The 72,089-nt window shown below is 46.1% G+C and overlaps 1 protein-coding gene across 2 annotated transcripts; it reads right to left on the reverse strand.

Moving 5' to 3' along the window:
• Positions 1 to 29,082: 29,082 nt before the first annotated feature.
• Positions 29,083 to 57,004, reverse strand: C1H10orf143 (chromosome 1 C10orf143 homolog). 2 transcript variants are annotated; one of them, XM_038315798.1, is made up of 3 exons: positions 56,701 to 57,004; positions 29,330 to 29,491; positions 29,083 to 29,221 (listed from the first exon to the last, which is right to left on the reverse strand). In XM_038315798.1, exons 1-3 carry the CDS (start codon positions 56,767 to 56,769, stop codon positions 29,129 to 29,131), a joined length of 324 nt encoding a protein of 107 aa, XP_038171726.1. In that variant the 5' UTR covers positions 56,770 to 57,004; the 3' UTR covers positions 29,083 to 29,128. The 2 variants fall into 2 exon arrangements, with proteins under 2 accessions (XP_038171726.1, XP_038171721.1); XM_038315793.1 differs by lacking the exon at positions 56,701 to 57,004 and adding an exon at positions 30,130 to 30,296.
• Between the last annotated feature and the right edge of the window lie 15,085 nt (positions 57,005 to 72,089).

Consider the following 72,089-nt stretch of genomic DNA (forward strand, 5'->3'; position numbering starts at 1 on the left):
AAGGACGTAGTCCCACTGCCTTGTGGCTTCCACAGTTTTGGCGAGAAGTCTGTAGTCAGCGCTGTTTTTAGCTCTGTGGAATGTGTCTGTTTTCCCTGGGTGCTTTAAAGACTTCCCACGCTTCTATACGATACCTCAAGCACCTGCCTGCATCACAGTTCAGCTAGCTTTTTCTTGACTGAAGTGCAGTATGTGTCGCTGAAGGTCAGTTGGAGCTGCGGTAGAGTTTGGTCTTGGTCCAGGGTTTGTAGCTCTCATTTGCAGCAGGAACTGACCTGGCTGTATCTACGTGCTTGATTCTGCTGCCCAGATGTCTTTTGCCCTGTCACAGCTGGGAGTACTTTGACCAGGAATATGGACTATGAGAGAAGAAAGACTTTGAAAGAGGTTGAAGAATGCAGGGCCAACTCTACGTGGACAGTAGACAGCTGTGGGCAGACTTCCCTGTGAGGCTGCCAGGGAAGCTGTAGTAACACACACTCATCTAGGCGGTGAGCCACCTGAGCTAACCACGGTGCTCAGAAGCTGGGACATCCTTCAAGGTCCATGTCGAGGTTTCGTATTTGGTTTGCAGATGGCCATTTTCCTGCTGTGTCCTCAGAACATCATCCCTGGGTTTTATTCTCTGTTGTAACACCTTAATGTTGTAAAGCATTATTGTAAAAATAATGCTTTTATTCATACTGAATTGGGGCTCCCTCTGCTAATTTCATTTAACCTTTATGGCCTGCAGAGGCCTCATCTCAAAATGGTCACCATCTGATTATTACGGGACTTTCACAGGAAATCTAGGGGAACACAGTTCCAGCCCACAATTCTGTCACAGACTCTGGACAGAAGAAGCTGCCACATGATTTGTGTTACGGAAGTCAAGTGGCGGCTCCTCAGGTTTGGCCACTGGCTATCTATCACGGTATCCTCCCTACAACCCATGTTGTGGCGTCTCTTTTGCATATAGGGAATTCATCTCAAATTACTCAGTTAGTGAATGACTGGACCTCTCCCATGCTGAGTGTTTCCTCCGCAGTGTCTAACATTTGGTAGCTCAGGGTTAACATTTTTAGATTTTTTTTTAAAAAAATTACATTTGTTATTTATTGTTATGTGTGTGAACATATGTGTTGATGGAGCGGCGGGGCTGTGTCCCGCCACCTGGCTAGCTTTACCCAAAATAATTACATGGAAACTGTATTCATTTAAACACTGTTTGGCCCATGAGTTTCAGCCTCTTACTGGTTGATTCTCACATCTTGCTTTAACCCATAATTAGTAATCTGTGTAGCACCATGAAGTGGTCGCTTACCAGGAGAGATCTTAACCTGCGTCTATCTTGGAGAGAAGCATGGTGACTGCCTATGGCGGCTGCCTGAAGTGTCTGCCTTCTCTCTCCCAGAATTCTGTTCTGTCTACTCCGCCTACCTAATTTTCTGTCCTATTAAAGGGCCAAGGCAGTTTCTTTATTAACCAATGAAAGTAACCTCCTCCATCACGTATGTACGCATCCATGCTAAGGTGTGCACTGGGGAGGGCAGAGGACAACTTGTAGGAACTGATTCTTTCCATCCGCCGTGTGGGTTCCAAGTATAGAACTCAGGTCCTCAGTCTTGGTGACAAGAAACTTTACATACTGAGCCATCTGGCTGGCACTAGGATCAACTTTGCTTCTTCTCCAGGTTGATTCTGCAGACAGGCCCAACTTCTCATGGTGTAGCCTAGGTTGCTATAAATGATGCTTTTAACATGGAGGTTGGAGAGAGAGCTCAGAGGATAAGAGCACTGGCTGTTCTTCCGGAAGTTCTGAGTTCAATTCTCAGTACCCACATGGTGGCTCACAACCATCTATAATGAGATCCGGTGCCCTCTTCCAGCATGCACACATACATGTAGGCAAAAACAGTGTATATATAATAAATAAGTCTTAAAAATAAACAACAGAAACACATTTCCCCCCAGTTCCAGAGACTGAGAATGTACAACTGCTTCATATGCAGGTTCTGGGGAAGAAACTTCTGCTTCTGGCCTGCAGTTGTTGCTTTCTTGATGCTGGATGGTGGAGAGGCAGCGAGTGAGCTTCCAATGATACATCTTCTAATGACAGATCTCCTCACCTTGTCAAGGCCAACCCTAGTAGTCAACTGACCTTAATTACCTCCAGCTAGGCCCCGCCTCCAAGCACAGTTCTTCTGGGCACTAAGGCTCTAATATGTGAACCTGGGTGATGAAGTTTAATTCATTATAGGCTCTTTGTTTCTCCCTGTGTCAAGGAAACTGAGGCTCTGGAAGATGCAGGCACTGAGTTAGAGAACAGACTGGCTACTTGCCTCTCTTATGCAAAGGCTGCTGCCAGAAGACTGGTCTGGGGTATTGAGCCCTGGTCTTCTAAGCTGCTCACACGCTCAGTGCCTCCCACCTCAAGACACTGATACACCCATGTCAGGACAGCAGCTGTAGTGACTGGAGTGCCCAGGGGTTCTGTGGTACACCAGAGGCTTAGTGTTCCTGCCGCTCTCAACAGCCTGACTCAAAAGCAGCTCCTTTTGAGGTCTCCCAGGCACCCAGGGCCTGACCATTTGCAGGCATTGTGAGACAATCCCTTCTCATGGGCTGCTGAAGAACTGCATGGCTTCTGAGTGTCCTGAGATTGAGGGAGAAGCCTGGTGGCTCTGTGGCAGTCTCCTGTACAGTGTCCCCACTGCGATGCATGAGCAAGACAAGCAGCAGCCCACTGAAGAGCCCATGGCCTGGGCTGCTTTCTCTTTAGCAGGTTCTGTAGACTGTAGCATGGCCTGCCCTGGGTCTTCAGTGTCTCCTACTTGTGTCTCCTCCCTCTGAGCTGAAATAAAATCCTCTATAGCTCTGTGAAGTAGGACTGGATCTTTTGAAGTGCGGACACAGGGATGAGGTGATGCCTGCAAGAGGCCAAACTGGAACATTCTAGAAAGCTAGGATTCCAAGTTAGGGTACAGATGGTATCAAAGAGAGTCCCTGTCATCGCCAGACCCAGAGATGGAGCCATGAGGCCAAAGCGATGACCTCAGCACAGGGGCAGGTGAGTGAGCAGAGAGGAATCATGACACTCAAATTCTCCAGTGTGAGAGGTGATTTGGTGGCAGCTCCATGCTAAGGGACATTTGAGCTGAGCACCACTTCCTCCCCCAACTGCGTAAGCCATGGCTCGCCTCATCACTCAGCATCTTACTGCACCCCCATGCTGTGAGGGGATTGGGCTTCAGCTCCTGGGAGAAATGGCTGAGACAGAGGTGCCTTTTGTAAGGTGTGCTCCCTTCTGGAAGAATAGAGGGACACATGAGCGCCTTGGCATCAGGTAACTGTAGCTTGGCCTGTAGCAAAGGGTATAGTCACAATAGGAAGATGTGCAATTACAGGGACAAAAATACCCCAAGGAAATCAACACGGGACTTATTAATATAGGACCCATAGGTGACAACTGTCAGACAATCGGTCAACAAGGGGCCTCGTGTCTGCATGATCCCAGCTAACCCGTCATGATCTTTATGAAGTGTCCTTCTGGGGGGTCCGGATCTTCAAATACGAGGGGAGACCCTTCCCTTTTATTAGCAGCTAAGCTCTTTATATACTTTTACTATATTGAGGCAGGTTAGAAGTCTAAGCTTTATTGTCTTATGTTATTGGAAATCCAGATTCCGGCAGGCTTCTCCCTCAGGTCAAGCTTTGTCTGCGAATATATTCTCATTTTTTCCATGTACAGAGACCGTCTGGAGAGGGGCAGGAAAGATTATGACTGTAATATACTTAAATCCAATTTATTTGCCTGACCAGAAACTTCCACCCTCCACAATTGCTTCCTACCCAAGATGCTATCTTTGATTCTTTCACGATAGGGAGAAATGTGTGTGGATGGCTTCCAGCAGGTTCAGGTGCCCATCGCACTGTGCCCACTGTGGCTGGGCCAGAGGGTGTCAGGCGGGTTTGACAGTTTCCATTTAGACTTTTCCATTTGCTCCTGATGCCACAATTGTCTCCTGGAAGAGAAATAGGGTAACTGAGGCTCAGCTCTTGTCTCTAGAAAGTTCTTTGCCTGCCTGGTCCCTGCTGTGGCCACTTACCTGCCTCGTTTGATTCAGGCATATCTTTATCAATGGTCATCCTGCCCCTGTGTGGTGTTGGCCTGGGCCAGAGTGGCTCTGGCCTCACATTATGGGCTTTACAAGATTGTGCTGACATCGACTTCAGGCCTTGCCTCTGGATGCAGGCTCACTGCCCTGCTTTGGGAGGAATGATTTTGGAGATTATTTTCTGAGTTGGTGTTTGTTCATTTTAAATGATGGACTGCAAAGGCACCAGCTGGACAGATGGAGAGGTGTGGGCAGGGCTGCCTAAAGAGTGCCCAGCTGTGCCCAGATCCTTCTGGCCTGCATCCTGGCCAAAGGATGTCTGGTATCAGCCATGGCCCTGGACTGTGCAGCTTAATCCAGACCTTGGACTGAATTGAGGATGATAACAGACAGCCTTCCTGATTGTTATCTATGGGCCACTTCAGTGTAATAGGATGCAAACATTAAGTACTGACTGTGTACACCCTTCCTTGCTTTTCTAGAAGGGGATGAAACAGAAAAAGCAACTAGCCATATATAAAGAAGCGGTGGGCTCTGAACCTGGAGCAGGGTCCTGGTTGCAGGGTCACAGAGATGCTGTGTAATATGACCAACTCAACCTCCTACATCACAAGAAACCCTCAACTTCAGACAAAATGGGACAACAGCCAGATATTGGCATGGACCTGGCATTCATGATGCTCTGGGTACCTGAGCCCAAGGAAACTGAGCCAAGAGGCTATGTACAGACCCCAAGCTAGAGTCACATCACAAGGAATTTTGATCTGAGATTATAAAGGCTGAGAAGCCCCCCAGGTCTCTGAGCGAGAGGTCCTAGCACAAGCATAGGGTCAGTCCTTGCTCACACTGTAAGGCCTGACACTCAGGTTTCAGTCTGAATCAAAAGGTAGAAGGGCAGGAGCATCAGTGAGGGAGGTTAGAGAGATGGACATCCCAGTTTAGGAAGAGAGTAAAGGTTCCCTTCCTCCGCCATTCTGTACTACTCAGGGCCTTAGTAAACTGGATGATACCTGTCTTCATTGGAAGGTGGAAGTGTTTAGACTACTGATTCAAATATCTCTTCAAGGAACATTTATCCTCCCCCCCCACACACACACACACAAATAACATTTTCCAAGCTACCTGGACAGCCCAATCTAGTTGACAGAAAGTTCACCATCATGAGTCATCTCGGTCCCTGGCTCTGTCCCCTCCTCTGTATGCCACAGATAATAGAGATGGATCCCTACTCCTAGAAACCTTTGCCCTCCCCATGGGACTTGGAGACCTCTAAAGAAAGCATGATGGGCAATCAGTGATGTCCTATTGTCTGGGAGTCTAGAGAGCTACACTTGTAAATGTGGTGAACTGCACAGCGTAGCACAAGGCTGGGAATGAGAAACTGGTCTGCCTGGGAAGCTCCAATTGCTTACATTTTAGTCTGTGAGGACCCAGGACAGGGTCCTTGTCCCCTGACATGCTCCCTCTCTTGGGGGAAGCACAAGGGGGAAACCGGGAGTTGAATCAGGCAAGTTGGACTTAGTGCTATTTCCTCCTCAAGGGAGCATGTAATCACAAAGCTTGAGACCTGTGGTTGCCATCCTCAGTCCTGTTGGGCCGAAATACTCTGTCCTAGGAGCCTGTAACTAAACAGTTCAGAAAGGGCCCTGGAATTGTGCTATAATACCTGGTAATCTCTGTGCAAAGAGAGAACAGCTCCATTTCCCAGCCTGGCATGGAAGGCTGGGGAAAGGGGTTGTGCTATTTAGATCTTTCTAAGGGAAAGGCCACAGCAAGGCTCCTCTTACAAAAAAGTCTAGGAAAACCCTGATGGTGGTGGCACATGCCTTTAATCCCAGCACTTGGGAGGCAGAGGCAGATGGATCTCTGTGAGTTGAAGACCAGCCTGGTCTACAAGAGCCTGTCCAGGCTCCAAAGCTGCAAGAGAAACCCTGTCTCAAAAAAAAAAGCCTAGGAAGTGGGTCATTTGGGTTTCGGCATTCCTTCCTCCCTTCAGGTTGAGTAAGCATCCAGTGGCTGTCCTCCATTCCACCGCATTCCGTGTGATGGCTTGAACAAGAAATGCCTCCATAGGTTTGTATACTTGAATACTTGGTCTCCAGTTGGTAGAACTGTTTGGGAAGGATTAGTATGTGTGGCCTTGTTGAAGGTGTGTCACCGGGGAGAGGCTTTGAGCTATCAAAAGACTCTAGAGATTTTGATTTAGCTCTCTCTGCCTCCTGTTCATGGATTGGGACATGAGTCCCCATGTGCTGCTCCAACTGCCTGGCATCATGGCCTCACTCTGCCATCATGGGCTCTAACCCTCTGGAACTGTAAGCCCAACTCTTTCTTTTATAAGTTACTTTGGTCAAAGTGTTTCTGCACAGCAATAGAAATGTAACTATGACACCTGCCTATCACTGGATGACCAAGCACTTTGCTTAGCAGACTAGAATGAAATAAGCAGGGGGGTGGTCCACAGGCCCAACTGAGAGGGGCAGCAATGGCCATGGATGGGTATGGGTAATTGTGTTGGCCTCCTTAGCAGCCCTGAACATGAGCTAGCCTGCAAAGGGGAGATTTAGTCTTGCTGAGGCCCTCACTGCTGTTCTGTACCCCTGAAAACCTTGATGCATGGAACCATTGTCCTTCCACCCAAGACTCCGTGTGATTAACTTTGCTTTTATAGAGGCCAGACTGACTTCATGCCAAAGATGAACTGCAAATTGGCAAGCACCTCGCTTCCGACACTGTGGGTCTGAATCAGGCACCCCCTGCAAACATTATAGTTACCACCGATGTGCCCCCAAAAGAGAAGCCAGTGGTCCCTTGGGTAGGTCTGGGGAATAGAGCAGAAGGTAGCTCTGAGCTTAAGCCTGAGCTCAGAATCAACACTTAGTAGGGCAGCAGATGGAGCAGACACCAGGACTTTTCAAGGGCAGGGATTTCACCAGGCATGGTAGCAGACACCTTGTCTTCCAGCTCTTAGAGGGTAGAGTGCCGTGAGTTTGAGGCCAGACTGGTCTATATAACAGCTCGTAGGCCAGCCAGGGCTATACAGAAAGACTTTGTCTCAAAAACAAAAAGGAAAAAATAATGGGGATTTTTGCCATTCTGTCTGTTTCGTGTTGATCAACAGCAGCAGAGAATCTGCTAACATCTTCTTCTCTAGTATCTATGCTTTCCAAAAATTTTCCACCTTAACAGTAAGCTGTTCAAATCCTGTTGATTTTATTTGAATTTTAGCCTAAGAGGTTTAACAACTTCTGATTTAACAACAACAACAACAACAACAAATCCAAAAAACTAAGAGCTACACAGGTATCTCTCAATAGGATTCCAGTCACATGGACTACAATGTATCTGTTTAATGTAATAATACATGGTTCACAATAACTAACTACTTCTAAGGCAGAAATGGAAAAACTGCAGGATGTTGTTTGTAATTTTAACAGGTAGTGTGCATACACATGCACAAACATCCATGCACTCACGTCTACATCCAAAAATGTATATACATGTATGTGCACAATCACAGACATATAACACATGAAACTATATACTCACACTCATAAATGGACACAAATACAAATAATGTCTATAAATGCAGACATATGCATATATATGTGAGTGTACATACACATGCACGTACGCAGGTATACACCCATGCATACATCTGTAGGCTGAGTGCCACAGGCATACAATGGGGAGATATGAGCTGTGTCTATCTGGGTGGGGGTGGCTAGAGCCTTTTTGCTTCCAGGGCTGGATCATAGTCTGTACTAAGGACAACCAGCTTGTAGATGGAAAGATAATTTTGAAAATGTTAAGTGCTTTGGCACAATACAGACATCATTAAATCACCCAGTTAAGAAAATGTGTTAGACAACAAAAACCCTGCTAATTTATTACATTCATGTTCCCAGAAGAGTTCATGGGCAGATCTATGCAGGTGAATTCCTTCAGCCTTCTTTTCTGGAAGAAACCACGCTCTAAATGTAGGGAAGCTTTCTAAAATTCTCTTTGCCCTTGATAGCCAGGTGACATTTGAACCCTGGAAACAGTAGAAATCTCACCCTTGAAGCTCTGTCTATCCATCCCTTTTTCTGAGACTAGAGCTACTCAGAGTCACCTGCTGTCTTCATCATGCCCCCGATACTTCTGAAAACCTACTTGATGCCAACAAGAGCAAAGAACAGCTCCTGGAGGGAAGGATGGCATGGCTTATGAGTAAAAACAAACTGGTTACAGGCTTATGCTAAGGAGCCATTGATTTTTGTTGTTGTTACATGTGATAACTACGTCAAACATCCTTATCTGTTGAAGATGCATACTGAAGTGTAACGACTCTTTGCAGTGAGCACTTACAAATTTTTTCCCTTTCTTTATTTTTTTTCTTAAATTTTGTTTTACTTCTGGGAGGTGAAGTACAGGGGCTGAGAGCAGATGTAAAGGGACTGGGAAATGAACGGGATCAACATACTGATGTAAAAGACACATAGAATAAATAAAAAGAAAGTTAAAAAGAGTGGATCAGAACAATAGTGTGGACTTGCCTTTACACAATCCAGGGGAAAATCTAGGAAGGAGAGGGAACAGGCCAGCCGAAGGCTCACAAGAAGCTGCACAAGGTGGTCCCAGCTCACTTTCCTAGTTGCTCAACATATATTTTTATTTTTGTTTGTTTGTTTATGCGGGGATGGAGGGTGGTGGGAGTGGGTGCACGCACGCGACAGTGTGCACGTGGAAGTCAGAAGACAGCTTGCAGGAGCTGGTTCTCTTCTTCTACCGTGTGGGTCCTGAGAATAAGACCCAGGTCCCAGCCTTGCTGGCAAGAGCCTTTACGTGCTGAGCCATCTTGCTGGCCCCTAGTTTTAAGTGTGTTTGGATTTTCAAAGCATCTACTGACTGTGAGGTTTTTTTTTTTTTTTTCAAAATAGTGATGTTAGGAGTTGAAATTTTTAAAATAGATTATCAACATTTAGAATATACAGTTTTAGAAACTCGTAAGAAAATTGTTAAAATCTTAAAGCTAATTTAAATAGGAGGGATTATCTGACACAAAGCATAGCAACTCCAAAGCTCCTCCCCAAGGCCATCCACAAACAACCAAAACAGAGAACCTTCTAAAACCCCCCACTACTAAGACCGGCACGCCTTCTGTGTGGCAGTGGGCACCCTGCCACCTGTATCGCTTTGCTCCGAGGCACCTCGGTGAATGTTACACTACGATGGGAATCAGAAAGTCTCTCCACACAGTCCTGTTGACTTAGGTACCTCTTCTTTCACCACAAATCCAGAACATGCCTAGAGCAAGAAAAGAATGTAATATACCCCCAGGGGCTGGAGAGATGGCTCAGCAGTTAAAAGCACTGGCTGCTCTTCCAAAGGACCCAGGTTCAATTCCCAGCACCCACATGGCAGCTTATAACTGTCTGTAATTCCCATTCCAGGGGAATCCAATATCCTCATACAGAGTATATATAGGCAAAACACAAGTGCACATTAAATAAATAAATATTTTTTTAAAAAAAAGAAGAAGAAGAAAAAAGAAATGTACCCACAATCACATTCCCACACACCCACGCCATGACCTGAGTCCGGCAGCCCACTGCAACCCCAAACCCAAACTTAATTCTAACATGACTTGGTCTTTTAGAAGTTTCCATGTGTCCACACATACGTCCTTGAGAGGTTCATAACTCTTCTTTGAAGAACAAGAGTGTCTATTCAACCTAGGGTAGAGCTGGGTGGCTTTATAATTTCTATGAGACCTTGACAGAATCCACACGTCTTGCTAATCTGTGGCACTGAGAGAGGCAGGGAAAAGGAAAAGCGAAAGGGAGCAATGGGTAGACAGGAGAGATGGGGCTGCTGGGGCCAGCGGGAGAACAAGACACAGAGGGAGAACTCCAGCTTGGGACAGAGGTGACATCTGGCCTATGTGGCACCTTGAAGGAGGACATGACTGAGAAGTCACCACAGGGTCTACAGCAGAGGGAGGTAGAGAGGAGGCTGAGAGAGCGGGTGGGCTGTTCCAAATGGAATGACTGAGCTATCATGCGCTCAGAACCAGACAACCCACGACGGGAGGGCGACAAGACCGCACAGAGGCTGGAGAAAGGATGAGGTGCTTCCCAGGGTTGGAAAGAATGCTAAAGCCCACAGTGACACCTCCATCTCTGATGCTGAGTGATCTCCACCATGTCCCCCCTCCTCTTTCCTCCCTTTCACTTCTCCCTGCCAGGTACATGGGCCAGGTCCTGAAGATGGAGCTCTGCCTAGGGAAAGGGAGGGACTTCTCTGGGCTCAGCTGCGTGCTCGGCTCCTGCTAAGTCTGGGCAAGGCCTTGCTCAGGGCTGCAAATTGTACCCAGCTGCAGAGTCACAAATGCAGGGAAGTGAATTCTTTGGCTCCTAAAATCCAACTTGGCTGTGAATGGAAGGCCACATCCTTGCTGCCAGACAGAACACAGGGTCCTAAAGCAGAGGGCCCGGTCAGATCCAGCCCTCCCTCCAACCCTGGCTGCCTCAAAAAAATAACCCGTGCTTCTGGAGGTGTGTCTTGGCTTCCAGGAAGGGATTCTCCATGCAAAGGTCGAGGCCAATGCTGCCAACAGAAATGCCTTAGCAGATGCTAGGAAGAGGGGTTCAGTGGGGAAAGAGCTGACTGCGGAATCCACATGACCCAAGTTCAATCCCCGGGTCCCTTGTGTGTGGAAGGAGAGAACCAACTCACAAAGCTGACTTCTGACCTCAGCACGCTTGCTGTGCTACACACACATCCACACACAGACATATCACACACACACACACACACACACACACACACACACACACACACACACACATACAATTCTTAAAAGAAAGAAAGAAATGCCTTAATGCTATGTACCAGCACAGAGTAAGGTGTTCTGTGTCCCAGAAGTGTTTGCTTCTCCAGCAGCTCATTCAAAGCAGATTTCAAAACACAAATGCAGCCAAGAGGGCGTCAGGTGGCCACAGCATAACCAGTCACACAACAGGATATGTGGCTCAGAAACCACATCTAGGCCTAGTCCTCTAGGCACGAATCCAGTGCAAATGCTGTACCGGGGTGGAGTTGCACCCAACCCCAATCCTATCACTTTCCCCATACTGAGGCAGCCAAAAGTGTTTAGACACAGACAGCCACAGACTGGATTCTGATAGCGCATTTCCTAGCTTCTGACCACACTCTCTCTGTGGCAGAACCGGTCACAAGGGAAGGTCCTGGGGTGTGCTGAAGACGTCCCTTCTTCTCTCAGGCCTGGCACCCTTGGATTTCTGGCCACTACCGCAAAGCTCACCTCGGAGGCTACGTCCCTGGGGACCTGCTTGGGAAGCACCAGCCTCGTCACACAGAAGGCAGTCATCGGTGGATCTCATTGCAATTCATTTTAATTACGTGTGACATAAAAAGACCACCTACAGACGAGACGATGCCGCCGTAAGAGTCCCAAGGTTGCTGTGGGGAGTACTTCATAACTGAAGTGTGTTCTCCCCAAGGAGTTGAACCACCATTTGATTTAATTTTTAATTTTTACATTTTAATCAAAAATAGATCAAATGGTGGTGGTCTCTCCAGGGAAGTATACTTCAGATAAGAAACCGGCCACGCTCCTCTTAAATATGTAAAGCTGCCATCTCCCCGCGAGTCACAAGGGTGGTGACGCCTCCCCCAGCCAGCCCCCATTGCAACTGGGCTTCCAGTTTCTGAGGAGGGACACACGTACACCCTGGGCTGCACCTGCTGCAGCCCCTCCCCTGTCACACAGACCAATGCAGCTCTTCAGGGCAGCATACCTGGGAAATGGCTGCTATGTGACCCAAGCGGGATGCCATCCCCTACCAGCCGGGGGGAGGGGGGGGGATGTCTGAATCTCCCTCTCAGGTGTGTGTGTGGGGAGGGTGCCTGCAGACAGGCACTTTGTGACATTGTATGTTGTAATAACCATCACAAGGAAAGGCATGCATGTTTTATCCAGGCTTCTGCACAGAACTGATGTCTTCAGTCCACCATGTCACCTGGCTGTCACACCACGGCTCTGAGGTTTACCTAATCTCCTTCTAATGCTCATATGGATCCTAGGAGCTGCCACCCATACTACACATGTGCTCTTAGAAGGCAAAGCGTGCATCCTGCAGCTTCTTGGGGCTTCCTGCTATCACTGTGAAGTGGGACTAGCGGAGCCCCCATGGCATGCGGTGAGGAGGAAGATAGTCCATGGAGGGAAGACCATGCAAGCACTGGCTTCAGGTGACAAGTGTTAGCATGTGCCCTTTAGTTCATGTTGCCGCTAAGAATGAGGTGGTGGCACATGCCTTTAATTCCAGCACTTGGGAGGCAAAGGCAGGTAGGTCTCTGTGAGTTTGAGGCCAGCCTGGTCTACAGAGTGAGTTCCAGGACAGCCAGGGCTACACATAGATATCCTGTCTCAAAAAAAAAGAAAAAGAAAAAGGAAGAAAGAAAGAAAAAAGGAAGAAAGAAAGAAAGAAAGAAAGAAAGAGGGAAAGAAAGAAAGAGGGAAAGAAAGAAAGAGGGAAAGGGAAGGAAAGGAAAAAGAAAAGTGGTCCATGCCCCCACTCTCTCTTGGCATTGAGTGGGGCACTGGAGGGTTTATGGGGAAGGCTGAGTGCTTGATGGGAAGGCACTGGACCCTGGCATGGGGCTGAGGAAGGTAAGTTCTGCCCAGCCCTGAGACAGGCTTTCTTACACTTTCTGTTATCATGCTCAAGCCACGGATGATGTATCCCCCCCACCTGCAGTCAGCACCCCATCTCAGTCCCGGGAAAAGCACATGGCACTTTGCAGAGAACCGGTGTGCTTCCTTTCTGCAGGCCAGAGCCATCAGAGTGGCTCTGTCAAAGCTGCCCAAAGACAAATGGAGTACTCAGTCTGTCTGTCTGTTAGGCTCTTGTTCTAGCTGTCTCCCTCTTCAGCTTGTCTCGGCGTCTCCTGACTCCCCCTACTGGCAGGGTAGGTAAATGGCATGGAAGCAGGTGCTGCTTCCCCCCAGATCCAGCATCCTTGGGCACTTGCCTGGACACCTACCCTCTTCCCAGGTGTGTGAGGCAGCAATTTGTTACCCAGAGGTACGAGGCTCTACACCAAAACGTTAGAACTTCCTCACCTTTCATAATGGGAGCTATACACCTACACCACCCCACGGCCTGCCCTAGCCCTTGGCAGCTGTCATTCTACACCCTGGCTCTCCGCTCAATCCTTTTAGATTCTACATATGCCCAAGAGCATTCAACATTCGCCTGTGAGTGGCTTCCTTTGCTTAGCATAATGTTACACAGGTTCCCCCACATTGTTGAAATGGCGAACTTCAACACAAAAGACAAATTATATATATCTTAAAGGCATTTTGACTTCAGAATTTGGGTCTAAGCCAGGCGATGGTGGTGCACGCCTTTAATCCCAGCACTCGGGAGGCAGAGGCAGGCTGATCTCTGTGAGTTCGAGACCAGCCTGGTCTACAGAGCTAGTTCCAGGACAGGCTCCAAAGCCACAGAGAAACCCTGTCTCGAAAAACAAACAAACAAAAAAAAAAGAATTTGGGTCTAAGAATTTGTTGCTTTGAAAAAGAGGTTCTTCTTTGTTTCCACAGAAGATGAGAACCTGTGGATTTCTTCCAGACTAATGTGGTTTGATGGACCAAGAGCCCTTGAAAGGTAGCTCTAAATTTACTTTAAACACCCCTAAAATTACTTTGCCCAACAAAAAGCATGAAGCAGTTTGGAGAGAACTAAGTCCAAATTCCCTAAATATTGTTTATATATGTTTCTTTACATTTAAAGAGGGATTATGCTATAGAGATTTGCATTGGTATGGAACTTGGTTTATTGATACAAATGTAAGATCAATTTTGTTATTTGTATATTTCTGCTCTTGATTAAGGTACTAGGTTTGTGCAGCTCATTGAACAATGCAATGTATAATTAAAAAATACAGGTTAATAGATAATCATCTATAATAGTCAAACTTCTAGTCATGTTAGTTAGGTCTTCTAGATATATAGAGATACATTTCAGTTAGATAGGTATTCCTCAAATCTTTCAGAGACCTTCAGAGGATGGCATTTAAAATGTTTTAATAACATAGGACTTTTCATGACAATGAGACACATCTGCTCCTGGCTGCACCAATCTACTTCAAGAGGAAGATGGGCACTGAAGAGGCTCCTCATGGAGTTTGTTAGCCATTTGGGCAAGAAACTGCTCTTGCCTGAACTGTTTGACTGAACTTGCAGGACCCACAGAAAGATGACTGTTGAAGCTGCCTAAAGAAGGTGAGACAGTCCTTTGGGGTTCATGCTTCATGAAAGAGTCTGCCAGACATTCTGCAGGACACAGAAAAAGGTGACTGACAAACTGCCAATATAGGTGGAACTGTCTTTGAAATTTCTTGCTTCATGGAAAAGTCTGCCAGATACTATGGGCCAGCAAGCTGAATATGGGTACCTGCATTACCAAAGAACTTTGAGTGACTGTCCAGGCAGCGATATGTCTCTGTCAATTCTAGAGTTTAGAAAGTTGCTTACAATGCACTTCCTATGCCATGCCATGTATGCACACATGAGCAAGCATGCATGCATATGTACATACACACAGATTAAAAGAATTATATTATATCCTTCTGGGGTCTTTGATGAAGTTGAAGAATAGATAGTTATAATTAGAGTTTTCCTTAGTTACGATAAAAGATAAAGTAGATATAAATATTGTACCTGTAATTCTTGCTTGATACCTGTTTTGTTGTATGTAATTTTACTATGTTAAAGTTAAAACCTTTCTTTTTATTTAAACAGAAAAGGGGAAATGGTGTTGGAAGCCCTTCTGTATATGTGTTGTTTTTATTGGTTAATGAATAAAGAAGCTGTTTTCAGTTGATGGCTTAGCAGAAAATAGCCAGGCTGGAAGAGATATATCTAGAGAGAGTAGGCGGAGTCAAGGAGATGCCATGGAGCCACCAGAGGAGACAGACACAAGCTGCCAGCCAGAACCTTGCTGGTAGACCATGAGCCTCATGGTAAAATATAAAATAATTGAAATGGGTCAATTTAAGAGATAAAAATGAGGTAGAAATATGTATAAGCCATTGGCCAAACAATATTACAAATAATATAGTTTCTGTGTGGTTATTTTGGAAGTATGGGCAGCTGGGAATGAACAAACAGGCCTCCTACTACATAGAGTTCACTTTTGACCTCCACACACATGCCATGCCTTATATGCACATGTGAGCAAGCATGCACACATATGTACATACACACAAATTAAAATAATCAAATAGCTATTTCCCCAGATTTCTTTAGATGCCATGGGCCATCAGTGGTCATCATTAATTTGGGGGGGATTGGAAATGACATTGCTAATCCTTAGATTAAGTTCTTTCTGCTAATTCAAATTACTTATGAAAGGATTTGCCAAGAATATTGGGAAATTCAAGAAATTCGCAACATCATCAACTCGAGTTTTTGAAAATGATCATGCTAGAACTTGGGGGATGGCTCAGTATTCCCATCTCCAGCCTCCATGTAAAAGCTGGAAATGGCAGCACATGTCTGTAATCTAAGTGTGTGGGGAGTAAAGATCCCGGGGATCTTGGGCCAGGCAGTCTAGCTAATACATCAAGCTCCAGCTTCCTGAGGAATGGTACCTGAGCTTGACCCCCCCAAGTCACCACACGCAAGCAGGCACACATGCATACACACATGCAAGCAGGCACACATGCATACACACATGTAAGCAGGCACACACGCATACACATAAAGGACGTGGAAACAACAGTGTTTTAGAAGGTGAAGCAGCTTGACCAGTGTTAACATGCCCCTCTCTGCTAAGGATTTAACATGCTTGAACTTTCCGGTGTGAGTGGCTTTGAAATGGTTGGTTTAGACATTGCCATCAATTTACTTTAAGATGTTTAAAGATTTGTGTACTTTGATATTTTTATCCTAATGCAAAACCTAATAGTAACAGATTAAAGGGACAAAAAAAAAAAAGAACTTATCTAATTGACACACACATAAAAGCCCAGTGTTTCCTTGGGTGGAAGGAAACGCCTTTTTCCTCTTCTTGACAGGGAAACAATGAGGAAGCACTGGGAAGAGATAATCCCATTTCACGCTCTTCCTGGGGTGCCTGGAAACCCAGCTCAGTGCAATCTGTGTAGGTTCTGCCTGTGGGCTAATGGGTTGTGCTTAGTACCTGCAGTGCTGACAGGTGGTCTGGCGGGGAAAGCAAGCTGTGGGTGAGGACAGCTGACCTGGCCACCCCCAGGAGGCTGCACGGCTCACCTCCAGGGACATCCAGGGCTGAAGAAGGATCTGCACACCTCTCTGACGGCCCCACACATGTCCATAGGCAGCAGGACACTCCCGAGGCTGCCTAGGACAGGGCTGGTCAAGGGAGGCCTGCTGTAAATGGAATTTTCTGCTGACTTTTAAGATGACATTGGCCTCTTTTGCCTCGGACGATAGCTTGTAGCTGACATTCAGTGGTATGTGCTCCAGTGTCTTTAGTGTCCCCAGCTGAGCTTGCCATGAGTTGCTAAGGTTCCCTAAGCTCTTCTGTGCTGCTTTTTGGCCACACAAGCCACAGTCATAACCTGCCATCATGACGAAACTCACACGGGCTAGTTAAAAAGAAAAAAAAATCGAGGTAACTCCAAAAACATAGCTCCTCCCCCAGAGGAGATGATAGCTCCTCCCCAGAGGAGATGATAGCTCCTCCCCCAGAGGAGATGATAGCTCCTCCCCAGAGGAGATGATGGAGATGACAGCAGTGGAGAAGAGGCTGTCATCCCTCAGAAGAAAAGGCAGGAAGGCTGCCACAGCTCCAACAAAGCTAGTAGTTTCACAAACAAAAAGGGTTAGATAAGCCGGGCAGTGGTGGCGCACGCCTTTAATCCCAGCACTCGGGAGGCAGAGGCAGGCGGATCTCTGTGAGTTCGAGACCAGCCTGGTCTACAAGAGCTAGGTCCAGGACAGGCTCTAGAAACTACAGGGAAACCCTGTCTCGAAAAATCAAAAAAAAAAAAAAAAAAAAAAAAAAAAAAAAAAGGGTTAAGAGGTGAAACTGATAGAAACAAAGTTACCTTGCAGTGGGCCAAGCCTACCGGTTTAAAGGGTGGCTTTAGTGGGGAGAAAAGGGGCAGATTTGGTGGCAGAGGTCAGGGAGGCTTCGGAGGTAGAGGCGGCTTCTGAGTTGCCAGAGGAGGACAAGCCACAAGCACAGAGAACAAAGTTTGAAATATTTCTTCGATTCCCACCTTTCCCTCTTCATTTGAAAGATTTCCTGAGGACATTTCAAGACAATAAGTACAAGTACACAGACAGCCATGTCATCTAACTTGGAATCTATGTCGATAACGTCTCAAGAGAGACACCCTGCTGATTTTGACTGGATATTCATATAAACTTGTTTTTACGGTTTTTGAGACAGGGTTTTTCTGTGTAGCCCAGGCTGTCCTAGGTGTCTTACTTGTTCTATATACAGACCAGGCTGGCCTCAAACTAAGAGATTCACCATCCTCTGCCATCCAAGTGCTGGAATTAAAGGCATGCACCACCACCACATGGCTGAGTCACTTAACTTTTTAAAGAAGAGAGATAGAGGGCTGGAGAGATGGCTTAAAGGTTAAGACCACTGACTGCTCTTCCAGAGGTCCTGAGTTCAATTCCCAGCAACCACATAGTGGCTCACAACCATCTATAACGATATCTGGTGTCCTCTTCTGGCATGCAAGCATACATGGAAGGAATGTTGTATACATAATAAATAAATAAATCTTAAAAAAGTGCAGCCTTAGTATAAGAAGTAATTGTTAAAAAAAGGAGGATAGAGCTAACCACTATACATTTTGAATGTATAGTTTTGTCCCATGTATAAAATTATCTTCTTCCTATACACACACACAATCTGATAATATGAAGAACACTTAAGTAGCATTTTGTTAAAATCAAAAAGAGCTGCTTCAGACCACTGATAGCAATCGCCCATGGGTGGGCTTGCTATCCCATTCTTCTACGATGAACAAGTATTGTTTTTATAGCCATACAAAGACCATTTAAAACAAGATGTTACCCAAATGCTCCCTGTCCCTACACCTTCACAGCTCTGTGGTGTACAGGGGAGAAGTTGGGTCCAAGAATCAGCAGTCATAGTCCTGAAGAAGGGAGGACTATAGAGCTGAGCAAGGGGGCTCAAGGTGGGAGGGAACTCATCTGTAAGTGGCAGGGTTAGCTGGAAGATGCATAGCCATGTTACACTACTCTCCCGAGGACAGCACAGTCACGGGCAGATTCCTCCTGGAACAAGAAGCTGTCGATGGGGGAAGTGTCAAGACAGACTTCAGAGCCCCACGTGCTTAAAGGCAAGATGCCAAGAAAGCACGCGTGCCACCCAGTTCCATCGCCATGGTGTTGGTGCTCTGAACAGTCTGAGAATTCCAGACAGCTGAGATGAAACCATTGGTTCCACAAACTGGCCAGCCTCACCTCACCCCCAGCTCTCTTCCCTTTGTAAGCTTCTCTGGTCTTGGCTTTCTCAGCAGAAAAGGCCTGCTCTGGACGTGGACCGGCTGTGCGGCAGGGGCAAGGGTGTCACAGGAGACAGGCCCTCTCAATGCGTTCTCTTCAATGCTGATGGAAAATCCCGTGTGCCACCACCATCCAACACAGATGAGGAAAAAAGAGGCTCAAAGAATTTTGTAAGCTGAAAAGATGGCTCTGTGGGGAAAGGTGCTTGCTGCCAAGCCTGACCTGAGTTTGATCTCCAGGTCCCACACGAGAGGAGAAAACTGGCTCCTGCACTGACTTCCACATATACTCCAGACACACATGACACACACACACATACCACACACCACCACACATACACACACCACATACATCACACCCTACACCACCACATACACCACACATAACACATACCACCACACATATACCACCACACACATCACACCATATACCACACACACTTACACACCAATACATACCACACCACATCACACCATACTACATACCACACACAAATGCACATACCGCACATACCACACACGTGTATCACATACCACCACACATACACACACGACACACATCACACCATACACCACAATACACACATACCACACACATACACACTGCACCACATCATACCACATATACTACACACACCACCACACTACACACCACACACACATACATATACCACACAAACACACACACCACATACCACCACACATACACATCACACACCACACATACACATGCATACACCACACACATACACCACACTACACACACATCACACACTACACACACCACACATACACACCACACACCACTACACATACATACACACACCATACACACATACATACCATATACCTCCACACATACACATGTATATACATATGCACACTACACACCACACACACATCACACACCACCACACACACCACATACATACACACCACACACCATCACACATACATACACACCACACACACATCACACACCACCACACACACCACACACATACACACCACATACCACACACCATCACACATACATACACACCACACACACATACACACATACCAGATACACTAAATGTAATTTTAAAAAATTTAAGGTGGTTCTTTAAGGTCACTCATGACATTTTCAGTAGGCAAAAGACAGAATCAGAGTCCTCTGGACTCTAACATGGAGTAGGGATGTTTCTCACGAGGTGGAAGATAGTCAGAGGGACTGCTGGGTTCACGGAAATGCTTGGGGAAACTGTATGCTTCTCGAGCACCAGAACGCCTGGCACAAAGACACGGACATCCCTTTCCGTGAATCAGTGACAGAGTCCACAGGTGCAAGGAAAGTGGGAACTTAGGAGTTTTGCATTTGTTCATAAAATTAATGTCGTTTTTTGAGAAAACTAAAGTTCTTCAAAACAAGACAAACTACAAACAAAACCCGACATGTTAAGGCCACACACCACAACCTGTTCTCTCACAGTCTTGGCTGTCATCTCCAAGCCCATCTATGAGCAGTCTGGCGTCTCCCCAGGGCTAAAGGCCGTTCCTGCCATGTCGGAGCATCTCCCACACAAACAGCGCCATACTAGTTCCAGGAGCTTGGCTTCCCCTGTTCTCGTTCTGCAGTGCGGGCCTCACATGACCACACTCCAGGGTTAGCATGGACTGGGCTTCTTCCATGTGTTCTGGCAGGGAGCACACAAGCCCTGTAAAGAACATAACGAATACATGGCAGAAGGGCTGGGCGCCTCCAGCTTCCAGTTAAAGAAGGTGAAATCGGCTCTCTACCCCAGTCAGTCATTTCTTTAGGACCCAGCGAACAGGACGGCTCACGAAGCATCCTGATCCAGGGAAAACAAGGCTAGTGCCCAGAGTTACAAAACACACTGAAACCCAACAGCTGTCCACAGTTCCATTTTAATATCAACGGGCTTCTGTCCCTCATAACTAAAGTTGGAGAATTACATGGCTTGATAGGATATTAACAATTAGCAAAATTCACTTCAAGATTATAGAGCATTTTAAATATAAAAATAAGTTTTTTAATTAAAAAGAGTATGTGAACAGCCCCGGTTATGTCCAGAACAGCCCCAAAGTCCAAAGGCAGGGAGATCTCCAGCTGTGCCTTATGATTACACGAGTTACAAGGCTCCAAAACCCCTGGGCATCTTGATATGGAATTGATTGACTTCTAGATGATTTCCTCTTCAGCAGAACACATTAGAAAAGAGCCACCACCCTTTGGATGTTCCTGGCCTTCTGCAGAGGGAGTGGGATTGCCTGAGAGGCAAACAACCCCTGTAGGAAGCCCTGGCTGTCATCTGAACAGGCGGGCACCCAGGTCAGCTGGAAGGGATCTGCACTGGCTGTCGCATGGGGGTTCAAACCCAACTGGAATCTTCCTTCTTCCCGTTGCATCTTCTAATGATTCGCGGGTATGGTTAAAAATTGGCCCTGCAATGGCGAGAGAAGATACTGTGAGTATCGATTCAACCTGTACTCATTAACAGGCTTCAAGCTACGTAGTCACCACTACACAGAGGACACCATTTATAATAACTGGGCTAAGACGGGTGAAACGGCACACGCCTGCCAGCACATGTAAAGCTATGACAGGCACACTGCCAGCGTAGGCCACATAATAAGTCCCAGGCCAGTCTGGGTTTCAGAGTGAGATCCTGTCTCAAAAATAAGTTAATAATAATTGCTATATCATAGGAAAGGGGGGAGAGGGGAAGAGGGGGACGAGAAGAGACACATACACACTAGGCTAGCTCTTGTGTGCTACCTCTCAAGCACTGGGAACTGCAGGGTGGGACACCGGCTCCTGGCTTGTACTTGTCATGACTTCTAAGGCACAACTTACAGGTGTATTAACATGTACTGCACTGTAATTAAGGTAAAATATTTCTAAAGCTGCCTGGTCATATAGAATATTCTTAACAAATGTTACATTCTTTATTACTTGGAGAAAAAGGATGAAATATCATTCAGTTACCCATAAAATAAAATTTTAAAATGCACTGTCAAAATACTGAATCGGGATTCAAAGCCACAGCAGTGTGGCTTGATCCTCATGTGGACATCTGGAAGTAGCCCAGGATCACAATGGTCCCTAGCAGGGCCCCTCACACACCCTCCTGGAGCAGGCCTCTTTCCATATCCCCACAAAAGTAGATGAGGGAATGAGATGGTTGAGGATTACAGTGGGCATGTGCCATACTGCTGTGCAGCAAGAGGTCCCCTCAACATCCAAGAGTCTCTGTCACACTTGGCTATGGGCACTGACACACAGCAATGTGCTTTCTGGCCACAGGCTAAGGAGGGGTGGGCATCCCTGCCTATAAGGTTCACACCAAGACACTAATGGGTTCCCCAAGAGGCTGAGGTCCCAGAATGTTGGGTGGTCAGGAAATGAGGGGATGACAATCCAGTCAAGGCTTTTCTCCATCCTCCAGAAAGCAAGTGCTGCCAACGGGAAAGACTCAGACATTGCTTGGAGAAGACTGGGAGGTGGCCATGGGCCCATTTTATACCAATGGCTCATGGCTCACCTGGGCCATGAGAACAAAATGCTATGAAAGTCAGGACAGCACATGTGTCCACCTTAGGACGCAGAGGGCATCCCAGGCAGTGAGAACAAGGTTGAGGTCAGAATGTTCTAGAACCAGAAACAGGGGCCTGGTGTGCATGTGGCACACAGGCAAGACTGGATGATCTGTCTAGAAGGTCAAGCTCATTGAGATCATGAGGACACTATAAATCATGATGGGGAAAGGTAGAGAGTTCACTCAAGAACATGTGAAAGCATGTGTGAAGACATATGAAAACATATGAGAACGTGACATAAAGAATATATACAAACATATAACATGCAAATTTTAGAAGATCATATAAAAAAGACAAAAAACAAGGTCATTGAAGAATATAAGAACATACATCATCATAGAAGATAATCATAAACACAAACAATAACATTCAATATCATAGAAAAACATCTAAAGAACATCATAGAATATACAGGATCATAAAAAACAAACAATAACAGCACAGAATATATAAGATCATAGAAAACATCATATATGACCATAAAAGAAACATATAAGAACACACACAGAGAGCATCATATAAGCACATACAAGATCATAGATGAATATATAAAAACATACACAAACATGAAATCATATAACACCAAAAGAATGTCATATAAAAAACATATAAGATCATAGGAGAACATCTAAGATTATACAAACACATACAAGACCATAAAAGAATATCCTATAAGAACATCCAGGGTCATAGAAGATCATATGAAAATAAACAAGATTATAGAACATACAGGCCATGTTCCCACAGTCCTGTGCACACTGAAGACAGGCTGAAGGCAGAATGCACAGACTCAGGGACCAAGACAGGTCATCAATGTGGGCACAGTGACCTGCAGTCTTCAGAACTGTCCATTCAGACTTCCCTCACGCCATCCCTAATCTCCACTTACGAACTCCTGATTTCTTTTTCCCTCTTTTAAATATTGTTGTTTATTGAAACAGGGTTTCATATAAATTATTCTGGCCTCCAGCCCCACATGTAGCCAAGGCTGTCCTTGGCCCTTCTGCCTCCATACTCCAAGTGCTACAGTTACGGGTAGGTGTCACCATGTGCAGTTTTGCCTCCTGAGTTTCCACATTGGTCCCAGTTTGTCAGTGTCTTTCAGGTCACATGGCCTGATCTGCACAGGGACAGTCCAGGGTAGGGAAGGGCTGAAGCCCTGAGATTCTGGGACTCATGGATAGCATACACCCAACACCAGAGGTATGTCTGACAGGGGATGCTCTGCTTCCCTGGGCCTAAGCTTTGGTGAAGTCAAGGGCTTTAAGCAGGGTTTGCTGTGTCTTGGCAGTGCGTGTTACCACAAAGAACCAGGAAGCCTGCTGCTATGGACTATCACTTTAACTACGTAAGGATGCGTTCTATTTGTTTATGCTGCTTTTTGTCAAACGAGGGTAAAGATGTGTTTGCTTTAGGCCTGCCTAAGGCCAGCGACTGGGCTAATGAAAACCTGAACGGCCAATCAATAGGCAGTAGAGAGAAAGGCAGGGGTGGCAGGCAAAAAGAGTAAGTAGGAGGAGGAATCTAGGTTCAAGAGAGGAGAGGGAGAGAACGTGGGAGAAGGAGGAGATGTCTAGGGTCAGTCGGTCACCCGCAAGCCAGACATGGGGGAAGCAGTGAAAGTGGGACACACGGACTGAGAGAAAGGTAAAAAGCCCAGAGGCAAAACGTAGATGAAGAGAAACAGGTTAGATTAAGTTATAAGAGCTAGCGGGACAAGCACAAGCTAAGGATGAGCATTCATAACTAATATTCAGTTGTCATGTCATGATTTGGGAGTTGGCTGGTGGCCCAAAAGAAACCCTGCTACAGCCTATTTCTGTGGAAAGACTTACATAGAGAATCTAAAGCAACAGTGAAAAATAAGCCAAAATTCCAGTCTTTTCTCACTAAGCAAGCAAGCAAGATAGTTTTGAAGGATGATATTTATTTTGTAAGTATGTATGTGCACATATGTGCAAGCCATGATGTATATGTGGAAGCCTGAGGACAGCTCTGGGGAGCTGGTTCTCTCCACACATTTATGTGGGTCTTGAGATGAACTCAGGTCAGCAGAACTGACAGCTAGCTCCTTTACCTGCTGAACCATCTCAAGGGCCTAATGTTCTTATTTGCTTTCTAGTATTGGGATAGAAATGGACTCATGCCCAGTGGTTTCCAGCTGTACTCACTGCCGGACACCTTCCTAGTGCTTCCTCAGGGACAGAATCTGTCCATCAGGAATTCTAGTTCCAACCAAACAACTTTCGAAACTGACTTAGAAATTAAGACATTCTTAGACAAGCAAACATTGAAAATCCCCTGCTGGATGCCTATTGAAATACTGGCGTCCACAAAGGACAATGACAGTAACCACCTGCACAATTAAGAACATGGATGGGGCTTCTTTTTCTAAATTACTGTTAGTGAATATGACTCTATGGTTTTGCATATTTGTCCACTCCGTCATCTTGCTTAGTAGTTTATCTGCAGGCTTTCTTGGATATTTTATGTAGACGGATTATGTATATAATCGGAAAACAATAACAATGCAAATGTTTCTGCTTTTCCTTCCCAATTCTTCTACTCATTGTTTCTTTGTTTTTGTCTTACTATACCGGCTGGAAACTCTAGTACACAGAGCAGACCCAGCCACAGCAAGAGTCCTTGTCTTCCTCTTCAACAATGGAAACAATTCCATGAAGTATAGTGTTCAGCTTCTAGCAAAATAAACTCTGATCGTGGTTTGCTAAATAAGTTATCGTTTGGTTCTGGTTATTTGATGTGTGTGTGTGTGTGTGTGTGTGTGTGTGTGTGTGTGTGTGTGTGCTTAAGCCAGAGTCTTGCTGTATTGTTCTGGCTTGCCTGGAACTTCTATGTAACCATTATCTCCAATTCACCACAATCCTCCAGGCTTAGTCTACCTAGCACTAAGGAGTAAAGGCATGAGCTACTGCATACAGCTCTGAAATTACCATAAACGAGACCTGGATCTAATAGGGGATGCAATGAGCCACTTTCTTTCATTTTTCGAATGATAAATCATCCAAATGTCCTTTCACACCAGGCATCGTGAACCAAAGGCACAACAACAAAACTTCCTGGAATGGTAGCTTTTTGATAACTTTCTTGGTTTTTTGCCACTGTTCTAGTCTGTGTGTGTTCCCTTCCAGAATCAACGCTGGTGACCAAGTATCAGCAGCCACTTGCTCAGAAGCTGCAGGCTCCTGAACTCAGCAAAGTCATCACTATAGGGGAGCAGTGTTCAGGCTCTAAATATCTGGGCTAGGACATTTTCTGCACACACTATCAGCATCCACACATGGACCAAATGAGAAGGTTTTGCCATCTTTCCTCTGAGTCTCACTCCCAGGGAGAAGACTTTACCATTTTCTCTATGGGTCTAAGGCTCTAGGATCCTTGACATTCCTGTGCCCATGTCAATAACACATTCACTCAGGGCTCCCTTAGAACTCTGAGGGCTGGTGAGAGGGCTTCCTCTGCTCCCCACATTTCATGGACCTTGCTTATAATCTCCCACCCTTCCTGGACCTGCCTTATAACCCACATCCTTCATGATCTACATTATAATCCCCAACCCCTCACAGCTCCTCTTCTCTTTATTCTGGAGCTCCTGCCGCCTCATTATGGCGCACATTAATTGGTCTCAATCGACAAAGAGCATTCCCATGGACAAGCTGACTACAGAGGAGTCAGCTGTTCAACGACAGGCCAGCATGAGGTCATTTGTGGAACGAAAGGGAATCTGCTGCTAACAGTCCTCAACCATTCTGTCTGGGTGTGCAAGACAGGGCAGTGCAGAGCAGGGAAGGCAGGAGCCTGACAACTGTGGGACAGGCACCTGTGCACCACAGAAGCACACTATTCCCACACTCACTCCAGTCCCTGAGAGCAGCCGCTAAGAGGCTGAGAGAGGACGGTCTGGAGCAATGATAAATACATATATATGACACAAGGTGAACTGTGACGATTATAATAGGGAAATTGTCAGCAATTGTTCAGGTCTATAATCCTAGCACTCAGAGGCTGAGGTCAGTCCAGGCTACCAGATAAGGTCAAGGCCAGCTCATGCTATATAATAAGACTATGGCAAGCAGACAAAAGAGAAAACCCCTGCCAGCACCAGCACTACTGAGCTGGAAACCACTGTAAGAATGAACTAGAAATGGACCAGATGGAAGGACGGAGGGAGACTGAGGACATCCTGAGAAAAGGTCCACGCATTCGTGAGAAACAGCTCAGGGACTAAAACATGACAGAAGACCGGGAGGCGGCTTGACAGATAAAGCACTGGCATGTATGCGTGAGGGCTTCAGTTCCAGTCCCCAGAGTCCATGGAAAAGACGAGCAGTCATGGTAGCCCACTGGTTATCCTTGTACTTGGGAGGCAGAGATAGGGGATCCCTGGGGCAAGATGGATAGCTAGACTAGACAGAATTGGTGAGCTCCAGTTTCAGGGGGAGACCTTGCCTCACTAAATAAGTGGAAAATTATCAAGGAAAACACTCAGTGTCAAGTTTGGGCTTACTACACACACACACACACACACACACACACACACACACACGTGCCATACTCATGCAAGTACACAACACATATGTATAAATACATACACATGCAAATAAACAAAAGCCAGTTAAAGAGCAAGGAACTCATGCTCCACAGAGACAGCTCTGCCTAGGATTCAGAGCAGGAAGCATGAGTTGGATCAGCAGACTACAGACAGAAATATACAAGAGGCTCAGTTCAGACAGCAACTGTGGGGAAAAGCCACCAGGCAAGCTGAGAGGCACACATGGATGGGGCTGCTGTTAGGGATTCCACATGAACCACACTGACATAGACTCTGCAGCCCTCAGAGGCAGGGGAGTCATCGGAGTCAGGCTGGGAGTGTGAGCTGACAGGAAAGCCCTCCTGTGCATGTGGGCAAGCAGCTATGAAGAAGCCAGAGTGTAATAAAGTCCTCTGAAGTTTGCAGTCGCTGCCCGCCAGTGATTTGCTGCTAAGTAGTGCTCCCTGGGATCCTGCATCTCTAAAAATACTATTTGCTTTTTATTTAACACTGAACCTTTTGATGTTTTAGAATATAAAAATAGTAAGTGTCTTATTATTTTAAAAGCTTAGGAGAAAAACTAGCCGTATTATTAGGAAAAGAAGATATACGCAGCATAGTCTGTTCAAATATCAAGAGGTGTGACTTTTCAAATTCACATTTCAATCTTTATTTACATAAGACTTTTAGAAATAGTGGGTGTAAATATTAAACCGCCCAAGCCTGGGTAAAATTTTATTGAGAATAACTACAAATAAAGGGAAACTGATTTTTTAAAGTCAGTTTCTGAAATTTAGATGAAAAGAATATTGAGCATTAACCAAAAAAATGATATTTACATATCAATGTAGGTTTTCTGCTCATAGATTCATTTCCTATGAAACTAAAGGAGGCAAGCTTGGGGAATTACAAAGGAAGGGAAAACCTTAAGCAAACAGGTACTGTTGTTCAAACAGAATATTAGCCAAAATGATCCAATCAGGCGCTTGAGCTAATTCTTTTTTTTTTCTCCCTTTAAGCCATTCATGCCAGAACACAACCTCTCAAAGTGTAAAGAATTCACGCTACTTCAAAGTGTGCCTCCAATAGACAGAAGGAGTTGAACTCTATATCCCAAGGATATGGGGTTGGGGCACGAAAGAACCAGTCAGTCACAACCAGAGAGGTTATTTAACTACAATGGGGCCACAATTCTCAAAAAGTATGACTTAGCTGCATTCTCGGGTATATCTGTAAGTCATGGGAATCAACCTAAATACACTGAACTCAGATGACTGCATCCTGAATTTGAGCACGGTTGAGAAACACAGCACACATCCAACAGTAATGCTTTGCAGACCCAGAACAGAAAGTAGCAAAGCTCACTCTCCTGGAGGAGGCACGACACCGAAGTTGGCTTTTGCATTGGTCTGATGACTTCAGCTACTCAGGTTGGTGTGGATGGCAGCTGCCAGAGCATCAGGTCTGTCTAAGACAGTCAGTGCCTGCCACTGCAGAACCCAGCAGCCAGTCCTGTGTCAGCTGAAGATGTGTGTAAGTTACGGACTCAATCTTTTGCTCATCAGGAACAGCAATTCACTTCTCTGAAGATCTTTGGGGGGCAATCTCCGACACTCAGACTCAGGCACACACTCATCCGCCTGGTTTCTATGTGGAATTTAAATACAGGTCTATTTTATTACAATATTGAGAGTTCAAATTTAAAATAAAAAACCCAAGAATTATAGAGGTTATCAAAAACATATTAACTTGTTCTTAGAGTAAGTTCAAAATTAATAACAAAGGCATTATTATGCTAATATATGCTTTATGATATTCCGCCCTACAGCGGAGGCTGAAAATTGGCTGGCGGTCTTTGGCCTCCCTTTATTTCAAACTGATGGTGTGAGCACTATGTTTCCTTTAGAAATCTACAATTTATGTAAAGTTTATGGAAACACACTAGAAAAGTTTAAACACGTGAGGAAAACCCAATGCTGACTCCTGTTGAGATAATTTAAATAAGGCCATGCTTCTTCCCTAAGACGACCTTCAAGGTCTGTCCTTTAGACAAGGAAAGGGTCAGCTTCTTTTTCTCGAGGCCACATCTAGTCATAGCACCTTCACACATGCGCGCGCGCACACACAAATCCTGCTTCTTAGTGGGGGTTTTACATTTCTTTGTGATTTCTAGTTCTAAATTTGAAGCTGGAACATTTTTTTTTACTTCAACAGAATGCTAAAAAAAAAGTTCAAATCAGCCTTCAGTTTTATTCACGTATCTCATTCCTTATATATGTGATTGCAGATTTTATTAACGGTTCTACAGATCTGATGTTGAAGAACTCTATCATTTCCGTCTCTGTGAGATCACACTTACAGACTCCCCCGCAATACATCTCAGGCAAGGCTGGGCTGAGCTCCTTCCGCCGTTCTGCAGACTCTATTAAATGAACCACAGACATACGTGCATCAGCACAGGGAAACCATGGTTTTATTAAACAAATTCTATGGGCTCGCAGTGGGTTTGGTGACAAGAGGAAGCACATACCACGGAGCTGGGCCTCTCCTGGCCACACTCTGGTCGCGGTGCAGGCGGGCCTCGTGACCGTGGCTCCTGGTCCTCTGTGCTCCAGGACAGCAGGGCACAGGTGCTTACCATGTGGCTGCTGTACTCATGGCCACCAGCTTCTGACCTCCTGCATGCCCGTTTCTGAAACACAAAATTTCACTTCAGATAACCTCAGATAACATACAACACTCTGCCTGAATTTATTTTCAGAAAACTTCGGCTCCCAACATAGACCCTGTGGGCCGGGAAAGTCTTACAGAATGCGTGGGGATGACTTTCAGGACTAACAGCCATCACTTACCTTAACCTTGTTAGTTCAAGTGCTGCCTGTAGTTACCCGGCTTGATAGATTTAAAATAGTCATTTTAAACAATTTTGGCTGAAATTCCTGTAATAAACTATTGTGGCTGGTTTATTGAAAATGTACCAAACCTATAAATTCTGTTCAAGGAACTACTTATATGCTTCAACACATCTTCCTTAGCATCGAGTTGCATTCTTTCTTAACACAGTATGCATGGCTCACTTGTGAATAATTCTCTTACTGGCATGGAAGAACAAATTACTTTTATTGATCTCAGAGTCTGCACACACAGCCCGTAACCAGGTAATGGGGAAAAGTTAACATTTGGCTTCTACATCCACATGAACTAAAGAAGGTTAATTACAAAGATAGTCCTTCAATATTTCCGAAGAAAGTAATGTCCTAATGCCCCAAGGTACATTCCTAAACCATCCTGTCCTGGACAAGAGTCAGGAGGAATTCTGTAAACACTCACCAATCTAACCTCAGCCCAGGTCCAGCATGTCCCTCTGGTGGCCACCCAGATGGGCCTGCTTCTGGACACCTGCCAAGCCAGGAAACATTTGCTGCATGGCTCCAGCTGCATGGCTCTAACTGCATGGCTCCAGCTGCATGGCTTCTAACTGCATGGCTCCAGCTGCATGGCTTCTAACTGCATGGCTTCAGCTGCATGGCTCCAACTGCATGGCTCCAGCTGCATGGCTCTAACTGCATGGCTCTAGCCACATGGCTCTAATTGCATGGCTCCAACAGCATCTACACTCAGTTGTAAATCACCGTCCTTGCCAAGTCAGAGTTTCCCCACCTGTGTTTGCTATCTAGGTGTCATTTATTTAATAATTCCTAATTGGCTCTTAAAATTTATTTATTCATTGAAAGTGTCAAATATATAGTGTGTTTTAATCATCACCATCTGTATCAATTATTTTTCTATTTCTGTGATAAAGCACCACGGACCAAGGCAACTCACAGAAGACTTTATTTGGGGCCCGGCAGTGGTGGCACACGCCTTTAATCCCAGCACTTGGGAGGCAGAGGCAAGTGGATCACTGTGACTTCAAGGTCAGCCTGGTCTACAAGAGCTAGTTCCATGACAGGATCCAAAGCTACAGAGAAACCCTGTCTCAAAAAACAAAAAAAAAAAAACAAAAAAACAAAAAAAAAAAACAAAAAAAAAACCAAAAAAACAACAGAAGACTTTATTTGGGATTACAATTCCAGGGGGTGAGAGGCCAAAGGATGGTGGTGAGAGCCAGAAGCTTAGAGTGCGTGGGGTTTTTTTTTTCAAGACAGGGTGGGGTCTAATGTCAAACTCACAGAGATGCACCTGCTTCTGCCTCCTAAGTGCTAGAATTAAAGACATGCACCATCATACCCAGATTCCACATTGTTTACCACAAGCATAAACCTTAAAATGATGTGTCTTTAAATTCTCAAGCCTGTCCCCAGGGACACACCTCCTACAAGGCCATTCTTTCCAACCCTTCCCAAGGAGTTCTACCAGCTGAGGACCAGGTATGCAAACTTAGGAGCCTCCAGGGAGCACTTCTCATCCGAACTATCACATCCCTCTTCTTGGCCCCCATCAGCCTGTGGTCATATTATAATGAAAAACGCATTTAGTGCAACTTCAAAAGTCCCCATAGGCTTTCAGTCCCAACCCTATTTAAAAGTCCAATGTCTCTTCTGAGACTAAAGACAAGCTCCTAACTGTAACCCCCTGAAAAATTAAAAAGCAAATGAGATACTTCCAGCATACAGGGGCACAGAATAGACATTACCATTCCCAAAGCGGGGAATATGGACCTAGTCAAAAGCAAGATAGAAACCCAGCAAGGCAATCTCCAAACGCTCTGGTTACATGCCTGGTGTTAAAGGGCTTTGATAGCGCGACCCCTCCCAGCTTTGCTGTCTGGGGCACCAGCTCTCATCCTCCCACCACTTCCACCAAAACCCTTCTTCTCTCCATGAAGTCTCCCTCCACTTTTCAGTCTTTGAGGGTGTATGTGTGCACATTTTCATTTGATTTAGTTAGGGTTGTTTGCATGTGCATGGGTAGGAAGTTATTTACTGCTGCATAGACTACTTGTCAGTGGGTACACCACTGACAAAAACGACACCTTGCCCCCAACTCCTGCAGCCACCATTAACTGCCAATAGTCCCATCAGAGAGTCGGGTTTGTTGAAACATAATGGGTTTATTCAATGAGGAGACATTTCTCCATGGGCATTTACCACAGGCATTTCCAGAAACTAACCTAATCAAATTGACAATCAACACTAACCATAAAATACCAAGGCAAAAGTCAAAACAGGAAGAGACGTGGCCTCTCCCATCATATTAAGGAAATCACACTATGGCCAGGACAATATCTGCAGAAAAGAAAGACAGGCTTGACACCAGGAAATCCATGAGCATATTCGTGTTCGTTTTCATGAGGAAACAGTAACGTGATTATCTCCAGAAAGACTCAAACTAGTTTGAAATGTAAACATCATTCAGGACAAATTAAAAACAAAGAACACTAAACTAAAATAGGAAGCAAATGCGTTGGGTTTTCCTTTTTGTGTTAATCGACATTTTATTGATGTGCCTATATGAGTTCTACTATACTGCATGCTTGCAACTGCCCAGAGACCCCTGACGATGGCAGCACAGGCAGCCGGGAGCTGCTGAGAGGAAGATTAGAGGCACGCACCACCACACCTGCTGGCTCAGAGAACTTAACGTGCTTTTTTGCAGTGGGAGAAGGATGTCTGTTTGTTTGTTTTTTAAATAAAGTCTTGCTTGGCTAGCCCTGAACTTGCTATGTAGCCAAGGATGACTTTGAACTGATCTTCCTGCCTTTGCCCCAGCAGTGCTGAGGATACAGATAAGTGCCCCGTGCCAGCTCAGAACACTCTTCAGGGCACAAACTACAGAAGAACTAATTTTAAAGGTCTCCTATTCTTAGATAAGATGATTTGAGACTACAAAGACGAGAGTTCTCCCTCAGTTAATTTGAAAATTCTACTTAATCTCAGCAAAAATACTAACAAGCTATTAATATTTCATGAGTAACATGAATAGCTACTAAAGAGCACACGGGAAAAAAAAGTCAGAAGCACACTGGGGAAGGAAAACACTTTGGACACTAAGACACACCATGACTGTATAATGATATTGGGTGGGGACTTGTGCAAAAATTGGCAAGTAAACAATGACAGCCTTGGTAAGAAATTACCAACAGTGCAAGAGGGGCACTACTGTGTCAAGGGTAACCAACAGCTGTTTAATTAGACTATGGCCCACTAAGTAGGAGAGGATTCATTTTTGCTACTGTAAACCTAGCCAGCTACTTGGCTAAAGAGGTTATTTAAAAGTATTTTAAATGGCCTACCATAACCTCTGGTCATGTTTCTGGATTTGAAATGTCCCAAATTATGAAAATGTTTTACAAGTAAACATAATTTTCTCAATATAAAAACTCTTCTTAAATCACACAGTTGCACACACTGCACAAGAAACAAATGTAGGCTGCCTTATTACGTGAATCTGTTTCCAGTCTGTGTCCCGAGTGGACCCTCAACCTAGACGTGCTGGCCTTTCTAAACTTATCCCCTAAAGGACAGCTGTGTGATCCCCACAATTTCATTAAACTGATTAGCAATGGCCCAGAGTTGTCTTTCAACCATGAGTCCACACTGACCTGTCCAGCAGGACACAGTAGACCCACTGTGATGTACGTGGTCCCGCTCCACGGCTCTCCAGCCCTTCTACTTCTAGCATGCAACCTCTTGGCAACACACTGAGAAAGCACACTAATTCTCGTTTTCTGCAAACTTGGAGAACAAAGCAATGTTTTTCTCTCCTTAGATTCTAGTCTATGTACCAGAAAGTCTTATGTCCTTTCAGTTGTTCTCAAACGTTTTCCCTCGGGGGAAAATTCTCTTTATCTGCCTCTGCTTTCACTGATGCCCCAAAAAGGAACACACAAATCCAGCAACTATACGTGCATTTAAAAAAAAAAAAAAAAAAAGGCAAATAGACCAATTCCACAGAGTTCAAAGTCCAGAAAACTCTCCAAATTATATGGAAAGTTGTCACCCAAATCACTGGGTTATAAATGGGCTCTTCAAAAATTCATTTATTTTATGCATATGAGTGTTTTTTTTCTGCATGTATGTGCACCATTTGTGTCCCTAGTGCCTGGAGAGTTCAAAGAGGGCTTCAAATCCCCTGAAACTAGAGTTAAGGCGGGTGACAGGAACTGAATCTGGGTCCTCTGCAAGAACAAGGGCCTTAACCACTGAGCCAGCTGCCAAGCCACTGCCTTCATCTTAAAGACAAGATTTTGCTATACATCCTCTGCCGGCCTAAACTCAGAGCAATCCTTCTGCTATAGATAAATGCCAGCACACCTGATTACAATGTAAGTTATCTGGATAACTGGGTAGCCAATTGGAAAAAGAAAAAAAAACTAACAAAGCCTTTATCTCCTTCTTCTTCTTCTCTCTCTCTTTTGGTTTTGGTTTTTTTTAAGATAGGGTCTCACTATGTACATCTTGCTGTCCTGGAACTCACCATATAGATCAGACTGGCCTCCAGCTCACTTAGACCCAGCAGCCTCTGCCTCCCAAGCGATGGGATTAAAAGGTGTAACTACTACACCTGGCTTTGATAACATATTTAAAAATAAACTAATCGGGCCAGAAAAATTATTGGCTAAGAGCACTGGCTGCTCTTCCAGAGGAGCCAAGTTCAATCAATTCCTAGCACCCACAAGGCAGTTCACAACCATGTACAACTCCAGGGGATCTTACACCCTCTTCTGACCTCTGTATCAGACAGCACGGGGTGTACATACATACATACAGGCTAGGAAAACAGTGAACATAAAAAACAGGCACCGAGTGGGGGCTGGAGAGATGGCTCAGTGGTTAAGAGCATTGCCTGCTCTTCCAAGGTACACTGAGTTCAATTCAATTCCCGGCAACCACATGGTGGCTCACAGCCATCTGCTAACGAGAGGTCTGGTGCCCTCTTCTGGCCTGCAGACATACACACAGACAGACTATTGTATTACATAATAAAATTAAATAAAAGAAACAGCACCGAGTGACTAGCTCCACACCACAGGAAAGGGAAAGATTTTCTAACTGAAACTCACACAAGAAGGCAAAAGCAGCAACACTGGCATCTGACCTACATATAAACAAGAAGATCTTTAGAACAAAGCAAACAAAGCCTACAGTTAGGGCCAAAGCCCTGTCAGCCCAGCAGTAGGAGGTTGAGGCAGGAGGATCAACTGGAGTTCATCTCAGAGTACAGCCTGTGCTACAGAGTAAGACCCTGTCTCAAAAACTTAAAACAAGGGATGGGGAGATGGCTCAGCAGTTTAGACCACTGTCTGCTCTTCCAGAGGACCTGGGCTTGCTTCTGTAACTTCAGTTCCAGTGGATCCAACGCTCTCTTCTGACCTCTACAGGTACCACAGAGACAAGTAGGCAAACCACCCATACACAAAATAAAAACTAAGAGCTCTGAAGAAAAAAAAGACTAAAGAAAGTCTTTAACTTCCAAGAAGTTAAAGATACCTGAAAAAAGAAGGAGGAGGAGGAGGAGGAGGAGGAGGAGGAGGAGGAGGAGGAGGAGGAGGAAGAAGAAGAAGAAGAAGAAGAAGAAGAAGAAGAAGAAGAAGAAGAAGAAGATGATGATGATGATATCTGGAGCATGTGCTACGAAGACTCATGACCCTCATATGTGAAACTCGTAAAAGCTGAGGAACAAGCTGCGCATGCATAGTGGTGTATACTTGCAATCCCAGCTGCTGGGAGGTAGAGGCAGGAGGGTCAGGAGTCAAGGCCACCTTAGCCTGCTTTAGAGGAGGCATATTGTAAAAATCCAAAAGCCAAGAAAAAAGCAAAAATTAGTGGCACCACCTCCATGAACAAAAGACAGATGCTGTAGAGAAGCCATCACACAGCAGTTGTGACAGAGTGTTCAGTTAAATACACCCATTTCAGCGACTTCTTTGTCAAGCTTATTAGAGGACAAAATGCTGGGGCATTAGTGGGCGTGTCTTTGGGGGTATCTGTGGTATTCCCAGAGAGGATTAGCTGTGGGGGTGGGACCATTCTAAGAGCTGGGGTCCTGGACTGAAGAAAAAGGAAAAAGTGGGCTGAGCACCAGGATTCAGCCCTGCTTCCTGTGAAGACAGCAATAAGAATAGTTACTAATACATTCATATTTAGAAAAATGCAAATGAAGCTGATGTCAAGAAATCATCTGTCATTCATCAGCCTGGCACAGCTTTTCAAAGGTGACATGGCCCTATAGACAACAAGCATTCCCTATGATGCTGTAAGGAAGCGGTGAGAAAATATGGTGAAGCCATGGGGACGCAGAAATTCTACCTCTACCCTCACCCCCACCCCCACCCCCGCCAGCTACCCAAAGACACATCTCTGGCGCTGGAACAACTGCTGCCCACTCTTAGCTTCTCATGGGTTCTGATGTGGAGAGGTACCAAGACATAAAAATGAGTGTGCATGCATGTCTACGGTATGACAGGCGAGGCAAGGAGACACACAGATGAGTGTATGCATGGATGCACCCAGATGGTTTACAGCATCCAAGAGCAAGGAGCTTAATACTCACCGTGTGCAACACTACCATTTTGGTTTTTAAATGCCATTCATTGAGGATGGAGCAGAGAAAACACAAGAGACGCTCTAAATGTTGTTTTTATAAAAGTGTTATTTACACTTATTTACATTTATTTTTCTATTCTGGGGGAGTGCAAATGCCAGGGCACACATTGGGAAGTCAGGGTGCAACTCGCAGGAGCAGCCTTCTTTGGAGGGCTCCTACAGTGATATTTTATCTGTGTTTTAATAAAGCTTGCCTGGAGATCAGAGAGAGCAGAGCTAAACCACAAGAGCAGGGAGTAGTGGCACACACCTTTAATCCCAGGACTCAAGGCCACGCTGGGCTACCAGAGATGGAACTCTGTCTCTAAAAAGGAGAAACAGAACTCACACAAAGGTGTTTTCCCCAGCACTCAGGAGTCAAGACCGTTCATCCCCAGCACTAGGGCGGTGGAGACAGGAGTGATAAGGCCGGTGGTGAGAGCGGCAAATGAGGCAGGAGGAGACAGGAGCTCATTGCAGGCTGGGGTTTGGTGGAAAGCGCTGCAGTCTGCAGTCATGCTGAGGATAGGCTCGCCCCTTTGTTTGACCCCTTGATAGAGGTTACGAACTTTCTAGTGGCTTGGCTGCTTTGCTTTTCTGATCTTCGGTCTAAAAACCAAAATCTGTCTCTGAGTTCGTTTTATTAATCATGCTACAGGTTCCAGGAATCAGCTTTCATGGCAAGAGCCTCCACCCACTGAGCTATCACATCAGCCTGAGCCTAACATTTTTTGAACCAAATACTTAGGAAATCCTTAGCAAAGGAGATGTGCGGCACGTCAACAGGGCACAGGTGCCAACCTGAAGAACTCTTAATGGCTGGAAGCAATTAAAACTGTAAGCAACTGACATTACTGGGTCATGATTCAGAGAGATGTGAAACACCATTCACCTGACCATTCTGAAAATAACCCAACAGTGCATTGCGAGGAGGGATTGGGGGCGCCCTTTAGTGACAATTCTAAACAGTGAGTGTCAAAGGTCTATGACAGAAACCAAATTAGCATAAGTAAATACCATGGAGACAACTACACAAGCTTCATCAAAAGATGCTAGAACCTGTGTGGGGGGGGAGGGTCAATGAGTAGTACAATTAGGCTGGCTCAAATAATGACCCTCCCATCTCAGTCTCCTAGAATACTGGGAGTGCATGTGTGTGCCACCAGACCCAGCTGCAAAAGGGTTTTCTAGTGAAAACCATCCCGGGAGCACATTGCCAGTGGCATTACATCCATAAGTCTAGAAACACTGACTTAACCCAAATTGTCTTCTCATAATTGCAAGCCATCAAATCTAAATTTTCCTTTCTGACCAACCTGAAATGGACACAGCCCCCCCCTGTTGGTCATCACCATCCTCTCAGTGTTCAAGGTTATCCTCGGGTACTTCCAAGCAAGCATCTCTGCACTCTGTTGCTCTGTTTCGAGACTATTCCTTGGCAACTTTCCACTCTGGATCGCTTTCTAAATGATCTGTGTTCCATTTAAAACAGCCCCCACAAAATACTTTTACTACCATACAACCACGGAAGGAGAAGGAGCAGAGCCCATGCGCTTGTGATTTGGGCAGTGTTTTCTACGAGACACCTGGTCCGTGACTACATCACCTAGCAGGTCCAAGCCAGGTGTGCCTTCTCCACGTTTCCACACGAAACAACTCCTGCTGCTGGTTCTTATTAAGTCTTCACCATCATTATCTTCCTTTTCCAGTTTAAACTATAGGCTTTCTAACACATACTCATTAAATTCGATTTCCATTTTGTCTTCTACTTTTATTTATTTTTGTGTATATGCACCTGAGGGTATCCATAAAGACATCTGCACATGTCTGCAGAGGGCAGAGGCCACTCTGGGGTACTATTTCTATTCGGGTACCAGGAATACTCTGCACTTTATTTTTTTGAGATAGGCTCTCTCAATGGCTTGGAGCTTATCCATTTGCCTAGCTTGAGGAAGCTCTGGGACGTCTCTGCATTCCCAACAGTAGGACTGCAAGCACATGCCACCACCCCCAGATGTTTTATGCGAGTTCTGGGAACTGAGCTCAGGTCCTCACGTTTGCAAGCAAGTGCTTTGCCATCTCCCATCTCCATGTCATAGTCGATCCAAACAAACTATGTTCAGCTCTACCCTGCCATGGATTACAATCGCCATGTCTATTTCCTCGAGGATTTTACAAGGCCTTCTGCATTAAGTCAGACAAAAGCTTTAAGAGGACAAGATCAAGTCCCGAATCTCTGGTTGGTTGGGGGATCTGCTCAATTTTTTTGATGGAGAAAGAAAGATACCACAGTGTGTGATGGCTAGAACGAGAAATGTCCCCAGAGGTTTCCGATATCTGAGTACTTGGTCCCCCGTTGGTGGTGCTGTCTGAAAGACAGGAAGCCTGGCCTTGCTGGAGGAGGATATCACTGGGGACGGCTTTGAAAGTTTAAAGACGAATCACTTCCTGTTCACCCTCTGCTATATGCCTGCCATTCAAGATACAAGCTCTTTGCTTCCTGCTCCTGCCACTTGCTGCCATGCCTCTCCACCATGATGGACCCTTATTCCTCTGGAACTGTAAGCTAAAAAAGAAAAAAAAAAAAAACCCTTCTTTTCCTTAAGTTTCTTTGGCCATGGTATGTAATCACAGCAACAGAAAATTAACTAATACACTGTGTCTTTAAGATCGGGTTGCTGTCAACTCTCAATACTCTGGGCTAGTGTGGGACCATTACTATTCCTCATGCTATCTGCATACATGTTTTCATTTCTATGTTAGTAACATAGTCAGCAGCAACAGCATCTCCCTTGCTCTTCTTTCAGTAACTGGACTTACTAGAAATGTGAACTAGAACTTATATTTCACCAGCAAAAGTCAGGGTACAACAGCTTGTGTGCAGCAAAGCTTCAGCTACAGAAAGGCAGCAGCCTTGTGAACCCCCACAGTGATGAGCCAACATTCTTTAGGTGGCTCGGGTGGTGGTCCAGGTCCTTGATTCCTGGTGCAGGAGAAAAGGAAAAACCTACTCTGATACCACGGTGGGCGGGTATCCTCTGGGGCATTGGGGCCATGATGTATGTGGTGACCCTCAGCCATCAGACTGGATTAAATGACTCTCTATTGTTTATGAACAACTCATCACAAGTGACACTGGTCCACAGGCTCGTGTGGCCAACAGTCCAGTTGCCAAGAAGGCCTGCATTGAGCCTTAGGACACCGGCTGCCGCTGGAGCACTGATGCTGGCCCTGCTAGAGCTGAGCGCTTCATTCTCTCTGCTCCCTTCCGGAGAGATCTGTCAGCTTTCGTGAAGGCAGATGAAGATTTACCACCAAACTAAAAAGACACTTCACTATATAAACAAAATTAAAATCCCAAGTAGACACGAAGACCCCATTACTTAACAGTAATTGAAGCAGATCAAGTGAACAGCGGCCTCGTCTGAGCACGGCTGAATCCGGGGCTGAGCTGAGCAGACACCTCTTCAGACAAGGCATGAATTAAAATAAAAGTCATGATCCTGCTGCTTCAATGATGGGACAAAGTTGGGACAGGCCCCAGAATGTCCAGCTGCCCTCCCTGAGGAGGAAGGGTCACTTCTTTGTTGATGTGGATACTTCCTTTATTGGAAGTGATGGCCCAAATAACCTTAATGAATGAAGAGTCCAGGGGGAGGAGGGGTTAAGACGTAGCAATTTGCCAGAAATGAGATTCAAAAGCATAGCTTCTGTGCTGACAAGATGAGCCCTTTCAGAAACCAGATGGGACATGACCCTGGTACTCCTGCAAAGGCAACAGGAACTGAGGATCCAGAAGCCCACACAGCAGCTCCTTTGTGGATATGGCTCTGGATAATGGAGCACTTTCCAAAGTCCGCCTTCCTACTCTAAACACTAGAAGAGTGGACTGAATGCAAAACGAGAGCTGCCTTTTGAACTCTCCAACAGGAGGGCAGCGCATGGCCTCTGTTGTCTGCAGAAGCGATGGCAAACTCTTGACCAGCAAAGCCCGAGGTGCAGCACTTACACAGCACGTGTTAGTGTGACTCAGCGAGAGTGACATATGCATAGTATAAACCAGAAAACCAAGCGAGGCTTGGCAGTGCGTGTCTTCGATCCTGGCACCTCAGAGGCAGAGGCAGAGGCAGGTAGTCTCCTGTGAGTTCAAGGCTGGCTTGGTCTACACAGTAAGGTGCTGTCTCAAAAAGAATTGATTAAAATTAAAATTAAAAAATTAGAAAACCAGGAAGAGTCATTAGCGATCAGTAATGCACTGATGCTAAGTCCACATGGAAACATATTTTATATAAAAACGAACACGAAAGAAATAACTGAATCTTCCAGGCATGGGGTGTACACATGTATCCCAGTACTAGGGATGGAAGGCAGGAAGATCCCAAGTCGAGACCAGCCTGGGCTACACAGTGGCATATCATCAAAATAATAACGATAATAATACAGAGTAGCAATAATGATCTGACCCTCCACTTTGAAGGTATTTTAAGAAGTTTTATTATCAGCCTTATCCTGGAGCCAATAAGCCCTTTGCATGCACACACTGGTCATGTCCTGCTACAGGAAGCATAGAAGCATAGCAGATAGTTTCCGGAGCTTCGCTCCACTCTGTCTGCCACAATAAAGAAGTTTCCTTGTGCCGCAGTTGGATGGCCATCAGTCTGCCCAAGGAGCGGGACCTCCAGGAATCGAGATTAATAAGGCTCCTCAGACTGCCATTTAGAGTGAAAGCATGGTTTCTATCAGGCAAAGACTCCTTCCTGATGACATTTTCATTTGGAAAATGACCTTGAACTCTTGAGAGATTTGTTTCCTACAGCACAACAAACTCTGGCTGAATGTCAAGCAGAAAGGGGCCGGAAGTTAGGACTCTGACTCTCGCTCTTGGTCTGAATCATCCAAGGACATAAGCGGCTCTCACCAGAAGACCCTGACATCCTGACGCTGCAGCCCCATTCGGCCATGAGTATTATTCAACAGACGCTCAACTGAGTCAGCAAGATCTTCCAGTACTGCCTAGCCAAGTCCACTTGGCAAAGAGATGGTGAGTTTCATCAGTAAGCCAAGGGCAAAGTAACAGCCGAACCGATGCTAGGATAGATGGTCACCTGGAGGAAGCAACAAGAGTGCGAGGAAATCCATTCTGCCACTGCTAATAAAGGTGCAGGAGGGGCCTGGAGAGGTGACTCAGCAGTTTAGAGCACTTGCTGCTCTGCAGAGGACCTTTCAGCACTCACAGCTGCAGCCTCAAGGGATCCAAAGCCTCTGGCCTCTGCAGGCACCTGCGCATACCCACATGTAGACACACACACCTACACATAATTAAAAATAATAAGCGTAAATCTTTTTTTTTTTTTCTCAAAAACGGGGTAGGGGCCGGGCAGTGGTGGCGCACGCCTTTAATCCCAGCACCCGGGAGGCAGAGGCAGGCGGATCTCTGAGTTCGAGGCCAGCCTGGTCTACAAGAGCTAGTTCCAGGACAGGCTCTAGAAACTACAGGGAAACCCTGTCTCGAAAAACAAAAAAACAAAACAAAAAAACAACAAAAAACAACAAAAAAAAAAAGAAAACGGGGTAGGTAGATAAAGGAGGATCACCACAAGTTTGAGGCCAGCCTGGGCTACACAGGAAGACACTGACTCAAAATACCAAAAACAGAAAAGAAGGACAACAGGCTTTCCCCTCAGCTGCCAAGATTCGCTCCGTCTCCTTGCAGGGGTCTGAGATTATACTGTGGGATGGCCCCCCTCCTTTTATGCAGTTGACTACCCCCACCCCCCATGCCTGGCAGCCCATATCACAAACCACACCGGGTCTCAAGCTTGCCCTGAAACTTAGTCTGTCAGTATTCGCATGGATAGATGGGTGACCACTCCCCAACGACACACACCATCATGTCCTCATTTAAAAAGCGCTGTTAGAAACTTGGCCTAATGGGGCCTGGCCTGATTGGCAAAGACCAGGGCCACTGTGGCCACTGAGAGCTTGGCCTGCAGGTCAGGGCCTAGTGCCTGGCCCATCAGCTGTGCGGCACTGGAGGGACATCCCTGCAGTCTTGTCACTGCTGCCCAGCTGAAAGGAGGCCAGAAACGAATGAAGCGTTTGAGGGGTCAGGTGCAGCTCAGACCTCTCCTGCCGCACATTCAATGAAAAGCTGGACTTTGGGGTAGCAGTAGGGAGAACAAATGTACTCAGTGGACTTGCCGATGATTAGATTTAGGCTTTTGTGAGTTTACCCAGGACACAAGAAGCCCTAAGCCCACATTTGGATTATGACATTAAAGATAAATTTCCCACAGTGTTAGAGATAGAACTCTATCACTGAACCCTGTCTCTAGCCCAACTCTAAAGATCTTAAAGACAGCGAGTATGCACATCTACTGACAGCGAGCAGAACCCAATAACCACCCCCTGGACGTGCACAAAATGACATTTCACCTTTTCCCCACATCACAGAGGAAGGTAAGGAGTTCACTTGAGTCTTGGAATGAGAAACAAGAAGCACAAAGGCCTTGGCTGATTTGCCTGATGCCTGTGATTGACAGACGAGGCTTTCACTGTGCTTTCCAACTAGCTGGAGACGGAACTAAAGAATTCAACCGATGGAACTCAAAAACGAAACAATGTGTAGAAGAGATAGCAAAGCCTAATAGAACCTTAGCATACAATTATCCCTGTCAAGAGAATATACTATTAGTAGGAGGATAAAACATGCAGATGGATGGAAGGATAGTAAAGACTGAGAAATAAGCCATCCCTGTCTATTCAAACCATTACAGTCAAGTACGGTTTGACAACGATGTCCTGCAGGAGACCCACCCCCACAACAGCAATGGCTTCCTCCAGACCCTGGATTAGTTACAAAACCACACCCAAACACCTGTTTCCCCAGAGAGATCCTTCCTTAAGTGGGAAGAAAAAGTTAAAGTGGCTGCTTCCTGACTCGGGCAGAAGACCAGCAGCAAATAACTTTGCAGCTGTAATTTTTAAAGAGGAGAAGAAGGGGACGTCTGTGTTAGAATGTTAGAGGTGGTGGCAGAGGAGATTGAGGACCAGGGAGTAGGAGAAAGGGACAAGGGAAAGGAGGCAGGGGTATTTGTCCTGGAGGGACAAAGGACAGTCCCTAGACAGAGAGGAGACAGACATGGCCCACAGGCAACAGGGGGCTTATAAAGGTAAATAGAAAACCCTGGGTTAGAATGAGGTCTTTAATTTTTATTAGGCATATTAATTAGGTGAGCCAAAGGGGTCTTGTGATTGCTGGACTTTAATACTTTGATAGCTAGACCTTGGTGGTCAGCCTCAGGGAAAGAAAGAGGTGAAATAAGGGGACAGACCTTGGTGGTTGGCTAGCTTTAGAAATGTAATCTAACAGCTTTCAGCAAGGCAGAGGGAATGTGGGAGAAGGGCAAGGCCTGCCAGGGCCACAGGCTCTAATGAGCTAGCATCCCTTCCCTGTGGAGGGAGACAGAGTCTTTAGGAGAAAAGAGTGCTAAAGCGGATTCCCTTTCAAAAGTAAAAGAGAGACTGAGGACCTGTTACTTGACATGTACGAAAACAAACCCAATACAGATCAGATAAGAATGAACAGTAAAGCCAGGTCCACAGCAGGAACTGGTAATCCTAGCAACTAAAAGGCTGAAGCAGGAAGACCTTGAGTTCAGTGCCAGCCTGGGACAACTCAAAAGACTTTACATCAATCAATCAATCAATCAAACAAACAAACAAACAAACAAGCAAACAAACAAACTGGGACTTAAAAGATGGCTCAGAGGTAAAGAGCACTTGCGGCTCTAATAGAGTACTGGGGTATGGTGTCTTAAATAAGAATGGTCCCTGTCGGCTCATCTATTTGAAGACCTGAGTCATCAGGAGTAGCACTATTAGAAGGTGTGTGTCCTTGTTGGGGTAGCTGTGGCTTACTAGAGGAAGTGCCCACTGGGGGTGAGTTTTGAGGGTTTCGAGGCCCTAAACCTGGACCCAAGGAAAGCTCTCTCTCTCCCTGCTGCCTGATGATCAGGATACAGACTGCTCAGCTTCTTCTCCAGCATCATGCCTGCCTCCATGCTACCGGTAGTGCTTCTCACCATGCTGATAACTGACTTAACATCTGAAACTGTAAGCCAGCCCCAATTAAATGTTTTGTTTTGTTTTCATAAGAGTTGTTGTGATCACGGTGTCTCTTCACAGCAACATAACATGGGCACCAGGTGTGTGATTCCCAGCAACCCACACGGAGGCCCACAATCGAAGGGACCAGGGCCAATTGTTTCTGTCCAGGAGCCAGTTTGCTAAGACCATTGCCCCACATACCCCCACCATCCCAAGTTGACTCATCGGGCTTCAACCCGACCCTCGGAAGTACATCCAGTCTGGTAGCCCATCAGGGTCCCACTGGCCACAAGCAGGAACTGTTCTTGCTACTTCCAGTCAAACAGACCCCTGACCACAACAGACACCCTAGCACAAGAGACAGACACCTGACACCACAAACCACATTTGCCGACCAGATGTCATGAGCCAACCATAAAATGATTCCTGTACCAGTAAGAATCTATACCCAATCACTTCAAAGTACACTTAAGCACAGCTGCAATTCCCTTAAGCAGGCTTAAAAGGGATCGCCTTACTCTCCCCTGTGTTGGACACCATCTTGGGTGGACCCCAAAACGCTGGTTTTTCTGTCATTAGAAGAAAAGCTGCTCTCTGCAATTGCTTATCGGGTGCCTTGTGGTCATTTGGAGTGACCTAAGGACCCTATAGCCACTATCTGTAACTCCAGTTCTGGGGATACAATGTCCTCTTCTGTCTTCCGACCTCAGCAGATACCAGGCATGTTCAGGGTACACAGACATACATGCGAAAAGGCTGGGGGAAGGCATGGGCAGCAGAGCAGAGCCCCGACTGAGCCCAGCCCTTAGTTTCACTTCAATAGACTGGGACAGAGCTGAGCAAGCAGGTCGCATGAAAGTCACAGCCTATGGGTGACCATCAGCAAGCACCCCCACAAGCCCTTCTGCTACCTCAGCAGATGCCCCCCAGACTTCTGCAAGCTAAAGACAGCTTTTTCTACCTTGCTGCTGGAAAGTCTCTAACCACCAGGACCTTCTACCAATCAGCCCCCATACTAATCTTTCCTCTACCAATCAACCCCAGATTAACCCCTCCTCTCTGAAATTCCCCTAACTCTGCTTAAAAGGGGCTTGTGACCTTCTTTGGGGGGGGTCACTCTTTTGCCACCCCAACGCTGGAATCAATAAAACACTCTTGTTATTGCATATGTGGTTATTGGTCTTCTTTGGGGTCTTTTCTCAGATCCTAACACATGCAGGCAAAACACTCCTAAATAGGGAATAAAAATAAATCCTTTTTTAAAGTTAACTTAATAATATGTAAATTAAGCTTTTTCTTTAATGAGCAAAAGACTTAAATAGGCTGTTTCCAAAAAAAAAAAAAAAAAGTGGATCTGAGGACACAATATCAAATCTCTCTAAATTCTCATTCTTACACTCCTAGATCAGCGCAGCTCTCAGATCTCAGCAGAGAAATGTCTGCGCAGTGGATGCCACAGATGGGGCAGGCCTGCCCACCAAGGCTAAATTTAGGGTCACTGTGGGAAAAGGGCAGAAAGATTATCAGAGCCAAGGGTCCAGGAAGAGGAGAGTGAGACAGAGCCTTCTGGACACGACAGGGCCACTGTACTCATGAGCTCACAGCGGCTGTTGGTGCCCGCACCCCAGCCAGCCAGTCAACACTTTAGCATGGCACAAGAAGGGGTTCATGAATCCCTAGCCCTACCCGAGGACACTTGATGGCTTCTGGGAGTGTAAGAGTCAGGTTATCAGGGGCTGCACACTGAACGAAAACTGACACCACATTCATCCGACAACATGGTCTCGAGCACTCTAAGAGAACTCAGAAGAAGCAAGGTGCAGTCCCGATAAGGAAACAGATCACACAGCTATGACAGCTATCTGTTTGGGTTTGGTTTCCCTGAGACATAGTATTACTCTGCAGCTCAGGCTAGCCTTGAACTCATAGTGATCCTTCTGTCTCAGCCTCCCAACTGCTGGAATCACGGGTTGCTTTTTCTCTTTTTTTATTGGAGTGCATGAATTGTACAAAATACTGCATTTTGTTATGACACACCTGAATTGTAGTTTTTCCTAAATAAATGATGGTTTCGAAACATCAGCAATCTGACATTTTTCTAGGCCTCCTTCATTTCTTCACAGTTAAACACGTGTGCTCTCCAAGTCAGACAGACCAGGTGGTGTTTCCAGAACGCCTACTGTGTACCTCTTCAACCCACAGTCTTTCCAGGGTGGGGGCTGAGTACGACAGTCGTGCAGGAAGTCCCCAGCCGGGCAAAACGTCTTCCTGCGGACCCTCCTCTCCCCTCCCACTTTTCTGTGCAACTACAATAAAAAAAAAATCCGACCCCAGCTGGAAAGGACTGATGCTCTGTGTAGCTGTAGGCGAGCACTTAGGTCAGGGTCGCAACCAAAGGCGAACTGCTGGCCGGTTCCTTTCACCAAGGAGGAGCAGGGCCAAACATAACTAAACCGAGTCAGGCATTGCACTCAGCTCAGCAGATTCTAAGAGGAAAAAAGAAGAAGTGGGGGCGATGGCTCGGGAGCTTGTTTCTTGAGGAGTGGGCTAGAATGACTGAGGAAGAAAATCTTAATAACCACCAAAGGGCAAAGCGAAGGGTTTTGTTGGAGGGCCCTGCCTCATCAACGGGCGCTCATTAGGGTTCCACTGGGGACCGCACTCAGCAGACGAGCTATCAAATCTGCATCCAACGGAGTGAAACGGGCAGATTCAGCTCTCCATCTTCGTACTTTTAAGTTAGACCCCTTAGGGTTTCTGGGATGGTGTTAAAGCCATCAATACGTTTAAGTGGTTTTGCTGACAAGGACTACTGGCTTTATTGGATAATTTCCCAAGTGTTAGCAAAGGTAGGTCTTGAAGTTACCCACCGATAGAACAGAGGGATAAAAAACCAGTTCCACCCTCTTACCCACCCACCTACCCACCCACCCACCCTCTCCAGTTTTTTAAACCAGTTCATAACAGTAAGAATTGATAATTGTGGCAGACTGACACTTTCTGGTTCATTCACATCAAAGCCTGTGAACCTGCAGCAAAAATATTCCAGGATGGAACTCGAAATTACCTGTCCTCTCAGCATCCTTGAGTCTGTTATCGCTGGACCAAGAGACTGGCCTGCCTGAGGGTGTCCACGAAAGCAATGGCTGGTCTACCAGGACAGGATACACCACACTGCTGCCTTAGCCCACAGAATTCACAGAGGGGAGACCACAGCAAGGGTACAGGGTCACTAAGGCTGACTTAGCCAGACTAGGGAGCCAAGTCAGGCCTCTGGGGCTTTGGGTTGGCTGTGAAGTAGCTGCTGCTGAACTTCTTTTTTTTTTCTAAGATAATCTTTAAAATATTCTCAGTCAAAACAAGGTAGAAAACACTTAAGATTGGATAGTCTTAACTCTGTGCTTTTAGCAGAAGAGGGGACTTTTTCCGAGCTACATTACATTTGCGCACCCCTGACAACAGAGCCAGTAAGAATGCTACGGACTCAGGGCTGGAGTGGTTCAGGTAAGAAACAAGGCAGATGTCTCAATGGGAGTCTTGGTGATCAGATGGTGACAAAGTTCCAGGTGTGCAGTTGCCAGGAGCATGCAGCCCAACAACTCACAACAGGGTCCCCGGCCCCAGCATCCATTATATCTGTTCCTTCAGCCTCCACGGGTGCACACAGCCTCCACGGGTGCACACAGACCACGGGTGCACACAGCCTCCACAGGTGCACACAGACCACGGGTGCACACAGCCTCCACGGGTGCACACAGCCTCCACGGGTGCACACAGACGGGTGCACACAGCCTCCACGGGTTCCACGGGTGCACACAGACCACGGGTGCACACAGCCTCCACGGGTGCACACAGACCACGGGTGCACACAGCCTCCACGGGTGCACACAGCCGGGTGCACACAGCCTCCACGGGTGTACACAGCCGGGTGCACACAGCCTCCACGGGTGCACACAGACGGGTGCACACAGCCTCCACGGGTGCACACAGCCGGGTGCACACAGCCGGGTGCACCTATGCTTTATCTTTCATCTTTGCACTTCAGTCTCCATATTGGCTTCTTCATCCACCTAGACCCCATGGCTCAAGGGTTCTCAAGAAGTAAGCTCTGCGGCTGAAAGCTCTTAATGTTTTAAAATTTATTTATTTATGTTTTTTCGTGTGTGTGTGTTTGTGTGTGTGTGTGTGTGTTTTGTACCACTTGCTTGCCTGGTGGTCACTGGGGCCAGCAGAGGGCATCACAGACTAAGGAACTGGAGGTACAGGCAGTTATGAGCTGACATGTGGATGCTGGGAATCTTCTGGAACAACAGACAATGCTCTTAACCACTGCACCATCTCTCGCCAGCCCAGCTCAAACTTTTAAAGAGTCCTTCAACTTCACTGGGCATCTCTGTGTTGTGTAGTCATTTCACATGAATCGAAGCATATCCTCCTGGATGGAAGCTCATTTTAGAAAGCTAAGAAAATAGGAAGCTCGATTTTGTAGTACTTGGTAAGCTCAGAAAGTTACAAGATGCACGAGGTCCCTCCCCGAGTTTACACAAGCAGCAAACAATTGCTAGGGACATGGGACTCTGTGGACTGCCTGCTTGCCTTTCAGGGAGCTCCGGGGACGCAGCTCTCACAAGTCACCGTCATGCTGGGCTGAGCTTTTCTGAGGCAGATGTCACCATGCTTCTTGTCCCTATCACTGTTATGTTGCTGTGAAGAGACACCATGACCATGGCCACACTTAGAAAGTATTTAATTTGGGGCTTGCTTACAGTTTCAGAGCTTTAGTCCAGTTGCTAAGAGCTGCATAGTGATTCACAGGCAGAGAGAGAGAGAGAGAGAGAGAGAGAGAGAGAGAGAGAGAGAGAGAGAGAGATTGGGCTTGGCATGGGCTTTTGAAACCTCAAAGCCCATCGAGACACACTTCCTCCAATGAGGGCACACCTCCTAATCCTTCTAATCCATTCAAATAGTGCCACTCCCTGGTAACTAAGCATTTGGATATATGAGCCCATGGGGGCCATTATTATTCAAACCACCACACCTCTAATTGACAATATATGACTAATAAAAAATTACTAGGTATAATGGTTTGTATACTAAGTGTCCCCCAGAGTCTCATGAACTGAAGGCTTGATCCCAGTGCAGCAGTGTTCTAAGGTGGGGTCTCAGAAGTGACGGGTGTTTACCACTTTGGCGGCAGTGGGACCTGGGAGAATGGAGCCCATAAATGAGGGGAACTAAAGTCTCATACAGTCGGCAACTTTCCTCGGAGTATCAGACAACGACAACGTATACTCTGAAGGCTAAGAAGAGTCACGTGAGTAACGCCATGTGAGTTCAAGCTGTATAAAACCACAAGGAAAAGCCACATGTGGCAAAAGCGTATTTCTCCATAGAGGCACGTAAAGGATAACAGCAGCAAGCAATAACGCGTCGTCTGAAGGAAACACATCCCCACCCGCTACGCCTGGGAGGAGAAGGAAGACACACGCCAAGAACAATTACATGTTTTGAAGAAACTGAAGTTATGGGCTTCAGAGAAGGCTCAGGATTAAGAGCACTGACTGGCTGCTCTTCTAGAAGCACTGGGTTCAATTCCCAGCACCCAGATGTCAGGCAGCTCACAACAGTCTGTAAGTCCTGTTCCAGGGGATCCAATACCTTCACACAGACATATTCAGACAAAACACCAGTGTACATAACATACAAATAAACAAATCTGTAAAAAGTCACAAGTCTCTTGTCTTCTCATGAACACTCAGAATTCTCTTCATGTGACTCTGTTCTTGGATCGTGTGCTGATAGATGGGCAGTGAGGGTGTTAACCTCACTAATGGAGCCGTAGCTTCATTGGCTAATAAGAGGCATGGCGCACCTTTTAAAGCATATACCTCGTCCTTAACCCCTTCCTCCCTGTCCATTCACCTTTCTTCTCTCTCTGCCCACGGTGCTGTGGGGTGAGAAGCCTCACTCCCCAACATGATATTCTGCTCGTCCATAGGCTCACAGTACTGGGCCAAAACAAACTCTTCTAGTTTGAAAATGAAGAATTAGAAGAGAACACTCCAAGAGTTCCTATAACTGCACATGCTCAAACTGTCAGACATGGGATAAATGCGTGTACAGGCTCCAAATTAAAGGTTACAATTCCTGCCATGAAAACCGCTCTAGATACAATTAGTAGCAAATTAGACACTTTCAAAGAAAAGGTTGTTCAACTTAAAAACAACCAGAGAAGTTATCAGAAACTGAACACAAAAGGTATCTTTCACTGGGTCTAGAATTCTAAATAAATAGAATTCTGTCTATCATTGATAAAATGCTCCTGTTCCGGCAGGCCCATTTCCAGTGTGAAGTCACAGCACTCCATGTTTCTGTCTCCATGTCTCTGGCTGTAGGAGCACACACCAGATGTGAGCCTGTTCTACCTTGACTAGAGGTCAGAGAGTTTGAGCTTATTTTTGCTCTCTCAAAGTTCTTGACAACAGGTGTGGCTACTACAAATGAGAGAGTCTGACGTAAGGTATGGTTAATTAGTATTTTGAGTATAGAAGTGGATTTGCTCCAGATGGAAGAATTCAAGTCTATTCCTTATATCATGTTAATGAACTCTGTTGCCTCCCTTTTGGAGTGAAGTATATAAAAGTGTGGAAGAATAAACGAGGTGAATTCAGTATTCACCGAGTGTCCCTCCCAATGCTGTTCTGTTTCTGTCTCTTATTTCTCTTTTATCTCCGTTCCTTTTGCTTAATAATTCTAATCCTCACGCGCCTACCCTGGAATGTACAAGTTTTGTCAAATGTGGTTTTGCGACATCTGGCTACTTTGACATTTTTCTATCAGAACCCAAGAGCAATTTTCTCATTAGCTGTTTCTGCCATAGTTTTCTCCATGATATTGTGCTTGGAATTACTGAGGTTCTTTGGTGTCTGGGGTTACCGATGCCATCAAATTTAGGACACCTAGCTGTATCTAGTGGTATGGGTCTGCAATCCTAGTTACTTGGAAAGCTAAAGCAGGAACATCGCAAGTTCAAAGTCAATGCCTTGGTTACCGAACAAGTCAGATTTAATTTATTTTATATGGATGAGTGGTCTGCTTGCATATATGTATGTGTGCCTGGTGCCGACAGAAGTCAGAAGAGGGTGTTGGATCTCCTGGAACTGGAGTTATAGATGGTTGTGAAAGACCACGTGGGAATCAAAGCAGGGTCCTCTGGAAGAGCCAGTGAACAAATTAAAGGTCAGTGTGGGTAAAGTAGTGAGATCCTGTCTCAAAAAGAAAGCTAAGGCCGGGCGGTGGTGGCGCACGCCTTTAATCCCAGCACTCGGGAGGCAGAGGCAGGCGTATCTCTGTGAGTTCGAGACCAGCCTGGTCTACAAGAGCTAGTTCCAGGACAGACTCCAAAGCTACAGAGAAACCCTGTCTCGAAAAAAACAAAAAACAAAAAACAAAAAAAAAGCTAAGGATGTAGCTTAGCAACAGAACTCTTGTCTATTGCATGAGAGACCCTGTATATATATCATCCCTAGCATCATAACACACACACACAGAGAGAGAGAGAGAGAGAGAGAAAGAGAGAGAGAGAGAGAGAGAGAGAGAGAAAGAGAGAGAGAGAGAAATACTTTGACAAACAATAGTAGAAAATAATTATCACCAGCAGACCTGTCATCCTCTAAAATTCCTAAAGTAATCTAGGGATACAACTCAGTGGTAGAGTTCTTGCCTAATATGTACAATGCCTTGGGTTTGATTTCCTAAAACTGAAAAAAAAAAAGTAAGAAGAAATAGTAAAAGGAGCTACAGACATAGGGTATTTCTGCTCAGTATTAGGGCATCAAGGATGCACAAATTTCTGGGTCCAATCACCAACATACAAATGCAAAGCAACCCCTGACCCTCAACATGCCAGAAGGCTAAGAGAAGAAACAAACTACAATGGAACTCCGTGTGTAAATCTATGGTCTCTTGGTTCTTGCTATGGAAACGCCTTTAAGGCATAATGGTTTAAACAGAAGTCTATGGAATGACACCTTCAATGAGCAGATCTCCTTTGACCCGGACAGCTCAGCAGGGTCCAGTCTGGGTAAGGCTTGTGGGAGTGAAACAGTAACAGCGCAGTGCAGAATGGTGGCTTCAGAGTCGCTCAGAGTAGATGTAGCACTGCAACAGAGAACAGACTTGAGAGGAAAGACAAGGGAGTTCCTTCACTAGGAAGTGGTTGGCTGTAGCCTGACAAAGTTACATACGAGACCACCAGCAAACAGCAAAGTCGAAACTAAGTAACCAATGAGGGAAATAGCACACAATCAAAAAATATATATATCCCATTAAACCTAACAAGGAGGAAAACAGGAAAGATGAGCAATGAGTGGTTAAATAGAAAACAGAAAACAGTAAGCCGCAAGTCTTTAATCCCAGCACTACATAAGCAGCATTAGAAATCTAAGGTCATCCAGGGCTACATCCCGAATTGAAGGCCAGCCTAAGGTATATGAGATTCTACCTCAAAAAGCAAACAACAACAAAAATCCCTTGAGAGGCAAAGCCAGGAAGATCACTTTAAGTTTGAGGTCAACCTGGTCCCCATAGTGAATTCCAGGCCAACCAGGGCTATGTGGTAAGACCTTGCCTCCAAAAAAGGTGAAGGGTTTTAATTGTATCAATAGTCATGGGACAAGATTTCCACACTCAGATCCAATTAGGGTTAAAAAAAAAAAAAAAGACTCAATTATGGTATGCAAGAAACTCACTTCAACCAGTTTCTACAACACATACCTTTAATTCCAGCACTTGGGCTGAAGAAGCGGGTGGGTCACTGTAAATAGGCCAGGCTGGGCTATGAAGTGAGTTCCAGGACAGCCTGGGCTATGCAGAAGGTTCTTCTCTCTCAAAAAACAAAACAAAACAAACAACAACAACAAAAAAAAAGAGCAGACCACACAACCACATTTGAGGTCATGGAATTGGAATAAGCCATTTTCATAAATTTGAAAGGATCCAAGTCATAGTGGAATTAAATTGGAACCACAGATTCAAAGCCAACTTGTATCAAACTAAAATTTTACACAAGGGTGCTATGGGATAATGCTCTTGTACACTATAAAGATTTGTCACTCATATTGGTTTAATAAAACATTGATAGGCCAGTAGCCAGGCAGGCAGTATAGGTGAGGCAACCAGACTAGGAGAATTCTAGGAAGAGGAAAAGCAGAGAGTCAGTCACCAGCCAGATGCAGAGGAAGCAAAATGAGACTGCCTTACAGAGAAAAGGTACCCAGCCACGTGGCTAAACATAGACAAGAATTATAGGTGAATTTAAGTCTTAAGAGCTAGTTAGTAATAAGCCTGAGCAATAGGTCAAACAGTTTATAATTAATATAAGCCTCTATGTGTTTATTTGGGACTGAACGGCTGTTGAGCTGGTAGAACAAAACTTCTGTCTGCACAGCAGGGTGTAGGGGAGAATGACCTGGGGTGTCACTCAGTGGTAGAACTCCTGCCTAACACACCAAGCCTCTGGGGTCAATCCTCAGCACAGCAGAACTCTGGCTGACCTGTCTGAAGGAATTAAAAGGAAGATCCTAAAATTAATATGGGAACGAGAGACCCAGAAGAGTGGATATAACCTACAAAAAGAACAAACTTTGAGAATTGCTTTACAGATCTCAACACTGACTTTAAGTATCTGCAAAGCACAACTTGAATAACAAAAGAAATAAGAAATGGTTTATTCTGAGTGACTCAGGAACAAAAGCTCTGAATGATGTGTCCCATTGTGGAAGCAGAGACAATCGTGATAACTTAAGGCATTTACTGGGCACACTGGTGCATTAGGTGGCAGGCATATTACAACCAAGGAAATAAGTCTATCTTATAACCTTCTTTCTTTGGGCTCGTAGAAATGAAGAGTCTCCTAAATTAATACATTCCAAAGGCTTTAGTCTGATAGCCGCAAGGATGGGTGATACAGAGGATGAGGAACAGCTGTAAGTGACTAGGGACAGCTGGAGAATCTTGGTTCTCAGCCTGTAAGACCTGCAACACTGCAACTTTCCATAGTCATAGAAGTTCAATCAATCTGTAGAACCTTTAGCATGGGTAGGTGTGGCCTTTTCAGGGACCTCCCATTCACATCACAGTACTTATTGTACTGTACTAGCCCAAAGGTGAATATATGGACCAACTGAAAGTCCAGGAAAACCCTCCCATTTAAAAAGGAACTGATTTCCACCTGGGCTGCAAAGGTGATTACTGGGAAGAAAAGAAGCTGTTCTACAAAGGGAGCTGAGAACTTAGTACTTACAAAATAACCCAGTTATTTTAAACCTGATCTGTGCTGTGCTGAGGGACATGGAACACAGATCCAAACGCAGAAGTTGAAACCAACTTTCTTAGAAGAAAATACAAAGGTTCAGATAGGAAGTGTGACCTCAGTGCGTATTGATATATATTTCCTGAGCAGTGATGAGCTACCTCCATAAACTTCCTGGCCATTTGTCTGTCGTTTTTGGAGAAATGATTACCACATCCTCTGCCCAAACCTGGGGGTCCTCTGCAAGAGCAGCAGCAAATGCTCTTAAACACTGATCTATCTCTCCAGGCCCCATCTTCACACATTCTTACCGAAGTTCCTTATCAGATTCACGGTTGCAGAAATCCTCTCCCACTCTGATCGACCCCCTTGTGCATACTAAGTACGTCCTTTACCACTGAGCCACCCCACCCCTACCCTAGCCATTCTTGCTTCACTGTAGAAACAAAACAAACAAACCTCAAAGCTGCCTGCAGGTGGGAATGGTGGCTGTGTCTATAAACCCAGCACTGGAGAGACAAAGGAAGAAGCAATGTGAGTACAAAACCAGCCTCGGCTACAAAGAAAGTTCCAGACCACTGTGGAATACATAGAAAGGCCTTGTCTCAAAACAAAACCGCAAGTAAAAGTAACATTGCTGTGCTAACTGGAAAAACACATCAACATGCAGCAAGCCTACAGCATGGGGCAGCAAGAAAAATAAAATGCTGGAGCCAGTTTTAAGGGTGCATACCTGTAGTCCCAGCTCTGGGAGGAGGCAGCGGGATAGGAAAGCAAGGTCATTTGGGGCTGCATAAAGGCAGTGGAAGCCAGCTTGAACTATAGAAGACTCTGTCCCAAAACAATAGAGGCAATAACTGAAGGTGAGAACTGAGTAAGAATTGCTCAGTTGCATGGAGAAGCAGAGGCGAGCACAGTTCCACTAAGAGACTGCCTACTTCACACTTCTGCTCCACAATGAGGCACAACGCGAAATCATAAACTTAACACATTGAGTTGATTTTTTGTTTTGTTTTCATTTTGTTTGGGTTTGGGGTTTTTTTGGTAATATTGTTGTAACTCAATTGTGCAGGTCCCTAGTGAGATCTCTCACTAGGTAAGAGGTTGATGCAACAGGTTCCTGGGCAGTATGTGACACAGAGGCCTTCACCTACCCTCCACTGCTTACTTTCCCCTTGCCCTCTCCCAAGATTTCGGGGTGGAGTTAGACGCCTGCGACAGACTGACTCTGAGCACCTGGGCTTTCACACTCACTCACTGATCCTCCATTAACAGACATGGCAGAAATGGAGATATTCTGAGAAATGCAACTCTTAATCTGACTATCAGACTATTCAAACAACGGACCCCAAAGACATGAGTATTTCCCTAAGAATCTCATGCTGGGAGAAGTAAAGAGACCCAGACCAAGGGAGAAGGGGTCTCAGGGATAGAGATTTCACAGTTCTAACCTGCCAGACCTCACAAGACGACAATGATGAGCCAATGTTGGCCTGGCCACACTTTTGACACGAACTGTTTAGATATTCTTGGCGCTCTAGTTCACCTTTACTCACACTTCAGAATTACAAAGTCAAATTTGGCGTGGTTCCCTGGATCCCTTTGTCCCTCTTCCAAAACGGCTGCAACAAATAAATAATTTTCTGCTTTCTACTTTTAACTTGGCTCTTTCAGTTTGCTTATTGAGGATGGGTGGCTAGATCGGACTTATGGCACAGGTTGTGACTCATAAATTCCAAAACACGACATTAGTTTGGTCAAGGAGCACACGACTAGGCATCTGTGCGCAAGCGCAGCTGGAGGGGCGGGACAGTCCTCTGCCTGGCCCCGCCCCCGGCCCCGCCTCGGGTTTCCACCTCCCAGCTTGCCCGCGTCCGGAAAGGCCACGCCTTAGCCGCCCGCACGCCAGGTTGGGCGCCGCCTCCCTCGGCTCGCGCCCCGCCCGGAGTTTACCGCGTCCCCTGCAGCCGGCAGCTCCTCGATCCTTCGTCGTCTCCATCGGCCCGGCGCCAAGCTGTCCATGCGGCTTTGCGTGCCGCCTCTCAGGCCACCCGGAGGCGGGACCACCCTACCACGTGCCTGAAGAAGCCAATGAGGAGGCGCGGGGCGTAGCCTGCGGGACACAGATTGTGCCCCAGAGAGGGCTGCAGGCAGGAGTAGCCGAAACCCGAGTCGCCTACGTCCCGAAGTACGGGGACTCTTTCACACGCCACAGGTCGACGCTTGGCAGTGATTGGCTTGTATTCAGTTCACAAAGTCAATCCCAAAGGTCGTTTGTTCAGTATCTACAACTTTTGCAACCCTTGGTCCGAGGGAGGCGCGCCCGCCTCTTCTCCCTTGTGGTTGGTTACTGAGTCCTGATAGATGGAGCCTCCGACCAATCGGCATGGCTGAAGCTTCGCTGGGCGGTGCCCCAAGAGTTACAATCCAAAAGCTGCCAGACTAGCTTTGCTCCGTGGTGCGAGAAAACGCGAGTTTTCGTCTCGACCTTGCGGGCAGCGCCTTGCAGTTTTTTGCTGACTTGTCGTGAGCAGGCCCGGGGAGTAGGAACGGCCATAGGCATCGGGATTGGGGTGCGGCTCTATGCCCCGGCTATGCGGAAGACTGCTCACCGACTTCTCGAAGACTAGGCCCGGGTTCCTGCAGCAGCTTGTCCAGCGTCTTCCTCCCTTTGGACCCCACTGCAAAGCTCTGAATTGTTCTGAACTAAAGTTCCTAGCCCCCTGTGCTTTATTGACGAATTAAAATAGGGTCAGTACTTTCGCAGTGATTGGTTAGCAGCGAGCATGTGAGCTAGTTTGAATCAGTGAAAAGTAGAGGTTGAGTGAAGCAGAGTTCTAGAAGATGGGCTGTGGGGTGCCTTTTTCCAGTTCTTGTTCAGTGTTAGTTTCAGGGAGCGGTGACAGCATTCACATCACCAGGAGAACCGCTGGTGGCAATGTTTGTGCGAAGTGGGTTTTAACAACACGTTTTTCTGAGCTGCATCGCCCCGGGCTACACTCCACACTTCTCTTTTGAGGCACTCTCAGTTTACCACAGGAAATCGTTATGAGTGCATGAAGCTCTCCTTAGGTTGCTGCTGCAGGATCTCCAGGTGGCTCTCTTACCCCTGTTCCTTGTAAGAGGAGGCAACAATAGCTACTGATAGGGGACTGGGAGATATTTACCTATGTTAACAAACTTTGCAGGCTGGGCTTGATGGCATATGCTTCTAATCCCAGCACTAGGGAGGCAGAGGCAGGTGGATCTCTGTGAGTTCAAGGCCAGTCTGGTCTATGTAGAGAGTTCCAGGATAGCCAGGGCTGCATGGAAAGACCCTCCCTCAAAAAAAAAAAAAAAAAATTCAAAAAGTTAATAATAAAGTACCTAGGCTGCCTCTATTGTAAGCCAAGCCCTCACTAGATGGGATGTCACTCCTCAGTGTTCCTAGCCGGACACTGACACTGGTTATGCACAATCTTGTGTCACACACCCTTCCCACCAGGTGTGGTTTAGGAATTCAGAATCTTGAACTTTTTAAAGAGGCTGGACAGTGTTTCTCTGGTGTTGGAGTTCTTGCCTAGTGTAGTAATCAGCATTCTCTAAAGGAACAGAATAGTTAGAAGGGAATTTTTAAGGGGAGAAAGAGAGGCGGAGGACTGGGAGTTCAAAGGTCATCATCCCAGTGAGTTGGAGGCTCATCTGAACTACTAGAAACTGTCTCAACAACAAAACACAGGGCTAGGCTTGTGGTGTACACCTTTAACCCCAGCATTTGGGGTGCAGAGACAGGCAGATCTCTTCTGCATAGGGAGTTCCAGCCAGCCAGGATTAGTACGTAGAAAGACACAGTTTCGAAACACAGAACAAAATTCATGGGCTGGAGAGATGACTCATTGGTTAAGAGTATCATGCAAAGTGCATGAGTTCAGTTCCCAACACCTATGTCAGCCGACTCACAGCTGCCTATAACTCCAGCTCCTGGGATCCAGTGTCTTGGGCCAGCACTCACATACGCACCCCCTCAAAAAATGTAGAGTTAAGAACAATAAAAATAAACCTTTATATTTAAAAGGAAGAAAGCAGCAACGAGAGAATACTAAATTGTTCAAGATTCCCTTTCTCTTTTTTATTTATTTTTTATTTATTCTTTGTGTCTTTCACATCATGCCCCCAATCCCACCCGTCTCCCTCCCCACCTCAAAATAAAACAAAATAAAATTCAAAGGGTAAAAGAGGGGGGGAAAGGAAGGGGGAAATCTTGTCATGGAAGCTACAGTATGACACAGTGAGTTATGCAGTAAAGCCCTTTATCCATATATTTTTACTGGGCCCTCACTGGGACTCCTGGACATTCCATTGCTGCCCTGTGTTAATGGAGATCTTGCAGCCCTGGGTCCACAGGACTGACTCCATCCCCAGCCCCCACCCCTGTGCTCCAGAAGGTCACCGACGGGGTGGATGTTGGAGTCTGCCAACGCATAACCCTGGTTCTGGGTCTGGGCGCTTGCTGGGCTGGTCAGCACACCAGCTCTCCCCTATCTTTGCCACCAGGGTGATCTTTCCAGGACTGCCCTAACCAGTTAACTCCTTGCATCAATGAGCAAGAAGTGGAGTTTGTTTTCCAGCTTTCACATCCTCTGGGGCGGTTCTCCCACACCTACACCTTAAGGGTCAGCTCTACTGTGTTGCCCAAGTAGGGTGTTGGGGCCACTCTCCCGAGTGCTGCAGCTTATGGATGGCAAGGCCTCAGGTGTTGATGGGAGGGAGGGCATCTCTCCCCCTACCCATTTCTTCACAAGACAGCCGAGCAATGGGAACAGCTCTCCCATGCTCACAGCTTCTGGAACTGGCTCACCCCATACCTCCACCAACAGGGTTAGCTCTCTTGAACTGCCCAGGTGAGGTACAGGGCCTGCTCTCCCAAGTGTTACAGCTGGTGGCGGGGAGGGCAAGAACAGCTGTCCCAATCTTGTGACCTCAGGGCCAGCTCTCCCACCTGTCTCAGGTGTTGATGCAGATGGGGGACGGTAGACATCTCTCCCCAGCCCATGCTGCCTTAAGACTCAAGATCCCTTTCTTATAGGAGTGTGAATGGAATCTCATCAGCTCAGAGCAATCTGACTCCCTGCTGACCTCTCTGAGGGTCAGTCAGGTCTTACAGATAAGTGAAGTAAGTGTCTCGGCTCCTGGACTCTTTTAGGAATGGCTCCATTTTTTTTTTTTTTTTTTTTTTTTTTTTTTTTTTTTTTTTACTGTACATGCTGATTTTCACCTTTCTTTTTTTTTTTTTTTCCTGGCTTTTTTTTTTTTTATTTAAAAATTTCCATCTCCTTCTCTCCTCCTCCTCCCCCTTCCCTCCCCTCCCCTCCACCCATACCACCCCTTCCTCCCTCTCCAGGCCAAGGGGCCATCAGGGTTCCCTACCGAGGACAGGCTCCAAAGCTACAGAGAAACCCTGTCTCGAAAAACCAAAAGAAAAAAAAAAAAGATGCTTGAGCCAACTCTGAAGCTATTTCTCCACATCCGAACTCCATACACTAGGTACAACAGTGGGTTTATGTAGAAAGGCTGGAGATGTAGCTCAGCAATTGCACAGGTTTGGGCCCCAGTGCTGTTAAAAAGAAAGAAAGATGGACTTCAGCTCAGATAGTTACAAAACACTGGTCGTCTTAGAACTGAGTGTGAGACGTGTATTAGAGCTCTCCTATTACTTAGTTAAACTCTCTCTTAAACTTTTGTGTTTGGTGTTGGTGTAGGCTCCAAAGCTACAGAGAAACCCTGTCTCAAAAAAACAAAATAACAAAAAACAAAACTTGCTCCCACTGCCACCCACACTTCTACTGTCTTTGTAAGTTAGTGCGTGTACTCGGCTTGGAACAGGGCCTCACTATGGAGTCCTGGCTGGCCTCCAACTCAGAGTGATCCTCTCGTCTCTACCTCGTTAAGTGTAGACATTACGGTTGTACACCATCATGCCAGGCTATCTGTGAGTCTGACCAGACTTGGTACCTGGCATAAGTGGAGTTAAGAGTATCTGGATCTTTGTAGTGGCTCTGCTGGGTATGAATGCCTTTGAGGTCATCAGCGCTGTAGCGCATGTTGACACTCCCTCCTTCCTGAGGCAGAACCACACTACGGGCCAATTACACGGCATGTATGCTTTCATCCATTACTGGGTAGCTAGCTGGCTTGTTTCCATGTTTTGTTTTCCTTGTGGGAAAATACCGCTAGAAACATGGGTGCCCCCTGCTTCAGTTACCTGATGTATAGTTCTAGGGAAAAAAAAAAAAAACCTGCTGGTTCATGGGTAAGGGATCTTTCTTTCTTTCTTTCTTTTTTCTTTCTTTTTTTTTGGGGGGGGGGGGGGTTTCGAGACAGGGTTTCTCTGTGGCTTTGGAGCCTGTCCTGGAACTAGCTCTTGTAGACCAGGCTGGTCTCGAACTCACAGAGATCCGCCTGCCTCTGCCTCCCGAGTGCTGGGATTAAAGGCGCGCGCCACCACCGCCTGGCTGGATCTTTCTTTCTTTCGGAAACAGAATTTTTGGTTGCAGCTGCAGTGTTTTCCGTTCCCATTTCTTCATTTGTCATCTAACACTTGGCACTCTCGCAGGCAGCCACCCTAATGGCTGTAATGCTAGATCAAAATGGTTTTCCTCTCATTCCCTAATAACTAACGAAGCTGATCATCTCGTGTGCTTACTCATCTGTATATCTTCTTTAGAAATATATCTGTCCATCCAAGGTCTTTTGTTTTCATTTAAATTTCTATGTCTGGATGTTTGTATATGCATCTATTTATTTATTATTATTATTATATGTGTATGAATTGGGTGAATGGCCCCACAAATGTGTGAAAGTCAGAGGACTACTTTTAGTATTCGGTTCTCTACTTCTTCCATGGCTGCTAGAAATCCAATTCAGGTCATCAGACTTGGACAGCAACTACTTTCACCCACTGAGACATCTTGCTGATTGTGTGTGTGGTGTGTGTGTGTGTGTGTGTGTGTGTGTGTGTGTGTGTGGTGTGTGTGTGTGTGTTTTAAAACTTGGATACAGCTCTCTTGCAGAGTCACCCTAAACTCCAATAAATCTTTTGGAAAAAGGCTTGCCACCTCAGTCCTTCCTACTGCGAGGTGAAAGATAACATTGTCCATTGTCTACTAGCATGGAGTCTGGCTTGCGGTGGGCATTTAGGAACATTCTCACCCTCTCCTTTCAGTTCTTCTTTGGTGTCCTGTATAAAGTTCTTTTACCTTGGCGCTTCCAGTTTCTAGAGCTATGACGGTGACATCATATTTCCTGAGAATGTCTCCCTTCTCTACTCGGCACCTGATCTTCTCAATCATTTTTTACGCTTTTAATTGAATGTCCCTTCCTCAGAGGAGCTGTCTGTGTCTGACTGCCTGACCTAAAGCAGCCACCCTGGTCCTCTGAGTGGCCCCATCTCGGCTCTCTGATATTGGTCATTGTGCAGTAGTTTTCTTATTTAATGACTGAGGGTCCTGTGTCCTTAATCTCCCCTCACTTCACAGACTGATTGTTTCCCATTGGCCAGGACCAGGTACCCAGTAGGCACTCAGGAATGAGCTCTCCCAAATGGATGCTTTGTTACTCATTTTGGAACTTTACCTTCACTATATTTGCACGTGACACTTCAGGACTGTTTAGATTTAAACAACAACAACAACAACCAAACAAACAATAACAACAAAAATCCAAAACAGGCACACCTGTAATTCTAGCACTAGAAAGTGGACGGGAGTTGGGTGGGGGGAGAGGGGGAGAAATCAACAATCCAAGTCATCATCTGCTATGCAGTGAGTCTGAGACCAGACTGTGTCTCTAAAAGAAAGGAAGAAGAGGTGGGAAGGGGAAAAGGAAGGAGCTGAGGCACAGAGGTGCAATGCCCAGGCCTGCAGAAGGATCAAGTAACACATCAGACTGTAAACTATACCCTTTCCTATTTCCTGCTGTTCTGTGGGCTTCCAGGCCTAGGTGAGCCTCTTTACTGAGCTGCAGGTCCCAGCTGCGGAATGACTTCTCCACTGGGAGTTTTCCTCTCTGAGTCTGGTGGACCACCTCTGCCCTGCTCCCTGTTCCTCCCTCACAAGCCTGGAGTTGACCAGGAACCCTTTGCGTGCCAACTCCACTTCACTCCGTGGGTCTTATCTTTGGCCTGCTCTTTGTATCATATGCATCCATGTGGCTCAGATATTGCTAGGATATTAAATGAGAAGACATGGCATTGCCTGAGCTGGTCTTTATTACTGCATCTTATATGCACGCGTTCTGTCAAAAGTTACTAAATGGAAACTGATTGGGATGCACTCTGGTGGCCTCACACCTTGGGTTCCATTCCAGCCTAGTCTCTGGCTCTGTTCTCTCAGTGCAGCCAGCGGTCTTTCCATCCCAGAGGGTTAGATCTGAAGCTGTGCTGAGGAAGGGCACGGCTTTCTTCCTATGCCATTTTAGATTACTTTTTCTCCCCTCCAGAGAGCAGCTCACACTGCAGCTTAGCTTGAATTTAGGTACTCCTCCTGTCTCAACCTCTAAGTGCTAGACCTCTTCCTGTGAGCCTTCTGTCTTGTCTTTTGTTCCAGTTTGTCTCCCTGTTGCTGTGATAAAACAACATGAGCAAAATCAACTTAGGGGAGGATAGGTTTTGTTTTTTATTTCAGCTTACACTCCCACCTCCCAGGAAGCCACAGCAGGTTCTCAAGGCAAAACCCTAGAGGCAGGAACTGAAGCAGAGACTATGGAGGAGTACTGCTTACTGGTTTGCTCCTTTGGCTTCCTCAGCCTGCTTTGCTGTCCAAGACAGGACCACCTGCCCAGTGGCGGCATTGCTCACAATGTGCTGAGTCCTCCCACATCAATTCTTAATCAAGAAAATGCCCCCTCATCTGATAGAGGCAATTCCTCGGCTGAGAGTCCCCCTTCCCAGATGACTCTAGTTTGTGTCAAGTTGACAAACCACTAACCAGCTCAGCTTTGAAGCTATTTTCACTTCTGGCAAAGACTCCATACAGTGTTTACCCGCGCTCCTCATGACCCAGGAACACTTCATCACAGCCAGATCTCAGAATAACCAACAGCCCATGGCGTTTCCGCGCTCCTGAAGACCTTGGCGAGTTAGCTCATTCCCTAAAATATTTCCTGACTTTGTAAATGTGCTTGGCAAGGTGACCCCCAAACCATTCAGATTTAACGTCTGAGAAACTCTGTGACCTGTGCAAACTGGAGATGCATGGGTGCGCATAAGGTGCGTGAGGTGTGCGGCATCGGCGCCACAGCCTCACAGTAGACACTCACTATACACGGGAGGCCAGCCTTCCGCGGCTTGTCACCGCATGCGGCTTGTCACCGCATGCGGCTTGTCACCGCATGTTTTCTCCACGGGTGCTGTCAAAAAGCAAGACTCTCAATCAGTCGTTAAATGTGTCTTCCACAATCGATAGCTTCATATTTGAGTGGATCGCATTAATTATATCTCGTTTTAACCTAGCCCTGCTTTTAATCACTGGGTGACATTTGTCAAATGCCACATGCCCATGCACTTTCTGGGTTAGATTTGGTTTCAGGAATAGATGGGAACTTTAGCCCAAGGTTTTATATTTTGTCCTAATTTTTTTTTTTTCACTTGCAAGGATCTGAAGTCACATTAGTTATGTTGGATAATGCATTTTGGGCATGCATTTTCATATAAATTATGGGGTGTTTTTGCCTTTCGGCTCTCTCAACATAGGAAAGGAAAAGCTCTAGCATGTGGAAATATGACTGATGCTGTGTTCGCATGTGGGTTGGAAATAATAAGGATTATAAATGACTCACTAGGTATAGAAAATAAGGGGAGAAGACTTATTGAGGGGAAGTAAAGAGCTTGCTCTCTTTATGCACAGCTGAGAGGAGGCACCATGAAAGATATATTGCTATTCACCTTCCTTTTATTTGTAAGGGAGTTTTTATTAACCCCCTTTTATCAATCAAAATAAATTGATTGCCAGAGAACGCAGTATTTCCTGACTGTTTCGAAATTATAAAACAAAATCAAAGACGTGCAAAGCCACATTCCGCATCTCAGGTAACTAAGAAAGAGATGAGCCTTTCCTGAAGAGATTGCTAAATAACGCTAAAGACCGCAAGCATCTTTTAGAACATAACATTTCATTTAAGGGTAAGGCTGGGCCTCAAGACTCCCTGAGACTCCCACCTCTCCCAGCTGTGCTGGTGACCAGGTATGCCAGACATTGTTAGTTAATATTTATATCCCATCGTAAAAGGACATATTTCTGTAGGATAAATACAGTTATGCCCAATAATAACGGTTCTGGATAGGGAATGCTAATAGAATAACCCAGTTCTCAAGGAGAGAAGACTGGGTGACAGGGGATACATCTGTGACTCACTGCCCCTAGGGGGTGCCTGGTCATTTGTGGTGTCATACTGGTGCAGGCGCAGTGATTTACAGGGTGGAGAACTCATCCAGGAAGATAGAGAATTTGGGACAAAGAAACAAAGCCAGGGGACTGAAGAGATGGCACAGCGTTAAGAACCTGTACTGCTCTTGCAGAGGACCTGAGTTCAGGTCCCAGCACCCACATCAAATGGATTACAATTGCCTGTAACTCCGGCTCCAGGGGAATCTGATGCCTCCGGCCTCTGAGGGCACTGCAGCCATGTGCACATTACCACCCCCCCCACACACACACACATAACTAAAAAACGCCGAGCTAGAGAGCCAGCTCAGTGGTTAAGAACACTGGCTGCTCTTCCAGAGGATCTAGTTTTGATTCTCGGCATCCATATAGAGGCTCACAATTCTCTGTAATTCCAATCCCAGAAAAATCCGACTCTGTCTTCTGAGGACACTGGGCAGGCTTATGGTGCACACATGCAAGAAAAACATCCACACATAAAATTGAAAGACCCCTGGTGTGGGGAGACTCTCACTCAACTCTTGGGATAACACGAGCCCCCACCCCCCACCCCCGGTAACTCACGAGAGACCGTCCTTGCTGCAATCACACGAGGTTTTTTCGACAAGACAGAAACCAGGGCATTCATAACCCACGCAGGGGAGGAGTTCGACCCCGAGTAACTGGGAGAAGGGGTTTTTAAGGGAAGAAACCACAGCCCAGTAATCCGAAGGGGGTAGGGAGGGCGTCATAGAAAATTCTGAAAATCCAGTGATGATCACAAGGGGGCAACTCCCTGTTTCTTAAGATTATTCTCAAGATTACAATCTAACTTTATCCTCAGCTAGTTCCTGAAACAGTCACTGAACCGGCTAATCCTAGATTTCTGATTCTTCTCTCCCTGCTTAGATTTTTGGCTCTATTTTTTCCTGCTGGGGCGGGGGGGGGGAGATCTGGATTTATCTAGGTCTTTCAAAATATATCTTAAAAACACAAAAGACATAGTTACTCGCCAAAATTGAATGATGGGCGTTTATGAGATTGGGAGTATAGCTGAGTGGTAGAGTACTTGCCTCTTTGCATGCACAAAGCCCTGGTTTCAATCCCCAAAACAAAACTGTCTAGAAGATGGGGCCAGATGTGGCTCTGGTGTGGAAGAGAGGAGCTGAGCACCAGACTCCTGAACCCCTCAAGGCTGCAGGCAGCTCTGAGCCTCTTGCTGTCTGCTGCTAGGGCAACTGCTGCCTGCTCAAAGCCAGACTTCTGACGATGTGATGATCAGAGAAGCAGTCACTGTCCTGGTTCTGTACAGGTGGCTAGACACAGCAGAGAGCTGGGCACTGCTCTGTCCCTCCGCTTTGGGTAGGAAAAGACCACCTGTCTGGGCTCCCTGCCCACCTGTCTCTAAGACTGGAAAGGTAACTATTGTTTTTTTTATATATATTTCTTTTTTTTAATGATTTATTTAACTTTATGTTCATTGGTGTGAAGGTGTCAGATCTCGTGGAACTGCATTTTCAGGCAGTTGTGGGCTGCCATGTGGGTGCTGGGAATTGAACCCGGGTCCTCTGGAAGAGCAGTCAGTGCTCTTAACCACTGAGCCATCTCTCCAGCCCAAAGGTAACTATTGTTAATAGTGACAGCGCTGTGTTTGATTGAAACATTTCTTGGGCTAAACAAAACCCTATTCCTAAGCAAGTCTCCCACTCAGGTGCTCCTCAGAGCCATCTCGGGGTGTGTAACTGTCAGGAAATGAGCAACTTTGTCTTGAGAATGAGATTATTACATAGCAGTTCATTTATTTAGACATACTCCAAGGCTATTAGAGACTGCATATTCTTAAAATTCCCATCTCCTTCCTTCCTCTCTTGCTGGGCTTTGTGGGGTTCCCCCATTTTTTTGTAGCCTAGATTGACTTCAAACTCACTATGTGATGGAGGTTGGCCTTGAACTCCCAACCCTCCTGCCTCTTCCTTTTGAGTGGGATTAGAAGGGTTTAATGAGCCTTTTCTGCTCATTAAAGAGGAAAATGCTTTGTATTTTTAATGTGTCTGAGTAGAGGCAGTTGTAGGCAGCCGTAGGAGTGCTGGGATGAGAATGCAGGTCTTCTAAAGAGCAGCAGGAACTCCCCACCCACACATCTTTTCAGCCCTTATCCTCTTTGCTTTTTTTTTTTTTTTTTTTTTTTGAGAAAAGGTCTCTTGTTACCTGCCCTGGCCTCAAACTGCTGATCCTCCTACCTCCTCCACCTGACAGCTGGGATCATAGGCCTGGGCTATCTTGTCTGGTGCTTGTTGATTTTTTTTTTTTTTTTTTTTTTTTTTTTTTTTTTTTTTTTTTTGCTTTCTTGCAGAAGGAACTTTTGTCAGTAGTGGTTTTCCAGAACAAAACCACAGAAAACGTCCTGCTGTTTAAATCCAGGGTGGGGCTGCAGTCTGGAGAGCTTCCCATGGGCATGCTTTAGGGGTGAGGCAGGTCCAAACACCTCCCAGATCATCTGACGGGATGCTTGCCCAGGTCATCTGATGACACAGCCTCCCTGAGCGTCCACAGTTTCTTCAGCCCGTGCTGCCCTGTTGCGGAGGCCATGGAGTTGCATGACGAGGGCTAAGGACCACACATTCCTGCCCACTCTGTCCACCAGACTCCTCGGGAGCTCAGGGTGAATAGGAGTTCAGATGACAGTGATTAAGAGTAGCAAGTGATCAGCATTCCTTAAGCTTGGTGGCACAAGCCTGAAACGCTATGTGTTCAGTGCCATGCTGGGCAACTTGGTAAGGTGTATCTCACAGGGTTAAGGTGGCTAGATTTGTAGCTCAGTGATGGAGCATTTGCCTAGGATGCTAAAGCCCTGGGTTCCAGCACTAGGACTGAAAAAGGAAGTCATTGTTTCTCTTCTTGTACCCAAGAGAAACGCCTCTTTTATATTAGAGAGGAAGCCCTTGTGAGCGTGGTAGATCTTTAAGGAATATGGCAATGATGATGAGGTCATGGACTTAATTCAGTCTCAGTGGGTTTGGTTTCCAGGCTAGGACAGAATCTGCTACATAGAGAATCATGTACTGTGTGTGTGTGTGTGTGCGCATGTGTGCGTGTGTGTGTGTGTGCATGCATGTGTGCATGTGTGTGTGTGTATTCCCCATAAATATCTTTCCTGAATCCTTCTGCTAACACTGCTAACATGAGGGGGCTAAAGCCTCTTAGCCTTGTAGGAATTACTTCTGGCTTCACAGGCTGTGTTAGTTTGTGTTTTGCTGTTATTTTTGCTGTTATGATAAATATCTGAGCAAAAAGATTCCAAGCAGGAAAGATTTCTTTTGTCTCCCTTTTTCAGGGGTTGAACTTTGTGGTCTGCTGGGGCCATGGCTGTGAGGCCTGTCATCACTGTGAGGCCTGTGGGGAGGTAGTGCATCATGGTAGGGGCAGGGTCACAGCAGAGCATAGCAGCTCACCTTGTAGCAGCCAGGAAGCAGAAAGATAGAGGCAGAAAGGGACCAGGAATAGGTATGTCTTTCCAGAGCACGTCCCCACTGAACACTCCCCCTTCCAGGCACCACGTTTCAATAATGTATCATCTATGGAATCCATGCAGGAGTTATTCCAACCAATTCCCAAAGCCCATGAACAGGCAACTAATCACATCTCTAACAATGGAGTTTTGGGAAACTTCTGACTCAAGCCATAACAAAAGCTATTGCTTGTGATGCAGGCAGGTTTACCTATGTCCTTAGTTTCATAGAAATGAAACAAAAATTGCAGCTAGCACACACCTTTAATTCCAGAATTTTGAGCGGCAGGCAGACTTTTATGAGTTTGAAGTCAGCCCACTCTAAACAGCGAGTTCCAAGAAAGTCAGAGCTATATAGTGAGATTCAGTCTTAAAAAAAGAAAGAAAGAAACAAGACTGACAAAGAAGAACAGAACATTAACTCTCAAAGGACTCGGAGAATACATTGTACACTGTTTATATGGGAAACATTCTGATTCAGAGAATACAGGATACACACCCCATCTAAAGACTTCTACATGCTCAGGCCAATGTAATGTCCTAAACCACGTGTCTGGGGTGGTCCCTTGGGCGTGGACTTCTGAAAGATAGTTATATATGTGGAAACGTGCGTGTCAGTGATTGTGCAAAGAGTTCTTCCTTCTCTCACATACCCCTCCCATCCCTGTGCCAGCAATGCTTTTGAATGCATAGTTCAGACCTGGCGACACTTATAAAATCTCAAGTACATAGCTGATTGGAATGAGGAGGGTCAGTGAAACTATTCAAACTTTGTAGGTCAAAATAAAACAAAACAAAAACAAAATAACAGGACACAGAGCAAAAATCAACAGAGCCCTGGAGCGGTTTGTATTCATTCTTCTGGGCTCTCTAAATTGACTTAGAGAATCCTGTCAACAAAGGCATTCTCCAGTCCAAAGAGAAGGCTGATGTCACCTGCGCTTGGAAACTGACCCTATCCCACCCAGCTCCTCCTGGGCCTGGGTAGAAAGGGGAGATGGGGATTCAGGCTGGGGACGGAAGAACTGTACAGCGTTAAAAACAAGTTTAAAATGCTTTTAACTGAAGAATTTGTGGAAACAGCAGCAGCTGAGTTAAGATGGCTGAGCTGCGTGCTCACTGATGGATTCTTTCTGAGCTGGCCTTTGGGGATCTGATCGTTCAGTCCTCACCATAACAGCCCAAATGTTCAATCCACGCTCCTGGTGGAGGATACGCCTGCTCATCCCGCCCGTTTTACCTTCTTAGGGGAAACCAGATTATGTGACGCCGGCAGACAGCACCCGCTCCTGAAAAGAAATGGAACACATTTTATTGGCACAGCCAAGATGAAGTATGTCTTGAAATCTGTTTTACAAATAAACTCGCACATAAATTGTCCATTCGCTGCTCGGAAGCCTTTTTTTTTTCGTTTGTTTGCGTTTGAGGAGCTGTCAGAGGTCCCTAATAAACACTGAGTCTTATTTAGTTTACTGGATATGTAATTCTTCTTTTCTTTGGAAATAATTATTTTTCAAGCAAGTGCAGCAGAAATATAACCAATAAACATCTAGCTATGACAGCATAAACAACCTTTATAGCAAGCCTATACATCGAGCACTCCAATAAAAGCACCTCTGGTAAGAAGGGAGTGAGGAAATTGGCTGTCTTGTCCCTGGATGGAGCTCCTCCTCCTCCTGAGGGTCCAGAGGACTGCTCATAGCCAATTTCCACTTCTGTACTACAGAAATGGCTATCAGAGTGGCGGGCAAACAGTCCGACTGCCAGAGCGGCCATGGGTGAAGAAGAAGGACTCTGGCCTCATGGTTGGACCAGTGTCCAATGTATCTACATGGTTTGGTGAAACCCGCCTCCCAAGATCCATTGTGGGGTAAAAATTCCAGGGCTCTCTGGAGGGGCCATGGGAGGACCTCAGCCTCTGGGCGCCCTTATTATTAGTTCAGGCAAGCTGTCACGCAAGGTATGGCTGTACTTGCGCATGAACAAGGATGGCTTCTTTAGGAGACCACCACCTCAGGATTCTGCTCAGGGCTGGGTCAACCTGGTTCTCACCTTTCCAGGACTCTGTAAGAGGGAGACTTGATTCAGGTCCTTCCCACCGAAGAGCCCAGGCTGCTGTCACTGTGCCCAAACTGTGTGGGCAGCATGGGCGGGGGAAGGGTGCGCAAGGATGTGCGGGGATGGCGTAGGCCTGCAGGGCCAAGTGGGTTCCAGACTCCTCCTGGGGAAGCTGTAAGTTGCCAGTCCTCAGCAGACTTGCAGGGCTCATTGGGGCTCATTTATGCTTTTATGGGAGCTCAGAAGATGTTAGCGCAGCTTGAGAACTGAAATTAAAATATGTATCCTTCAGGTGCAAATCCTGTACTAACAGCTTTACCGCAGCTCAGCAGGGGTGCTCCATTAATCTCTCACCAGTGAAATTCCTAAGGAAATTAATTCCCTCCAGTTGGGGTTATTCTCAACTGGTCTTTGGGGGGCAGGGTAATTGGAATTTAAGAGTCTCTCTTAAAAGAAGGGAAACCTTAGCCATTTTACTTGAGTGGCAGCCCTTTTCAGCACCATGCTCTCTCCTCCCTCAGCTCCCTCCAACATCTCTTTATGCCTCTCCCTTCTCTAAGTAGGGTTTACGGATTTCCGCCCATGGGAGGGAACTGGACTTTCGGGCTTCATTTCAGCTGACCGGGTATGGTCCTCTGCAGAATGGCATGTTTGTGACCTCACAGTCCTGGCATGGTATATACATGCCGGGTAAGATTTGGCCTTGGCAATGCATGACAAATCATTAAAAGCTTGTGGTTAAAATATTCCCTTGGCTGTTTAGGAGCAGTAAATATCAGCTGTCATTGTCCAGCCTAGGAAAAATATGTCCCTACCCCCACAAGTTTGCAGCACAGTTGAGGGCTAGGAGCTAGCTAGATCAGTCGGTAAGGTTCTTCGTGTTTGCCTTGTAAACAGGAGGACCTACGCACTCTTAGAACCCACTTGAAAAAAGCTGGGTAATGGGCTAGTAATCCTGGTGCCGGGGATCAGGATGGGGAAACAGGCATCTAGATGCTGGGGCTCATTGACCCTCCAGCCTAACCTACTTGGAGAGTCCTAGGTCATTGAGACTTTGTCTAAAAAAAACAAGGTGGACAGCTCTTGAGGGACTACATACAAGATTGTCTCCTGGCCCCTACATGACTGTGTGCACACTTCCACCATCCATAGCTGACTTGTAGACATGAGATGGAGTTTCTTGGCTGCTCCTCATTGAAGTTTTCTCCCTCTTAGGCAACAAACGACCAGCTCCCTGGCCAGCATCCCAGGTCCTGTTCCTATGCTCCGGGAGTACCTGACAGTGTCTCTGGGGCAGCTTCACTGTCTTCTCTACAGAAGGTTTAGAAGCAGCAGCCTCGCTGGGGCTGCTCCTGGCCAGGCAAACCCCTCATCTTGCT

The sequence above is a fragment of the Arvicola amphibius genome, chromosome 1 (assembly GCF_903992535.2).
Source record: "Arvicola amphibius chromosome 1, mArvAmp1.2, whole genome shotgun sequence".
NCBI classification, from domain to species: Eukaryota; Metazoa; Chordata; class Mammalia; order Rodentia; family Cricetidae; genus Arvicola; species Arvicola amphibius.

Bases quoted from the DNA above. Each gene is read 5' to 3' on its own strand.
- C1H10orf143 (XM_038315793.1), bottom strand. From the start codon at position 30,240: ATGCAGCTGGAGCCATGCAGCAAATGTTTCCTGGCTTGGCAGGTGTCC. The intron at 29,492-30,129 runs GTGAGTGTTTAC...TTTGTGTTTCAG, and splicing joins CCTGGGCTGAGGTTAGATTG to AAACGGGCATGCAGGAGGTC. The intron at 29,222-29,329 runs GTATGTGCTTCC...TTCATTTAATAG, and splicing joins AGGAGAGGCCCAGCTCCGTG to AGTCTGCAGAACGGCGGAAG.